The 53759-nt window shown below is 46.4% G+C and overlaps 2 protein-coding genes across 2 annotated transcripts; both read right to left on the bottom strand.

Moving 5' to 3' along the window:
* Nucleotides 1-2262: 2262 nt before the first annotated feature.
* On the bottom strand, nt 2263-24266 carry PDPR (pyruvate dehydrogenase phosphatase regulatory subunit). Its single transcript, XM_089664279.1, has 18 exons — nt 24113-24266; nt 17542-17790; nt 17083-17216; nt 16170-16251; nt 15921-16084; nt 14509-14630; nt 14183-14300; nt 12876-13025; nt 11041-11233; nt 10794-10918; nt 10204-10359; nt 8784-8917; nt 7000-7148; nt 5697-5809; nt 5337-5431; nt 5165-5254; nt 4871-5053; nt 2263-4056 (listed from the first exon to the last, which is right to left on the bottom strand). Exons 2-18 carry the CDS (start codon nt 17754-17756, stop codon nt 3685-3687), a joined length of 2595 nt encoding a protein of 864 aa, XP_089520405.1. The 5' UTR covers nt 17757-17790; nt 24113-24266; the 3' UTR covers nt 2263-3684.
* Nucleotides 24267-35839: 11573 nt separating this feature from the next.
* GLG1 (golgi glycoprotein 1) lies at nt 35840-53075 on the bottom strand. The gene is given in 22 exon segments (XM_089664280.1): nt 35840-36007; nt 36535-36641; nt 36728-36848; nt 38603-38710; nt 40363-40464; nt 40725-40867; nt 42654-42777; nt 42867-43004; nt 43088-43180; nt 46609-46726; nt 47196-47284; nt 47418-47531; nt 47621-47683; nt 49033-49119; nt 49667-49804; nt 50158-50312; nt 50378-50496; nt 50660-50781; nt 50889-51103; nt 51657-51840; nt 52586-52657; nt 52844-53075. Coding segments are annotated over 22 exon segments (2805 nt in total). The 5' UTR covers nt 53069-53075.
* Between the last annotated feature and the right edge of the window lie 684 nt (nt 53076-53759).

Here is a 53759-nt window from a genome sequence, read left to right on the forward strand (position 1 = left end):
AAATGTGAGTACGTTACGAATCCGCAGTGCAAGGAGGAGACAGCGGCTTACAAAGGGCAGCTTGTGCAGTGGATGGAGGAACTGGCTGTCATTAGTCAGGTAAACAGCTTGAGGTAGAACCCGAATCCAGGAATAACATACTGTACATAACACAGATTAACTCATTCCCTGATCCCGCTGTCCTTCCAGTATACATTACACCACTGATGGGAAGATATGGAATATATCATCTTGTATGTACAGTTCTGTGATATAATCCCTCTTTACAATTGCATGCAGGGTATAGGCTCCATTGCAGGACACTCAAAAGGGGAAGTTCTGCTTTTCCATCTCCCCACCCCCCTTCTCCCACTTTTGATAAGGATCTGCTCAGATTGCCTAGGCCAGTGGTGGGCAACCTTTTTTTTCAACTGAGCCAAATCTCGCCAAAACCACGATTGAAATTTATTTTGAGAGCCACATTTTTAAAACTGAAAATACATCCCCCATATAGTAATTCATCCCCCATATAGTAATTCATCCCCCCTATAGTAATTAATCCCCCCTATAGTAATTCACCCCCCCCCCATAGTAATTCATCCCCCCTATAGTAATTCATTCCCCATATTGTGTCAATTCACTTACCTTTGCTCCGCGCGTTCCTTTCGCTGTGTTCCCGCGCCGTTCCGGTCTTCAGGGCGGACTGTGAGAGGAGTTCGTCACGCTGCCCCGCCTACATCCTGACAGCCAATGTTTGCCACGCTCCGTAGTTTGCCCATTGCTGGGCTAGCTGCAGAGTCCTGACTTTTGGGGGCGGCCGCCCGAGAGGAGGGAGGGGAGCGGGCGCCCGGCACACAGAAGAGCCGCATTAAAGTTTGTAAAGAGCCGCGGCTTGCCGACCACTGACCTAGGCAATCTGACAGCACTTTTGGTTCTCCTCGCTTTGCCTGCAGGCCTCTGGGACATGTCACAGGTCCCAGGAGCTACTGAGCCATTCACAAAGTGCAGAGAGAAGCCATTTGTGAAGCTGTAAGATTAGACCGCTGCCTTCCCAAAGTAAACATGCAGGTGCTTGGGACCTGAATACCCAGCGAAGGACTGGCCCAGGTGAACACAGCGCTGGCTCCTTGGACAGAAAAGTGTTCTTTTATTAAAAGTCAGCAGCTACAGCATTTGTCGGAACTGGAGTATCCTAATCAGAACACGGACCTTAACCCTACTGAACACCTTTGAAATGAATTGGAACACCGACTGTGAGCCAGATCTTCTCATCCAACATCAGTACCTGATCTAAAAAAAATAGAAACAAATTCCCAGAGACACCCTCAAAAATCTTGTGGAAAGTCTTCCCAGAAGGCCCATTTCACAAGGGCTTCAGCTTAAATAAGAGCAGTGTGAACTGCAAGCTTTGAGTAGGTTTTTCCAAGCCTTTAATCCATCTTTTAGCTCCTGTTTGGGAATGTTATACAAAGATCCTCATGGGAGTGCGAATTGTCACTTGAAGCTTGCTGAAAGCCTTCAGATGGTTTAAAGTTGTGCTGAAGCCTGCTAGTTGCTTGTTTAAAGTGGCAATCAGAAATCCCATTAAGATCTGTATATAACACTTCCAAAAAAGGAGTGGATGGGCACTTGCAAAGCTTCAACAAGCTTGCTGAAAGCTCTGCAAATGCTTTGTAAAAGCTTACTGTTCACTCTGCTCCTATACAAACTGAATCACATGTGAAACAGGCTGAAGAGTGAAGCTTGCTACACCCACAAAAGGTGTTTGACCAGTTTGGGGTGGAGGAACTGGAATGTCCTGCACAAATTCTTGACCTCAACCTTACTGAACACAGATGATGAGCCAGGGCTTCTCATTCAATATCAGTACCTGACCTCACAAATGGTCTTATGCGTGGTTCTGGCACTGGCTGATAGGGACTGTCCTATGTTGCACAGACATTTAGGATGCCAAGTTGCTTATCTGGAATCTTATTTGTGTGGCCATCAATGGGAAGAGTTTCCTGTATGGGCTTTTGGCTGTTCTTGCTCCCATACGTTTTTTGGAAGTCATGTTCAATATTGCAATAGAACATCTTAAGCTGACGGAATGCAACTAACCACCCGTGTAAGAGGCATTCTTCCCACTGACACCCGGAAAATATTTTTAAGGGTTCCCCCAGGGTAAAAAAGGTTGATCCAAACTAACTGCAGGCTTCCAGGACCTGGAACCCCTCAGTGCCCCTGAATATATTACCGCAGGTGTAACCGTAGCAATTCCAAGTAATTATCCGTGCACAGCGCTATGTTAACATCTGTTTATTGTTAACTATATACAGTAAAAATGATATAAAGTAACACGGAGCCACTCCTGGAGTGATGTCTGTCCCGTCCATTGCTAGAAGGAGTCCTCATCCCGCAATGGGACAAAGTGGAGTGTCCTGCATCAGGTCCATGACACCGGATGGTGCGTTCAGTGCCTAGAGAAGTGCTTTCATAAAACCGTGTCCAGGGTCAGCATCCAACAATTAAAGTGCATCAGCTGAAGTCTATGTTCGGTTTGGTTTCAGGACATTCTAAGCGGCAGGGGTCAGGGACTTAAAAATGAAACTGAAAACGTTATAATAAAAGTAAGTGTGAGTAAACATTATGGATTAAGTCTTGTGGCCAACAGTGCTCTTTCTTCCTCTTTGGAAGGAGCTCCATTATCGCCAGGTCTTAGGTCCGTGGAGTCCAGGAATAGGTGTGAAATGTTTCAAAACGTGTGGCGAGCTCGGATAGTGGAGTCCTCTGACGTGAATTAATACAGGGAGTCATATGCATGAAGGGTTCACTTCCTTTATAGAACACAAGGCAACTCCACCCAAAAAATGTTTCGGGCAGAAGGGGAAGCCTTTACTGCTGGCCATTGCTCACATCCCAGGTATAGCTCTGACTGGCTGACCTTGGCTTTTTGGGCCAAGTGACTACTGGCACCTTCTAAACCCTCCATATACCTCTACAGTTAAGAATGGGGACAGCAGTCACTCGGCTGCAAAGCTGAATTCTCAGTTAGTCACAGCTGGGCCAGGAATGAGAAGAATCTGGTCAGCACAGCGAAAAACTGACATAGAAATCCTTCTCCACTTAAAACACAAAACTAAAAATTTTATGGAGTTTCTCTTCAAAGGTCAGGCTGCTCCTCCATTAAATGATTGTGAGTTGGGTTGATTGTAATTGCTGAAGAAACAAGAAGATTAAAGAGAAATAATTGGGAGTCACTGAGAGATGCGGAAAGATACTGAAATGTCGGGATGGCATGGAAGCGAGGGTTTCCCTTTTATAATCATAGCTGGCTGTGGCTGATATTCCAACACACTTTGCCTGGGAAGGATTTTGATGCAAAAATGGTGCCAGCACCCTCAGTGTTCTGTTTGGCATCTGCAGAGGTAATTGCGCATGGCTGGAGAATGCTGGACATCTTGTGCTTTGTATGGTGAACTCACAGCTGCTGCAGGTGGATTAATTACACCGTGTTCATCAGCGACCCAATCATATTCAGCAATAAGCACAGTCTGGCTCCCAGGGCCACAATTTTAGGACGGGCAACTCCCTGCTGGCCTCCGACCTTATAAGGATTTATGAGCTTGCTCCCAACTCCACAGGGGGGAACAGAGGCCGAGATTGCGCTCATACCGATCCGCAGCTTCTTCCAGCTCAGTGTGTGTCAGCAATCCCAGAGCAAGCTCAGTACCCCATTTCCAGGTCTTCTTTCCGGCGTCTCTGGGTGAACAGCGAACTAAAGGGGTAAAGTTTGGCTTTGGCCTGGAATCTTTGTCCCGCGATATCTATTTCATACTGTCCTCGGTTGATGAACTCAGGAGTGACGGGGTTCTGGCTGTGAATGAAGCCCAGGCACACATGTCTGCCCAGAGTGTAGCTATAGGCACTGCTGGTGGTCTTGCCCACGAGCTCCCCATTGCGGTAGATGGGCTCCCCCCACCAGGGCCACAAGTCCAGGTCTGTGTCATGATCTTCCAAGATGAACATAGTGAATCGTTTCAAGATGCCCTCTTCCCGCTGCCGGAGCAAGGCATCCCGGCCGATGAAGTCATAGCCCTGTGGGGAGAACAGAAAAGAATGAGAAATATTCTTACAGCAGAACCACCTACCTCTCTACCCCCAGCTGCATCCCTGACACCACTGAGGATGTGCCACACAAGCTGCAGCGTTCTGGTGGAGCACTCCCTTGCCCCACAAAAAATGTGCGCAGACCACAGCTCTCTTCAGATTTCTGTTATAAACTTAGAAATTTAAAGCTGAATTCTGGGGAGATGGAAAAACTGCCCTACCAGGAGCATGGGGTAAGGTGGTACCCTAGATACAAACGAGCAATAAACCTTTGCACTGTAGAGAGGCCCCACTACTAGGTAGAATGTTTCATTTCCCTCGAGTTCAGCTTTAACTAGAAGGCTGCAATTTTTTATTCTCCAGTGCTGATTACTTTACATTTTAGAGTAGGGGCAGGTTTTTACCATTTATGTCTTTTTAGGGAGATTTCCCTTCATTTTCTTCTCTGTGGACTGAGAGGATATTTTCCAATCAGAATAAAATCCCCTTAGCAAGTTGTCACACTATTCCCATTGTAAGATATCCCCCCCCCGTTCCTGTTCTAGTGGCAACTCACATTTTTGGATGTAGCCATCCGTAAACCTAAATCTCCCTAACAGGGACACAGACAACAAAAACTGACAGAGGGTCTAACCCCTCACTACTCTATCCAGATCCTATTTACAAAAAAGTAATTTAATCTGCATAGCCAGAACAAATGTTAATGTTAGAAGTGATTTGTGAACAATTCTTGTACGTCTTCCATAGACAGGGTTATTTTAACCCAAATCTATACCAGACATTAAGTGCAAAAGACGGCCACCTTGTCCAGCTTGACTCGGAATTCGCGGCCACATTCCAGCGGGGTGGTGAAGGCATCCAAATCCTGACCCCAGAAGGCGAAGAACTTCTCAATGCGCAGACTCCTCAGGGCGTAGTATCCGGCGTTACGGACTCCATACTTTTGTCCCACACTCATTATTTCATTATAGACGTGTAATGCGTACTAAATCAGGAGAAAAGACAAGTGAGACATAAGAGGTACTTACTAACCCCCCAGCCACCACACTCAGAAATAAGGGGAGATCCACACTCAGACATAAGTACTGGCACTCACCTCAATGGGAATGTATAGTGTGAAGCCCGGCTCTCCGGTATGGGTCATGCTCATGACACGAATACCGTTGGCGTAGCCCACACTCATCTCCTGTACAGGAATAAAGACATGAGGCTTAGGATACAGACAGCAAGCCCTGAATCAGAGATGACATATCCGTTCCTTGCCTCACCTTACAGAACAGAGATGGGAAATGGTCGGGTGTCATGGGAGTGTAGGACAGCTCAGACAGTACATCCATGGCGCGTGGACCAATCAGGTTCAGAGCTGCAAAACCAGAGCTAGGGTGAATGCAGGCAGAAGTAAGATCCTCGAGTACATGTTGGTAAGTAGTGTCGCATGAGCTCCCTTTATACTATATGGGAGATCTAGAACATTGGATTTCTTTTTTTTTTTATAAAGTGAGTCGCCAGAACTTCTATGCTTTTAAAATTGCACAAAAGAGCCAAAAGTTTCATAAAAGTGGCAAACAAGGCCAGCCACAGCCCAAATGACATCAGCTTCATAAAAGATGGCGGATAGCATGCCATACCTGTGTACTTCCAGGTGACGTCCTCCAGCAGTAAATCACTGTCACTGGGCATGTGCTGCTTCAACCAAGACCAGCAATGGACCTGCTGATCTGTAGGGGAGATCATGAAGAAACTACAAGAAAAGGATGAGTCAACCTAATGAGACACACGCATCGACTTCACCACCATGTGACCGTCCTCCAGTCCTGGCACAACCCAGAAGATGGCACTCAGTTTGGAATGCAATATATTATTACTTACAATGGTGAATGGAAGATTAGAACCCCTGGGAGGTTTTTATTATTGTCTGTGTCCCTGCTGGCGGAATTCACCATCTCTATTTGTCCTGGTGTCACTAAGACAGAAATGATAGGAAATCCACATTGTAAGAAAACGATTAGAGGGAAAATCTTCCAGTGAAGGCACCAATTGAGAATTGGTTTCACTTCTAGAGATTTTCTCTTGCGACCTTTTGTATCTTTAGGACAGAAAGTGAAGGGAAATCCCCCCATTGAGAACAAAGTAAAGTTTTGGGTTTCACTTTCTTCCCCAGTGATAAAAAAAAAACAAAAAACCTGGCTTCAGATATACTCAACTAGAGCCTGCCCAATTAACAGTTCCTAAAACTGAAGTTTAATCTGCTTATATTTAGCCTTCCCTCTGCCCCCATCCCCCTCCCATACACAGCCTAATGTAATTTTAAATAGAACATGGCTTATTTTAGACCCATTGATCTCATCACTGGATCTCTGTGCTTCTCTATACAATGCAGGAAGATCATGGCTGGTGGGAGGGGCCAGCAGGGTACTGTACATAGCTGAAAACATCACAGCACCCTGCCTCAGTACTCCTCCCAGCAGCCCTCAGTCATGATACAAGCAGTGGGCTGGCTGTTGGGAGGAGTCATGCAAACATTACAATGCCTTGATGGGTGGGTGTCAGTCTGGAGGGGTGGGCGTTTCTAGGCAAGATGTATTTGCATATGATGCGGAGCCTCCATGACTGAAATCTAGAAATGAAAGGGTTGGGGCACGGACAGTTAGGCTGGGGAATAAAGGGATGATGATGCTGGATGTCCTCCAGCCAGGCAATGAGGCGGGCTCTATCTGACTTGCTGCAGCTTCTAATATACATTGTGAGAAGCTCACAGTGTGCAGTGAAATCAGACTAAGTAATTTCCGTCCAGGAGAGGAGCCGGTACAACTGTGCAGGACTAAGAGGAAGGCGGAGGTCAGATTTAATATGTTGAAGAGTAATTACAACCTTTACAATCAGCCCTTTGATTGTCAGTCCTCTGTGTCACATGGGAGGAGACCCTCTCACCTGCGCTTATTGAGCCGCACCATACTGCAGTCATTCTCGTATCCTCCGCGCTCATTCAGCATCCCGGTGTGAACTATGTGCCCCACGGGAACATCCAAGTCATTGGAGAAGAGATACTGCAGGATTTCCAGCGCCTGATCCCCTGGAGACTGACAGATACATCACATCTTAATGCTACAATGAATATATTATATTGCCCTGAACCAGAGGTGACATCGGGATCTCAGCTTGTGCACACGTGGGGGAAGAACTAGGCAGAAATATTATTTGGACAATGAGGGTGCAACACAGACAAGAACCAGTCATTAACTTGTAGATGTCACCATGCCTAGTGTGCTTTGATGACCCATAAAGCCCAATCTGTCCTCATGAACCCTCTGCCAACAGGCACAATGTGCAGGCAATCTGCATACATGCAAATAGGCCGATTCCAGAGCAAAAATAATGACCGGTAATGGGCTTGTTACCCCCCCCCCCCCCCCAATCTGATGTGTAACCAGGGTAGAGAGAAATTCCGATGTCTTTCACCATTGACCAGCTTATGCCTCGTGGTCCCAGGACGGTGATGTCATTGGCAGTATTGCTAAACGGATTCATATCAGAAGCCCCAGAACCAGAATTGGGCAAATGCCCCTAAATTTGGCCTCATTCATATACATGAGTTAGCTAGAAGGTTGATCATTGCTTGCTGGTAGCACAGTAGGTACTGTGTAAAAGTAAGAAGTGAGAACGTGACTGGTACTCTTTAGATGTCAGGGGTCTCCATACCTTTCAATAGCAGGGCCACATTGTATATTTTATAATTATTAATGGGCAAGAAAAAAATCCTCAGAGTCCCTGCCTTACATCAGGGTCTCCACATTAGAGTCTTTCTTACATCAGGGTTCCCAAGAGAGTGCCCTTTTACTTCAGATTTTCCCCTTACATCAGGGTCCCCCATCAGAAGCACTCTATACATCAGGGTCCCCATCAGAATCTCCCATACATCAGTCTCCTCTCCTTAGAGCCTTTCTTACATAGGAGTCCACCACCAACTTCAGATTTCCCCCTTACATCATCTTCCCCATCAGAATTCCTCTTTACATCAGGGTTCCCATCAGCACTCCCCCTTACATCGGGGCTCCCATCAAAGCCCCACCCTTGCATCAGAGTCCCCAACAGTGTACCTCTTACTAATGTAAGTGTGGTGGAGGCTGCAGGGTGGGAACTGGGAGGCAGAGCAGGTCTGGCCAGAGAAAGTTCCCGCCTCCTGTGAATGCTCATGTCATTGCTAGTGGTCCTAGCAATCAGTGATGGAGATGATGACAGCGGAGGGAACTTGCACTGGACGCTGTAGAGGGGGGTTGAAATGAAAATTAAAAAATGAGGCCACTCCACTGACCCTAGCTGCGGGCCAGATAGTATGGAGACCCATGCTGGAAGTAATAAGGGGAGGAAACACATGCGGTCTACAACAATAAAAACGTCTTCAACTGTGACACCCAATAATATGCAAATGATACAATGTGGGTGTGTCCTGCTCAAGTGTTTTTCTACTTTTTCTTTACTTTTTTTTTTAAACCAAACACCCATAGTAAGTAATCTAAGGTGGAGGAAACAAGAGGAGGAAGTACAGGGGAGGGGGGGGGGGGGGGGGGGGAACATTCACAGCTGAAAATAAAGACTTACAGGAATCTGGTGAGCGAGACGGCACAGAAAGAAACAAAAAAAAAAAAAAAGACGGAATCAGCAAACAGACACAAAGTGTGGTCAGGGATGCGAGCATGGTGGGGGAGGGAACTCACGCTGATCTCGAACTTGGTGAAGGATGACATGTCGATGACGCATACGGCCTCCTTACAGCACTTCACCTCCGAGCCGACAATATCAAACCAGTCCGGCTTGTAGAAGGTTTTACTCTGATCCAGGGCCAGCAGGTCTGCAGAGAAAGGATGGTGCTAATTAGTGACTCCGCCTACCTGATATGGTACTTCTTGGGTGTAGTAGGAGGAGTCTCAAAGACTTCAGCAAAAGCCAAATTGAAGTTTAATGGCTGTATATGAATTCATGATGCAACCTTGATACCAGCAGAAGGTCAAATATTAGCTAAAGCATGGTGGTCCTCTAAAGCCACCACAGCACAAGGTAAAAACAAGAAGATGGCGGTGATCCTCCAGGATGTTATGTGAAAGTATGAACCTCCATAGGTTGAGCACCACCCCCAGTTCCTATATCTGCAAGGGACTGGTGTTGCATTGAACTGTTTAAGGTTTCTGTTATTCTGATTTACGCTTCCATCTAGTGGTGGTTTTGGGCCATTCCTACTTGTTCACTTACGTGATTTGATATTGTCCTCTGTCCCTCCCTCCTGTTTCGTGCTAGTAAGTTCAGTCTTAGTTAGACCCTCCCCGCTTTTTTCCATGTTCCCTCAGTCACTGTTAGTTCTTTGCAGAGACAAAGCATAGGAAAGTTATGGTGTTGTAACACTTAAAAAAAGCTAAAAAAAATATTGTATGAATTGCACCTGTGAGAAGTAAAATTGCATTGGATTCAAGTTACGCTGCTTGTGGATGGTTCTCAGTCAGCAGAAGGCCATATTGTCTGGACAGATTGGATCTATGGCGGTATATCAACGCATAAAGCTGGATATGAAACAGAACAGTTGATGTGGATCCACCCCCAGTCTCCTCCATCCCCCAGTAACCCACTCTGCTGGTTTCCTACTTCTTTCCCTTCTATACTATTAGGTCTACATGTATCTCTGGACATATCCCCATCTGATATATGCATAGAGCTACTAGGCCACCCACCAAAAGTGTTAATTTAACCGACATGCCAAAATTCTTCTACCTCCATCTTGGCTCCAGAAAAGAACCACTAAGGCCTACAAACAAGCATGACCATGTTCAAGGCATGCAGACAGGGGCACACGTATCCTGACGACGACAGGAGGGCCCGGGATCTGGTGTCCCAGTACTCTGGAGACACATTTCATTTCTCTTGCTTATGTGTCATTTGAGCTTATGTAAGCAGAATTAGAGTTCTAAGAACAAACTCAGGATGCAGCAATACCCTCCTTGCCACAGCAGAAGACAATGCAGACAAGGACTGTCGAGCTCTATATGAAAGCAGTGATCTATCTACAGCAGTCCAACATGCCCCACCTTAGTACAACTACAAATCTGCAACCCCTGAGGGGGAAGAACAATTGTTGGGGTCCCTCACCTTTTCCAGGAGGTACAAAATATTTGGCTCTCTCAAAGCCATGCTTCTCCATCCATCGGGCCCCCTGGGCATCAAGCCGGTCATAGAGAGGGGAGGTTCGCAGCTGCCGTCCAGTCTGGAAGTCCCATCGGGGCACTTTTAGATCATAGATCAAAGCTGGAAGAGGCCAGATGAGAAATATCATAAAGATGATTAAGAGAAATTTGTTATTTCTTAATGTGCCCATACTGGAAGGGATCCGATGATTTGGAGATGAATGATCAGACTTTCAGAAGACATTCATATTCAGAGTGTGCTGGCAATATTCCTCTCTTAGTGAGGCCCATTTATAAAACGTTCCAATTAATTTCTCGCTGTTTTTTTATACTGGAAATATCAGTTCTGACCGTATCAAAACAAAGGTGGGAGGAGCCTCAGTGCTCCTTACTGTGGTGCAATAGTTTGGAATGGAATTTAGCTGTAAAATCAGGAAACATGAAGCATAAAAACAGAGGACAGCCAACAAAACTCTCCGATCACTGGACTCCCTGAGACAAAGACGTGATTGAGAGATGATCAGAGGATTGCTCTATATCTGTTTACATACTTACGCATGACCTCCATCACTCTGTGACGCAAGAAGGTCCTGCTGCTCTGCAGGGCCCCAAAACGCTTGATGTCCAAAGGCCACACATTATCCTGGGGGTAACCATGGACCATCCATTCTGCAAGGAACCTGGGGATTAAGAGGACAAAAATCAGAGCTGGATGTAGAATCTCGTAGATAGGACACATCAATAACTTCACTGGGAACAGATGATACAAGGAATGGGCGGGGCATTTACAAGCGGTACGCACCTGCCAGCTCCACCTCCCAGCGAGCAGCCTTGAGAGTTCATCCCGGCCAGCACAAAATACTTGCATAGTGTAGGGCTCTCCCCCATCACACATCGCATATCAGGGGTGAAGGACTCCGGACAGTTGACCAGGCGTAAGATTTCCAGCGCTTCCAGGGACGGCATCCGGCGCAGCAGAGCACTGAGTAGAGGCTCTGCAAACAAGTCAGAGACAAGTCAAAACAAATGGCCAAGACCACAACTCCCTTCCCTCCCCCTGCATCTTTGCACCCCTCCTCCTGTGCCTCTGCACCCATCCCTCTGCACATCCTAATCCCTTCCTCTGCACCTCCGAATCCCTCGTCTTGTGCCTCTGTGCTCCTTCCTCTGCACCCCCTAATCCCTCCTCTTGTACGTCTGCACCCCTTCCCCTGCACTTTCGAATCCCTCCTCTTGTGCTTTTTCCTCTGCACCTCCTAATCCCTCCTCTTGTGCGATATGAAGAAAAAAAGCAACCGAATGCCTGAGCTCCTGCGCTGGACAGTGGACTCCACAATGTCAGTATCCCCACATGTGTATGGAAGGAATGCAAGCTATGCTGCCCTCAACAGACCAGGGAAATCCAGATAAAACTGTATATGAAAAGACTAAAAGAGGGCACACGGGCCTAGTGCATTACCTTTAAAAACAGAATTTATTGATAAAAAGTAAAATACAAAGAAATAAATGGAGAGCATGTCACAAGAAATGCAGCGTGGTCCACTCACCCTGAAGGTGGTCTGGTGGGGGACTATAGACCTCTAGGTAGCGGATGCCCAGGGCTCTGAGGAAGAGGCACAGCCTTGAAACGCGGCAGTAATCACCTACCTAGAGGTCTACAGTCCTCCACCAGACTACCTTCAGGGTGATTGGACCACACTGCATTTCTTGTGACATGCTCTCCATTTGATTTTATTTCTTTGTATTTTACTTTTTATAAATAAGTTCCATTTTTAAAGGTAATGCACTAGGCCCGTGCGCCCTCTTTTAGTCTTTTCATATACCATCCTCTTGTACGTCTGCACCCCTTCCCTGCATTTCCGAATCTCTCCTCTTGTGCTCCTTTCTATGCACCTCGTAATCCTTTTTCTGCCTCTGCACCCCTCCCTTTGCACCTCCTAATCCCTCTTCTTGCTGGTTTGCACTCCTTCCCCTGTACCTCCAAATCCCTCCTCTTGTGCCTCTGTGCTCCTTCCTCTGTACCTCCAAATCCCTCCTCTTGTGCCTCTGTACATCACTCCCTCCCTCTGTACATCCTAATCCCTCCTGCACACCTTCCCCTGTACTTTCAAATCCCTCCTCTTGCACCTTTATCCCTGCACCTCCACAGCCCTTCCCCCTCCGAATGCCTCCCCCTGCACTGCCAACAGTTTGCTCAGCGCTTTACAATATAACGGGAGACAATACAGCAACAATACAGTTCAATACAAGAGGGATAGGAGGGCCCTGATCCTTGGAACTTACAATCTAGGTGGGAGGGGCTAGTTGTACAAAAGGTAATAACTGTGGGGGATGGACTGTTAGGAGGAATAGAAGATTCCATTATTAGCGGAGGGCAGGATAGGCTTCCCTGAAGAGACAGGTTTTCAGAGATCTCCTAAAAGTGGGCAGAGTAGGCGATAGTCTGACAGATTGGGGTAGAGAGTTCCAGAGGATGGGGGAGGCTCTGGAGAAGTCTTGGGAGCAGCATGGGAGGAGACAAGGGAGCTGGAGGTTGTGCGAAGAGCGGAGAGTACGGTTTGGGTGATATTTGGAGACAAGATTGATGATGTAATTTGGGGCAGAGTTATAAATGGAAAAGAGAATGTGTGACTTTACCGAAATGGTCCCAGTCTTCCTGCAGGTTCTGAATCTCCAGCTGGTTGCGTCCCTCGGTGAAGATGGGTTTGGGGTTCTTCTCGAAGCCTCCAGACAGGATTCCACCTTGCCAGCTGCGGATGTAAATCCTGCCGTCGGGATCCACCACAGCTGAGGGCAAAACCAGAGTGTGAGATGTTACGGAGGATGCTACGTCAGACGATTGTACATTTCTTCCCTTCCTGGGAACGTCAGATATTCTTTGAGAGACTTGTAACGCCTCTTTAAAGAAATCCTGTCATTGAGGGCAAAGTGTCTACTGATAGCTCCTCCCACCAGTACCTTATACTCACCAATCTGGACCCTCTCAGTGCCTCCCTGCACACAGAAACCATCGCAAACAGAGCAAGGCTTCAGGGCATGGGAAGCATGTGACCTCCCACATGTGACAATGCTCAGCCAACCACCAGGCCTGAATACTGCCACATAAGGAGGGGCAGTGACATTTCACATGGGTAAGCTCTGACAGTGGAGCTTACCCAGGGCAGCAGAAAGGAGGTAAAGGAGCATTGATGGGCAAAGTTGTTGGGGGAAGAGTGTTAAGCTGGCTCTGGATATTATTCCTGGTTAACCATTGAACTGGAACAAGCATGCACTCAGTGAAAGCTTAAAGGTCTGAACTACAACCCAGAATTTTTGTCTGGACTTCTAAAGAAACATTAAAGATGACAGCAAATCTACTTGCACAGCTGTTCATCCATTGAACCTGTATATGAATTAATTCTGTGAAAATTCTCAGGCTACATTCTCTGCAGATCAAATGTTATTCATTGAAAAGTAAACTGTGTGAATAGCAAATTACCACATTATAGCCACTAGATGGCACTGACTATCACAGGAAATAAATATACTCCTCAGCTTCATCTAATGGCCATAATGTGGTATATTCCCCATTCACACATTCGATCTGCAGAGAATATAGCCTGTGAACATTCAATTTCCCCATTCACACATTCGATCTGCAGAGAATATAGCCTGTGAACATTCAATTTCCCCATTCACACATTTGATCTGCAGAGAATATAGCCTGTGAACATTCAATTTCCTCATTCACACAGAACACATTTTATTACTTTAAAGACGAGGACGGCTCAAAGCTGAATCTGCACTCTGATTATTACCAATGTGGAGAATACAGGGTGTGATGTCGTAGCTGGGACAGGCCATTACTATATACGTGGCACATTGATGTGGCTATGAGGCATCCAATTGGCTGTTCAGTCACGTGACCTTGCTGTGTAACAGGCTGTGATGTGTATAATACGTACTGGGTGTGCTGTCCCTCAGGGGCGTGGCCACGGGGCGGGTCAGGAGGTAGAAGTGTTCACAGGCGTGCAGCGGGATGCTGACAGGCTCCTCATTGGACAGGCCGAGCTCATAGGCCCACTGCAATGGAAGAGCACATCGGGTTACACCGTGAGCTCACATCATCATCATCATCATCATCATCATCACAAATATCTCATTGCATTTTATTCCATCACATTATTCCACTTCTGTGTTTATGGTCCCCTATGGCCACTTTTCATCTAGAACACAAAATGGTCTTGTCTTGGACGGAGGACCACTTTAGGGTGACAGACTTCCCGATTACCTGTCCTGCGCAGTTCACAAAATACTCGCACTCCACCTGGCCGCGGTCTGTGTCCACTCCGCTGACGTGGCCTTTCTCTACCAGAACGTGGTTGACCGTGGTGAGTTCATGGACCTGAGCACCTGGTGGACAGACGAGAGGACGGTGGGGGTCAGTGCGCCCTGCGGATAACGGCAATCTATATATCTGAAAGAACACCTGTCTGTGATGCCTCAGGAGCTAGATTCTGCCTTTCATTCCCCCATACTGCACCGGGAGAACCATAAAGGAGAGCTGGATTCAGCAACAAAAGCGGTAATAGACGCTTCCTCCTCCTTCCATACTATGTAACCAACTACAATACATGCCAGAGACGCTTCCTCCTCCTTCCATACTATGGAACCAACTACAATACATGCCAGAGACGCTTCCTCCTCCTTCCATACTATGGAACCAACTACAATACATGCCAGAGACGCTTCCTCCTCCTTCCATACTATGTAACCAACTACAATACATCCCAGAGACGCTTCCTCCTCCTTCCATACTATGTAACCAACTACAATACATCCCAGAGACGCTTCCTCCTCCTTCCATACTATGTAACCAACTACAATACATCCCAGAGACGCTTCCTCCTCCTTCCATACTATGTAACCAACTACAATACATCCCAGAGACGCTTCCTCCTCCTTCCATACTATGTAACCAATTACAATACATCCCAGAGACGCTTCCTCCTCCTTCCATACTATGTAACCAACTACAATACATCCCAGGGACGCTTCCTCCTCCTTCCATACTATGTAACCAACTACAATACATCCCAGAGACGCTTCCTCCTCCTTCCATACTATGGAACCAATTACAATACATCCCAGAGACGCTTCCTCCTCCTTCCATACTATGTAACCAACTACAATACATTCCAGAGACGCTTCCTCCCCTTTCCATACTATGTAACCAACACAATACATGCCAGAGACGCTTCCTCCCCTTTCCATACTATGTAACCAACACAATACATCCCAGAGACACTTCCTCCTCCTTCCATACTATGTAAACTAAAACAATACATGCCAGAGACGCATCCTTCTCCTTCCATACTATGTAACCAACTACAATACATCCCAGAGACACTTCCTCCTCCTTCCATACTATGTAAACTAAAACAATACATGCAAGAGGCGCATCCTTCTCCTTCCATACTATTTATCCAACTACAATACATCCCAGACACACTTCCTCCTTCTTACATACTATGCAACCAACTTCAATACATGCCAGAGACACTTCCTCCTCCTTCCATACTATGTAACCAACATGCACTATGCAATCAACAATGTTACAGGTGACAACACAGGAGCATAATGGGAAGACAAGGACAGAGTGTTATCACCCTAAAACAGGAAGTGTCTGAACAAGGACCTTACCTTTACTCCGTGCAGCGGTCACCATGGCAAGTGTCACATCTGAAGTGGAAACCACAGCATCCTCTGGCACGTACATGGCACCAACCAGATCATGAATATTAATGAGGGGGTGGAGTTGGCCTACTCTCTTTGGTGTAATGATCTCACATGGTATTCCCTTCATCCTAAAAAAAAAAAAAAAGACAAAATATCACTTTACAATCATTAACAGCTCTAAGACATTATAATGGCTGCTGGAACTTTCCTAACCTCAGCCGTGACATCATCCGTCGCAGAGAGATGAGTCGGTCCTGCGTCTGAGCCAGGAGAATGGTGCCTGTCCTGGTGTACCCTACAGGAAGAGCGAGAGTCAGCAGATGCTTCTACAACATGGAGGAACTTTTCCAAGACTTTAAACCACAGGTTATGTTACTGCCAAAAACCTGTGTGAGAGGCTTGGGATAGAGGCTGCCGATCTACAAGCTGAACACTTCTCAGCCAGCACAGTTGAACCTGCAGATGGCATCACTGCAGCCTAAGAGTCAAACTTCCATCTACGGTTTCTCACACAGGCATTTTGCTTCATTGAGTGTCTCTATGAAGACCAGTTGAAAATTCTGTGCTGCATTTTATGTGTTAATGTGTTGGGCTTGATGACAAAGGGTTAATTATGAGTTGTGAAACCCCCTCCAAAAAAAGTTCCTGCACTGCTCAGCAGTTTCAGTTCCCGGTGTACAAGGAACAGTGTTGTCTCATGGCACATACGTGGCAGAGATTGGCAGGAGGTGGATCACGCCACAGTGTAAATGCTGAGCTGCTCACTGCCCATCATCACCAGCCTAGCTCTGCCCAACAGACTACCCAACAATTTCTTGTTCCCCCGAGGCTCCTCCGACCCCCCACCCCAAGAGACCGAGAGATACAGAGCAATATTGTTTATAAACATTGTTCATGTGGGAGATACAAAGTAGCATTGTTTATAAAATTGATCAAACAGGAGATAAAGAAATACAAAGGAACATAGTTTATAAACATTGTTCAGACAGGAGATAGATAAATACAAAGTAGCATTGTTTATAAACATTGCTCAGACATCTGAGTCTCAGTGTTATGGGATAGGACACGTGTATCACCTATGCTTTCTACAGAGTCCTTGATGTCCACGTTGTAATCTCTGGCTCACCTGTCGGCACTCCCGTCTCTGCCTCCAGCTGCTGGTAAAGTCTGTTGGAATATTCCGCCATTTCAGTCTCTATAGAGATGTGTTTGACGGTACTTACTGCCCCGGCACAGAATCGCGTGGAACCAGCCCCCATCCTGCAAAAGTCAGAGACCTGGATCAGAGAGGAAGCAGATTTCCATATGAGTAGCAATCTGCTGTTATGGTGCAGAATTATGGGAGGAGTCAGGGACAAGGGAAAGAGTCATACACAGAAATTGGGTGAAATGGACATAAACCAGAAGGCCTCCTGCCAAACAGGAAAGTTTTTGCAAATAAGGACAATGTTAGGAAACAGAAGACTGAGGTGTCCCCGGGACAGCCTGGCATTTGGCATTATGAGTACAAATTGTGATTGGGTTGTGCTGCGGCCGCACAGGACACAGAAAAGAAACCATGCCAGCAGAGGGCGCCCTCACTTACCTGCCCTGCTCCAGTAACAGGATGTCATGCCAGCCCAGCTTAGTCAGATGGTAGGCCACAGATGCCCCCATGATGCCACCTCCACAGATAACCACTTGGGCCCGAGGGGGCAGGGGCTGGACCTCTGTGGAGGCCGATCGCTGTTGTGCGCAAACGCACCGCCAGCCCCTCCATCTTATGTGGCTGCGGAAATCTGCCAGCAGGCGGGCGTGCATTGTGGAGGGTCAGAGGATGATTCCACCACGGGATCTGCAGAAGGAGAAAGACAAGAAGAGTAAAGATGTAGAAATACTCCTCCCCCTCCCCCCCCCCCCCCCGAGTTAAATCCTAGAGGACAGGGAAGTCACATCTGTTACTATATGCGTCCCATGGATGACAAACCAACCTTGAGGTGACACCAGAGCAGAGCTGACACCAGTGACTACAGAGCTCCATGAATGTACTGACTACCATCACCCCTCCCCCACCATGACTGTCGATCTGAGACCCCAAACCATGCCAACGACACCTTCAAATCACCTAACCACAGCACAGACTATATTACTATATATAAAGACAAGAAATACAATGTATAATATGCAGGTTCCTGGGATTTCCTCCTCCACGTCTTACAGATCGGGGGAGGTGCAGCACACAATGATAATAATGACCCCATTCTCCAATGTTAGTCCAAGCCAAGGTAACAACAATGTACCACAATGGGGTGTATTTATAAAAATTTTAATAACCATTTGCCCTGTGAAAGTGCATATACATTCATTCTGTATAAATAAGGCAGAAATAACGAATGTTATTAGGATACTTTCTGTGTTGGACGAATGATTTTCACGGAATTAAATGGGAAAATACCTTACTTGGCCAGTAGATGGCACCAAGTATCATAGGAATTTCCTAGGATACCTAGCACCATCTAGTGGCCAAAGAAATTATATTACTTTGTTAAATCAATAAAAAGCATTCATCCAACACAAGAAATAGCCTAATAACATACGTTTTTTGCCCCATTTATACAGAATGAATGTATATGCACTCTCATTGGGCAAATGGATATATATGAGCACTTTCATTGGGTGAATGGATATATATGAGCACTCTCATTGGGCGAATGGCTTTTTTTAAAAAAAAATATAACCCCAAGTATTTTCTGGTCTCTGTCAGCAAACATATGGTGACCCCTCAGGACGGCCCCCTTCTTGAATCTTCATAGTTTTTGTAATAAATAGAAGATTTTGGCTTCCATTTATCACTGACACGAGAGCCCATTAGAGTTTAAAATATCAAAACCAGCTTCTGATGGAATATTAACCTTCAATCCAAAGATTCCCTCACTGTATGTTTTCAGCTACTAGATGTCCTCAGTCTGATGGACAGAAACATTCACCCAACTTCTTCTGAGCCCAGGTCACCCCAAACCCACCCCCAGTCTGACTGGACAGTGAAAAGAGAAGCAGCACAGTGATGGGCTCATCTCTCTATCACTCTGCTCTCTCCTCCTATCAGCATGCTGGTCAACACATGAACTGATTGGTTCCTTGCACTGGATCTCCCTCTCCTAGTATGGACTCTGCAGTACAGGGACAGCAAGAAGCTAATAACATTTAGGGACTTACACTGCTAGCGTTTAATGATATAATAATGATTACAGAGCTACATTGATTTGTGTTTTAGATCTGCCTAGAATTCTGTCTTTTTACCCAGAATATCAGCCCCTGTCCCCATTCTAAAAAGCAGCACTCTGCAATGCACAGCGGGTGTCCCCCCTCCATTACAGACCTGGGTTGGGGTTCTATATATACACACATCACATCCTGTGTCACCCCAACACAGAACTAGACAGGGTCCATTGAGAAATGGATGATGAGCTGGGTGGAATGCATTAATATCAGATTTATCCTGGATCATCCACACAGGAGAGATGGCAAAATAGTTGGAGGAGGCTCATTTGTGGTTGTCAGAGGCCAAGAGAGGAGTCTCTGAGACACCCAATACAGGTCATGTAACCCAATATGAGAAGAGACCCTGGAACACCCAATACAGGTCACGTGACCCAATATGAGAAGAGACCCTGGAACACCCAATACAGGTCACGTGACCCAATATGAGAAGAGACCCTGGAACACCCAATACAGGTCACGTGACCAAATATGAGAAGAGACCCTGGAACACCCAATACAGGTCACGTGACCCAATATGAGAAGAGACCCTGGAACACCCAATACAGGTCACGTGACCCAATATGAGAAGAGACCCTGGAACACCCAATATGAAAGGACTCCCCGAAAGACCGTATATAGGTCATGTGACTCAATATGAAAGGAGTCCTCAGAATACCCAATATGAAAGCAGTTCCTGGAACACACAGTACAGGTCATGTAACCCAATATGAGAAGAGACCCTGGAACACCCAATACAGGTCACGTGACCCAATATGAGAAGAGACCCTGGAACACCCAATACAGGTCACGTGACCCAATATGAGAAAAGACCCTGGAACACCCATTACAGGTCACGTGACCCAATATGAAAGGACTCCCTGAAAGACCGTATATAGGTCATGTGACTCAATATGAAAGGAGTCCTCGGAACACCCAATATGAAAGCAGTTCCTGGAACACACAGTACAGGTCATCATGTGACCCAATACAAGAGGAGTTTCCGAAACACCCAGTAGGGGTCATGTGACTCAATGTGAAAGGAGTCCCTGGAACACCCAATACAGGTCATGTCCCCAGGACACCCAGTATAGGTCATGTGACCCAATATGAAGGGAGTCCCCAGGACACCCAATACAGGTCATGTGACCCAATATGAATGGAGTTCTTGACACACCCAGTACGGGTCATGTGACCCAATACAAGAAGTCCCTGAGACACCCAATACAGGTCATGTAACCCAATATGAGAAGAGACCCTGGAACACCCATTACAGATCACGTGACCCAAAATGAAAGGAGTCCCCGAAAGACCATATACAGGTCATGTGACTCAATATGAAAGGAGTCCTCGGAACACCCAATATGAAAGCAGTTCCTGGAACACACAGTACAGGTCATGTGACCCAGTACAAGAAGAGTTCCCGAAACACCCAATAAGGGTCAGGTGACTCAATGTGAAAGGAGTCCCCGGAACACCCAGTACAGATCATGTCTCCAGGACACCCAGTATAGGTCATGTGACCCAATATGAAAGGAGTCCCCAAGACACCCAATACAGGTCATGTGACCCAATATCAATGGAGTTCTCGACACACCCAGTATGGTCATGCGACCCAATATGAGAAGTCCCTGAGACACCTAATACAAATCACGGGACTCAATATGAGGATAGTCTCCGAGACACCCAATACAGGTCATGTGATCCAATACGAGAGGAGTCCTGGGACATCTAATGCGGGCCATATGACCGGAGACATATCTCTACATCCTGTGTGATGTATATAAAGTGGGTAAAATAATTATTTGATCCCCTTCAGATTTTGTAAGTTTGCCCACCTATAAAGAAATGAAGAGTCTATAATTGTTATCATAGGTGTATTTAACCTCCTTGGCGGTATTCCCGAGTGTAGCTCGGGGTAAAATTTGAGTACCAAGAGCGGTAACCCCGAACTACACTCGGGCTTACCATGCGGCGTTGCTCAGGGAGTCCCTGCAGCACTTACCTTGTCCTTCGCTCCCGTGATGTGTCCCCTGCAGCGTCCCCGGCCATCTCCTCCGGCCGATGCCGGCATCCGGCTTCTGTGTTCCTGTCCCTGTGACGTCGGGACGTACGGGCACCGGAACTGGCGGCAAATTTGAAATTTTTTTAAAATGTTATTTTTGCTGTCATTGCTGTTTCAATGCATTTCACATACATTTTGTCCCGAGTGCTTTGTCCGGCGCCCTGCCTGCATTTTGACTGTTCTTTCTGCCTGGAAACTTAGAAATGTCCATGGCGTCCAAAAAGCGTCCCTTTAGGTCAAAAGCGGTTTTAGACCAGCTAGAGAACAGTAAATAGTAAATCAGAACCACTTGCAGAATTGAGTGATAATGATTCGTGGGGAAATTCCTCATCAGACACTGAAAACGATTTTGCGACTTTGCTCAGCGATGTGCGAATTTGCCTCTGAATTTCAAATTTCAGTGTTTTTGGTTTGATTATAATATTGAATTAAATTTATTATTATTATAATATTTTTTATGATTATTTATTAAATTATAATTTATGATTTCGTGTTTCAAGTTTTATCCTATCCGGAATGTTTACTAGACTCTTGTTCGCACAGATTTCAGTGAGTTATTCCTAAAAATTACAGCCTACAATAAAAAACTACATATTTCCATGCAAAAAAATGGTACCGCTTTCAGCACAAAAAAATCGGAAAGAATCATACCGCCGAGGAGGTTAAATGGTAGAAACAGAATATCAACCAAACATCCAGAAAACACAATACAAATGTCATAAATGGAGTTGCAATTTAGTGAGTAAAATAAGTATTTGATCCCCAAGCAAAACATGACTTAGTATTCGGTGGAGAAACCCTTGTTGGCAAGCACAGCGGTCAGACATTTCTTGTAGTTGGTTCCCAGGTTTGCACACATCTCAGGAGGGATTTTGGTCCGCTCTTCTTTACAGATCTTCTCTAAATCCTTAAGGTTTCTTGGCTGTCGCTTGGCAACGCAAACTTTCAGCTCCCTTCATAAATGTTCTCTAGGATTAGGTTCTGGAGACTGACTAGGCCACGGCATGACCTCAATGTGCTTCTTCTTGAGCCACTCCTTTGTTGCCTTGGCGGTATGTTTTGGGTCATTGTCATGCTGGAACACCCATCCACGACCCATCTTCAGTGTTCTGGCTGAGGGTAGAAGGTTCTCATCCAAGGTTGTACAATACATGGCCCCGTCCATTGGCCCCTCAGTGCGGCAAAGTCGGCTTGTACCTTTATGCTTTGGGACTGTTTCTCTGCTAATGTTTCCACCTCCGTGCTTGACTGTAGGGATGGTGTTCTTAGGGTCATAGTCAGCATTTTTCTTCCTCCAAACATGGCGAGTCGAATTAATGCCAAAGAGCTCGATTTTGGTCTTATATGACCACAGCACTTTCTCCCAGTCGTTCTCTGAATCATTTAGATGTTTATTGGCAACCTTCAGACGGGCCTGTATATGTGCCTTCTTGAGGAGGGGGACCTTGCGGGCACTGCAGGATTTCAATCCATGGTGGTGTATTGTGTTGCCAATTGTTTGTTTGGTGGCTGTGGTCCCAATTGCCTGGAGATCATTGACAAGATCCTCACGTGTAGTTCTGGGCTGATCCCACACTGTCCTCATGATCATCCTTACCCCATGAGGAGAACTCTTGCATGGAGCTCCAGACTAAGGGCAATTGATGGGTATTTTGTATTTCCTCCATTTGTGAATAATCGCTCCAACAGTTGTCTCCTTCTCACCAAGCTGCTTGCTGATGGTCTTGTAGCCCAATTCCAGCCTTCTGCAGGTCTACAATCTTGTCCCTGATGTCCTCTAACAGCTCTTTGGTCTTGTCCATGGTGGTGCCCAAGAATGAGAATCTGTGGACAGGTGTCATTGATACACATAACGAGCTGTCATTAGGAGCACCTACTTACATTGACAGGACCAATCTGTGTACCACATAGCCAGTCTGGGAGCCAGAATCATTGTTGGTTGGTAGGGGATCAAACACTTATTTTACTGCGACTCAGTTTATAATATTTGTATCATGGGTTTTTCTTTATTTTTGGTTGACATTCTGTCTCTATCATTTAAAATACACCTATGATACATATGATAGACCCTTCATTTCTCTGTAAGTGGGAAAACTTACATAATCTGCAGAGGAGCAAATAATTCTCCACTGTGTAAGGGGGAGGGGAGTTTCTGTTATTTTTTTTTAACACATTTATTTATTTCAGGTACTTATATAGCGCCGTCAATTTACGCAGCACTTTACATATATATTGTACATTCACATCAGTCCCTAACCCTCAAGGGGTGTACAATCTAAGGTCCCTAACTCACATTCATACATACACATACTAGGGACAATTTAGACAGGAGCCAATGAACCTACCAGCATGTCTTTGGAAACCAGAGTACCCGGAGGAAACCCACGCAGGCACAGGGAGAACATGCAAACTCCAGGCAGGTGGTGCCATGGTTGGGATTTGAACGGGCGACCCTAGTACTGCCAGGCAGATGTGTTAGCCACTGTGCCGCACATTTATAGAAGAACTGACATCCCCTTCCCCCATGTGACAGTACAGAGGGGTGGCAGGTCGGAGGGATCAGATCTCTGGGCTCCCCCACTGATATATATATATATATATATATACATATATATATATTATGGGGGGAGGGGTATACACATCTATACATACAGTACAGAGGGGTGACAGGTCTATATATTATGGGGGGAGGGGTATACACATCTATACATACAGTACAGAGGGGTGACAGGTCTTCTATAGGAAGGGATCAGATCCTCCCACAAACAAGAGGGGGGTCGGGCGGTGATTGGTTCGAGGAGCTCCATATCGAACGATGTAATAGCCCTCCCTCAGTGGAGTGTCGGTCACTCACCCTCGGTGCCGGGCGGACTCTGCCTGTGACCTCTGACCTCTCCGCTCCCTCTCCTCACAGAACTCGGAGCCCCGGATCGTGACGTCACCGCCACGGCCGTACTCACGCAGGGCGCTCCCCGGTCGTCCAATCAGAATGCGCGTACCGGACCCGCCCCCTGGCTGTGTTTAGTGGCCGCACGTGGTGCGTCAGTCACCTATCCGAGGAAGAAGCCGCATCCAATGAGCGAAGAGGGCGGGGTCGCCTGGCATGCAATGTGACCTTTCAGGGTATGTCAGTGCGGGGGCGGAGCCAAGCAGTGAGCGCAACGTACAGGCAGGGGGTCGGTGCAGGGAGCGCAACGTACGGGCTGGGGGTCGGTGCAGGGAGAGCAACGTACGGGCTGGGGGTAGGCGCAGCGAGCGCAACGTACGGGCTGGGGGTAGGCGCAGCGAGCGCAACGTGCGGGCTGGGAATAGGTGCAGCGAGCGCAACGTACGGGCTGGGGATAGGCGCAGGGAGCGCAACGTACGGGCTGGGGGTCGGTACAGGGAGAGCAACGTACGGGCTGGGGGTCGGTACAGGGAGCGCAACGTACGGGCTGGGGGTCGGTACAGGGAGCGCAACGTACGGGCTGGGGGTAGGTACAGGGAGCGCAACGTATGGGCAGGGGGTAGGTACAGGGAGCGCAACGTACGGGCAGGGGGTCGGTACAGGGAGCGCAACGTACGGGCTGGGGGTCGGTACAGGGAGCGCAACGTACGGGCTGGGGGTCGGTACAGGGAGCGCAACGTACGGGCTGGGGTCGGTACAGAGGGGGTCGGTACTGGGAGCGCAATGTACGGGCTGGGGGTCGGTACAGAGAGCGCAATGTACGGGCTGGGGGTCGGTACAGAGAGCGCAACGTACGTACGGGCAGGGGGTCGGTACAGAGAGCGCAATGTACGGGCTGGGGGTCGGTACAGTGAGCATTGCCGCAGCCACGTGCACAAAGTGAAGCCATTCTCACTTCAGAACAATAGCGCCCACTTTGGGACATTTATGGCAACTGGTAAATTATATCCACAATGTATCATTGTACAGAGTCATACTATAAAAGAACTGAAGATTACTTTTTTTTTTCCATTTTAGAGGGTTATAACCTCTGTCAGCTTTTGTCCTTTTTTTTGCCATCTGTCCTATTGGGGAGATCTTCCTTCCCTTCCTGTCCCATAGCAAAAAACAAAACAGGAAGTGAGAGGAAATCCCTGCAAAATTAGGGAATGCCTGGTTGTCACCTGACCTGGTGTCCCCATTGGAAAATTTTCCCCTCTCTTCCTGTTCTGGTGACCGCTTAGAATTTGAGATTTTTCTTTCACTCAGTGATAATGGTAAACAGGACAAAGCAAGGGTAAAGCTCTCCAATGGCGGCACAGACAGCAATAAAACCCTGCCAGGTTCTAATCAGATATGTGCAATTCATTTAGTTACAAATCAAAATTCAGACAAAATTTTCATTATTCAGCTGTATCTGAATTTCTGGATGTATGCTGCTTTGTGCAGAGAGATACAAAGCAGCATGTCAATGCTGACATCAGAGAGACCTGTGTTTATGCACAGGTCTGTTCACCGACGATCACCGAGTGCCATCGGGGAATCGCCAGGCGGGACCCAGTGATTGACAGCCCCAGCCACCAATGGCAGCGCGGGTAGGGTGATGCACGCACCCCCTACCTGAAAATGTAAATCGTGTGTGTTGTGCAGCTTTGCCACCCTGTAGCAGTACTTCTGCTATAGGGCGGATGGCAAGTGGTTAAGCTTTGCCAAAAATCTGGAAGTTGATTGGTTTCTATGCTGAGTTGCACAATATTTTGCAACCCAGTTTTAGTAAATAACCCCCCTAATTATCCCCTGTATAATGGATAGAGGGATAGGGTGAGGTCTTCCTGGAGTCACCGATTGTCCCATTATAATGAGGGAAGGAATGGGATAAGGTCTCCCTAGAGCCACCTTTTTCAACCAGGGTGCCTTTGCAAAATACCTAAAAAAAAAAACAAAAAAACAAAAAAACAAATTGGCCAAAAATTGTATACAAGCCAGGGGGTGGATGACGCCTGCCTTTTAGTTACACAAAGTCAAAGGTTTTCATTGTGAATCATTACAACCTTTCAGCCGCAAGCATAGCAACGAACACTGACATCGTCGGTTGAGATGGAGAACGTTTGCCCCCTTCCTGCCCCTCTCCATCATCACGGAGGTCAAGTTAGCTGAGTGAGGGAGAAGAGAAACACAGGCATACTAGTCAGTACCGGTGTACAAAGGTGTATTGGATTTGGAAGAATAAATCACCTCTAACATTGGGTGCCCTATGTGTGGCTGTTGCTTCGACATGTAAAACTGTTCATTTTTTACTTATTAGAATGGAGAGCTTTGAGATTGTGCAGAATTTTAAAAGATGTCAAAGCTTAACTGAAGAAGTTGCAGTTATTGGCTACCATACACAGCTGCATGCGACTCTAAGTGCTCCATCTGTAGGCTAGGTTCACACCGATGCAGGTTGCAGTTGATGCGTTTTAGCTGCTGCTTTTTTTTTTTCAGTAATAGAAAAGTATGACAGTTCTGTTCATGCAGTGCTAATTTGATGCTACTTGAGTGTGAAAGTCTGTAAAGTCACATCAAAGTTGCACTGCATGAACAGAATTGTCAATTTCCTATTAGCAAAAAACAAAAACCACAAAAACGCATAAAAAAACGCAACACATATTTTCGGTGCAGACCCATTGAAGTCTATTACATGCAAAATGTAACCTGCTGCGGGAAAATAAAGTCCCTGGCCCTTTCTGAAAAATGCAGATGTGAACGAGATCAATAGGAAACCACGATAAAGCGATTCTAAAAGGTTTTTTTTTTTTTTTTTGTAAAATAACAAACGTCTATACTTACTTGCTGTGTGTAGTAAATTCGCACAGAGCAGCTCGCATCCTCCTCTTCTCGGCTCTCCTGGCCCCTCCCTCCTGTCAGGTGCCCCCACAGCAAGCAGCTTGCTATGGGGGCACCCGCTGCCCCGTGTCCATTCACACATGGATCCGTGGCTTAGCCCTGTCCCCTCTCCTCTCATTTGCTTGCTGTCTCAGCCAATGAGGAGGCAGAGACCCAGGACAGCAGAGGCTGTCGTACACATCACTGGATCCTGATGGGGCTCAGGTAAGTATTGAGGGGGCTGGGGTCACTGGGGTTTTTTCTATGCATGAAGGTAAAAGACCTTCAGCCTTTACAACCACTTTAAGTGGACTGCAGTGCATTTCTGGTAAATGCTTTAAACACTGCATAGGTGTGATCCAAGGGTTAGTAAATTTCTCCCACAATGTCCACTATACACAGTATAAGGAGGAGAGGAATGGGGTGAGGTCTACCTAAAGCAGTGTTTCTCAACTCCAGTCCTCATGGACCCCCAACAGGTCATGTTTTCAGGATTTCCCTCAGATGAAACAGCTGTGGTAATTACTAAGGCAGTGAAACTGATCAAATCACCTGTGCAAAATAATGGAAATCCTGAAAACATGACCTGTTGGGGGTCCATGAGGACTGGAGTTGAGAAACACTGACCTAAAGACACTATGGGGTTGATCAGGGGTGGACTGACAACTCAAGGGGCCCCCGGGCAATAGGGAACCATGGGGCCCCTGTATCCTTGCCCACACTCAAAGCACACACAAAAAAGCCTATAAACCAGTACCAGGGGCATTTCATGGGGGCCCCTACTGACCCCGGGCAGTGCCCGAGTGCTCAAATGGTCAGTCCGCCCCTGGGGTTGATTTACTATTACTGGAGAGTACAACATCCATTTTTTTTTTTTTTTGTCAAAGCTTAATCACTTCCCGTCCGGCCTATGTACATAAACGGCCAGACGGGAGCAGTGCAGGAACGGGTGGCCGTTTATAAACATTCTTCCCTTGTTCTAAACTAATTTGGGTTATTTTTTCTTTTTACTAAAAAGATAGCCGAATACATTTTGGCCAAGATTTATGAAGAAAGATTATTTATTTGCAAAATTTCAGAAACACTTTATTTTTTCAAAATGTTTGGACTTTTTCCTTTATATATCAAAAAATAAAGTCTTATGTCTCAAAAAAAAATGCTAAAAAATTCATATGGGTAGTGTAGCATGACCGCGCAATTGTCATTCAAAGTGGGATAGCGCTGAAAGCTGAAAATTGGCCTGGGCAGAAAGGGGGTGAAAGTGTCCGGACTTGAAGTGGTTAACTTGTTAAAAGCTGATTGGCTCCCATGCACAGCTGCACCAGCTTTTGTTGGGAGGGGGGAATTTACTAAACTGGTGTACACAGAATCTGGCTACTGTGCACAGCTGCACCAATCAGCTTCAGTTTCTTGTCAAAGCTTAATTGAACGAGCTGAAGTTAGAAGCTGATTGGGGGGAATTTACTAAAATTGGTGCAACTAGGAGTATAGGAGAGCTTATAGTACCAAATGCAACATCCAGATTTATCAAGAAAGATATTACCAGACATTTTTTTTTTATTGAGGGATTTGCATTTTGTATATTTGTAGTTTCTGCATTCTCAGGCAATGCTGGGCAGATACAAAGATTTACAGTTCTGAAGTAGTCATGTGACGCTCACATTGGCTCAGTACAGAGGATGAATTCATGAAGCCTCCCATAGCAGATCTCAGTCTTCCTCACTGTGCAGCCTGTTGAATCTCTTATGTACTCTGCTAAGCACAGCCACCGTTGGCTCAACTCCACCCAGAATGAAGGTGACACCTATGAATATACAATTTCTGGCTGGCTCCAGGCAGATGAATTCAGTTCTGTCAGGTTAGAAATGAGGACGCTGCATGCCTAAGGGCTGTTATCCTTCCTTCACAAATATTCAAAACAGGCCGTTGGACATCCATGCTAGACTTGATCTGCCGTCACATAATTTCCATGTTAACAGCATACATAGCAAGTAATGTGTCAGTGTATCCTTTACATATACTGTATTTTTCGCTCCATAAGACGCACCTAGGTTTTAGAGGCAGAAAACAAGAAAAAAAATATTCTGAACCAATGGACTGCAGACACAGTACAGGGGATGACCAGAGACTGCGGACCCAGTACAGGGGATGGTCAGAGACTGGGGACCCAGTACAGGGGATGGTCAGAGACTGGGGACCCAGTACAGGGGATGGTCAGAGACTGGGGACCCAGTACAGGGGATGGTCAGAGACTGGGGACCCAGTACAGGGGATGGTCAGAGACTGGGGACCCAGTACAGGGGATGTCCAGAGACTGGGGACCCAGTACAGGGGATGTCCAGAGACTGGGGACCCAGTACAGGGGATGTCCACAGACTGCGGACACAGTACAGGGGATGTCCACAGACTGCGGACACAGTACAGGGGATGTCCACAGACTGCGGACACAGTACAGGGGATGTCCACAGACTGCGGACACAGTACAGGGGATGTCCACAGACTGCGGACACAGTACAGGGGATGTCCACAGACTGCGGACACAGTACAGGGGATGTCCAGAGACTGCGGACACAGTACAGGGGATGTCCAGAGACTGCGGACACAGTACAGGGGATGTCCAGAGACTGCGGACACAGTACAGGGGATGTCCAGAGACTGCGGACACAGTACAGGGGATGTCCAGAGACTGCGGACACAGTACAGGGGATGTCCAGAGACTGCGGACACAGTACAGGGGATGTCCAGAGACTGCGGACACAGTACAGGGGATGACCAGAGACTGCGGACACAGTACAGGGGATGACCAGAGACTGCGGACACAGTACAGGGGATGTCCAGAGACTGCGGACACAGTACAGGGGATGACCAGAGACTGCGGACACAGTACAGGGGATGACCAGAGACTGCGGACACAGTACAGGGGATGTCCAGAGACTGCGGACACAGTACAGGGGATGACCAGAGACTGCGGACACAGTACAGGGGATGACCAGAGACTGCGGACACAGTACAGGGGATGACCAGAGACTGCGGACACAGTACAGGGGATGACCAGAGACTGCGGACACAGTACAGGGGATGACCAGAGACTGCGGACACAGTACAGGGGATGACCAGAGACTGCGGACACAGTACAGGGGATGACCAGAGACTGCGGACACAGTACAGGAGATGACTAAGAGGCTGCTGACCTTTGGGGAGGGAGGGGGAGCAGGTACCTGAATTTGACAGGTACCTGCTCCCACTTCCACGGAGTTGTCCTCCCTTTAGTGTGGGCAACAGGGTGCGCGAGAAGCGCTGCGCTTTGTGATTGGTCCGGCGTCTTCTGGGACCTGTCATGTGTCCCAAAAGACGCCGTACCATTCACAAAGCGCAGCGCTTCTCGTGCGCTCGCACTGGGCACCCGGCTGTCAAGCCGAGAGCCCACACTAAAGAAGCCGGCGTGGGAAGACTGTGCCGCGCTGGACCGAGGAACAGGTAAGGTCCTACTGCAGAGCTCAGCATGGCGGTGGTGGAAATACTGGACCGGCCGCTCCATAAGATGCACTGACATTTTCCCCCCTTTTTTTGGGGGAAAAAAGTATCGTATGGAGCAAAAAATACGGTAATTATTCCCTCTCGGAGATCACAGTACTCCCCGACAATGCCTTCATCTGGTTTTCTCTCCAGAAGTACGGTGCCATCCTTGTTCAGCCATCATCTAGGGTCTCCATCTTCTTCCTGGACTCAAATGCTCACTCAGAGATAACAATCATGGTAATCTTGGTTCCTGTACTGTTCTTGGGTGTGTTTACAAACGTTTGAGAGATAATCTCCTAGCTGCAGCACCTCCTTGATGAACTGATACGAAGCTATAATGTACAGTCTGACCACTGGGGGAGGGGAGACGTCCTCCTGCCTGCAGAACTGATTAACTCTCAATCTAGTCACTGATTGAAGCTTAGAGGGTTTGACGAAAAAAAAAATCTGTACATCTCTGCAATTCCTGCACATTTCCCCATGTTTGACCCTTTTAAAGACCGTGCAAGTACAGAAGCTTACCCGTTGATCTGGCAGATATCTGCTTTCAAGTCCTTATAGGAGTTGACAACACAGCCATTTAGGTGGATGGAGTGGTGACAGCCCTGCCCAGTGACTTTTGTTAAACTATTCATCCACTCCGACCAGCTCACAGATCTTTACAACATAAAGACTAATCATTCTATAGACCAAGAAAAGAATTCGGAGAGCTAGACTTTTTATTTGAGCTCATCACACACAATGTCTGCAAAGGGATATTTGTTCACCAAAACAGGACAATAAGAACTTTATTGTTCAGGTTTACACGATTATGGCCCCTTTCACACAGGGCAGATTCCTTATGGAATCAGCTCACAAATCCTTTGCCAGTCGCAGAAGAGTGGATTAATGACACATCCTTGTCCATTCAGCTCGTGCAGAGCGGACACCGAGACGGACAGAGCTTGCTCTGTTCTATGGACGTCTGGGAGCAAAACAGACTCCGCTGTCCATTCACACCTGACTACCCTTCGATCCACCTAAAAGGGCAGAGGTCGGATCCCCTTCCATTTTATATTTAGCAGACTGGATCAAACACAGAGGTAGGCAGGTGTAATGGACAAGTCAATTTACACCCACCTATCATATAGGGATGCATGGACCATCCAATCAGGTCCGCCTAAAAAACGGACAGGCAGGCCTGATTGGATCTGGAGCCTAGAAGGGGAAGTTTCTGAAAAATGTCACTTGTTGCATTTTGTAACCTATCAGGAATTCAATATTGCAGACGTGTACAGGTCCACCATGTCGTGAAGCTGCAATAACATCTCTATAATTATATAGAGATGAAGTCTGTCAGGACCTCGGTGTCCTTCACCCAGTTCGAGGCAGGATGGGAGAATTGGACCGCACTCTCTGTGTTCTTCAGAACTAAAGGCAAAACTTTGTGGCTATTTTTGGTAGAGTATGTGTGGTTTTGGCTAAGTCCAGGGCAATTTTTGCTACAGGCCTCAGGGCCTGGTCTGTGCACAATTTGGCACGGCCACTTTTTTATTTTCTATTTATTTAATTTATTTTCACTCCCATGTTTTGTCACTTTTTCTTACTTTTGTGTGTGTTTTTCACAGGATGGAGGGTGTGGGTCCTCGGGCCTGTCCTGAAGTCTAGGGGGAGGATGTGTGGCCTTTTGGTTCCTTCCTCCCCTGTCCCTAGGGGGTTTTCTCTTTGGGAGAGCCCCCTGACCAAGTACTGGGTGTCCGGCTTCGGCTGGACACAAGGAACGGTGGTCCACCAGGCCTTTTGGCCAGGAGGACCAAATGGGAACCTTGTCCCTGTCAGGAGCTTCGTGCCCCGGGGGATCAGGGTAGCAGTCCAGCCCCTTTAGGGTAGGATAAAAGCACACCCCTAAGTGCACTTTTTCGTGTGGTGTTTTGCACTTGCACTTTTTTTGTGAACACTTATGGGTTTTTTCGTTATAGTTGCACGTTTGCGGACTTAAAAAAAAAAAAAAAAATGTGTGGTTATAACTACTGTCTGTTTTTTTATTGGGAGATTTCCTGCCATTTCCTGTCCCTGTCCCATAGCAAAAACAGGAAGTGAGAAAATCCCTCCTTTGTATTACCAAAACTAGTGTCCAGATTTCCACTCCATTCCCGTTCTGGTGAAAAAACAAAATTTGGGTTTTTTTTTCCATTCTCCATCATAACAGTAAACAGGACAAATAAGAGGGTGAATCTCCTTAATGTGAATACTAACAATTAAAACCTGACAGGGGTTCTAATCCCTCTCCTCTATCCAAAACTATTGGGCGCAGTTATGTGGGTACAAGGCCTTTGGTGTCCAATCACCTGAAGTTAGTGTCATATAACCCATGATCACATACATCTTGTGTCCTACATAAATTAAGATATGGATTTGCCTTCAGTTATACTGTACATCTACCTCCTCTTCAGTCTTGCACAGTTGTACCGGCTCCTCTCCTGTACTGAAATGACTGATTTAACTGCACACTGTGAGCTTCTTCTAATGTGCAGTAGAAGCTGTAGCAATTCAGATAGAGCCCAGCTCATTTCCTGGCTGGAGGACTTCCATTACTTGCAGCCTGCCTACGAATGCACACTCCTCCAGACTACCTACCTGACCCCCCCCACCACCCATCAAGGCATTTTGATATTTGCATAACTTCTCCCAAGAGCCAGCCCACTGCTTGCATCAAGACCGAGGGCTCTTGGAAGGAGTACTGAGGCAGGGTGCTATGTTTTCAGGAAGCTATGTACAGCACCCTGCCAGCCCCTCCCACCAGCCATGATCTGTCTGCATTACACAGAGAAACAGAGACCCAGTGATGGCAAAGTCTAAAATAAGGTGTGTAATGAAAATGGAAAGGTACTATATAAACATTTCCTTAGCATGTTGATGGGGAAGGCAGGTACCAGGGAGGACAAAATATTAGCTGAATGAACTTCAGTGAAAACGGTTAATCTTTGTTTTAGGATTCAGGAACACACCTGTATTTAGGTAGCATTTTTATTTTTTATTAAATCTTCCCATTTCTCTGTACAGAAAAAAAAAAATGCACATTATGCCGGAAACATTATTGGGGAACAATTCATTCTGACACAGCATGGACATGATGGCCGGGTCTATACACAGAGCAAAAACAATGTACAAAAAAAAAAAAAATGTACCCGAATGTAGCAATGGGGAGGATATGGAAGTCTATGACCATTATTCGCTGTGTGTGGGCGGGGCTCTGCTCCAGTGTATAATGCACGACCATACCGGGCCTGCGATGTCAGGGACAGGAAGGGGGGAGGGGAGGGGAATGGCTGCAGTCCGGGCTGTAGAGTGCAGGTGAGGGGGAGGAGTGAGGTGGTTGATTATGTTCTATAGTTGTTCTCCGCATTCTTGTTAGCGGTAAAATATCTTGTAGCTGATAAAGAGAAAAAAAAATAAAAACTTGGTGAAGGGTTTTACATTAGTAGGTTCTGAGAAGGTGAAATGAAGCAAGTGATTACAAGCTCTTCAGCCCAGGATGATACAGCACTACTACACACAAAGCAGATTTATTGATTTATTTTTTTTAAATCTGTATCGGATCAGCCAGGATCAATAACACCAATTTACGGAGGTCCCACAAGATCCACAATGCACTGGGGCCACAGGGTATGATTAGTTTCATGATTTGATGATTAAAGGATATATTAGGACACTTTTCAGGACCTGTACCAGCTGCCTACACCACCAGTCACAGACAGAGGGCACTATCTCTTCCAGTCATCACTAACACACAGGTAAAGAGCTATGTGGACAGAGCCACCAATAGCAGCAGGACTTTAATGCTATGAATGGGTTCTAGAACAGATGACACGGAATGTTGTTGGCATTTATCCCCAGTAATAGACAATGGATCGAGAGCTTGCAGACCTTGTGCTGGGGAGAGATGTAGGACAATAGTGGAAGACAAAGGTTTAAATAATGCTGGGCTTGTGTTCGGAGGTGGAAAGCGCACTTATCAGGAAATTAATGAACGGAGAGTAGTTGTTTAATGCTCAGAATCCAGCTCTGTTCACTTCTGACCCCAAGCTAGATGTACCTGCTCCACCTAGCAGCACACCAAGGACCTGGCTGTGTTCATAAGCCTAACAAAGCCGTAGAGAATATAGTGAGTGCCCCAGACTCTGGGTGGCATCAACTGTGCCACCGAGACACGCGCTGAACTTGCAAGAAATATTGCTCAGCGTCCAGTCACAGCAACTGGCTGCTGGGTACAGTAGTGCAAAATGGAGACCATGAGCGCCAACCCCTGCTATAGGCCACATGACGTTTCCACTTAGGGGGTAACCTTGTGGCCAAATCTGTCCAGCAGGGAACCCGAGCGGCTAGCAGCTAGAGGGAATCATGAAATGACAGTCTGAAAATCAGGAGGCCGGACTATCGGGTTTAAGCAAAATAGATAAATATTAGACGTTTCACAATGGTTGAGCAGAGAAGTAAAACACAATTTAAAGACAAAAAAGTTAAGCAAAGGAGGAGCTTAAAGGGCACAACCCCCGAGTGTGAGAAACCGCCAGAGATTGAGAATTAAGAGTTATCGGCACAGAAAGACACCACCACCACCGCGGCAGTCCCTTCCACCCTGGACAGCAATTAATACTTTTTTGTGGAACTGGAGAAGAGAAAGCCACGGGATTGCACCATTAAAAATGCTCTATGTCCGTTGCTGGAAATCATTATTAAAAGTCCGCACTGCTCGGGAAGAGAAAAGACAGAAGAGTTTGTAGAGTTTTGGCAGGTCGGGAGCCAGGCGGTTTGCACTGATCCATCTCTGCAGACATCCGGGCTCAGACAGCATCACAAAGTGCTCAATCTCCAAATCCCTTCCACATCTTGCCGTGGGGTTACGCAAAGTGGCTGAGGCACAGCTTCCAACTCTGGGAGGCATACCGTTAAAATAATTCCCTCTCTACCACCCACCCCCCCCCAAAAAAAAAGTTCACATAAAGCAACACGGCACTAGGAGAGTAGGGAGCTGTGCAGCAACAGGAGGCCTGAAGTCTCTGGATTGGGGGACAGAATGAGCAGATGAAGCAGAGGAGATGGGAGGCAGTTTTTTTTTCTTCCATTGCTCCATCCAGGTTCCACAGTGCTGGAAGGAGCTGGGAGGAAGAGGAAGATGGGATTGGACTGCATGGGAGAGCTGTACACGTGGCAACAGGCCTGCCCTCCCTCCCCAGAAGCCCCCTGCTTCTCAGAGCTCTTGCTGAGAGGTGTAGGAGGGGGCCCGGTGCTCTACCTGTCCTTCATTTCTCTTGTCACCCTCTTGGTGATGCGACCACACAGCAGGCCTCCGAAGAAAAGTACACACACGCCGACCATGATGACCGACAAGATGTAATTCTTGGACGGAGAACTCATCACTTGCATGGCCAAGTCAGAGAATCCATCAGCCGGGGCCACCTGGAACAAAAACAATTATATACATTACAACAAATTTATATAGTAAAGTAAACCTGGTAAACTCCAGTGTTTCTCTCAACTCTCTCCCTCCTCATAGGCTCAGAGACAGCAACAAAAGCCATTGGTTCCCGCTGCAGTCAACCACAGCCAGTGAGGAGGGAGTGGGGGGGGGGGGGGTAAGGGCCAAGCTGAGCTCTGTGTGTTTATGGATATACGGAACCCGATCGGGAGCAAGCCCGCATGAGTGCTCCAATAGTGGTTTGTCATGGTTGGCACTTGGCGGAGGGTAGAAGAGCCAGGAGCGCCGGCGGGGGACATGAGAAGAGGAGGATCATGGCTTGCTCTTTGCAACGCCATTGCACAGAGCAGGTAAGTATAACATGTATGTTATTACAAAAAAAATAAAAAATGCGTTTACAATCACTAACTTTTGTGCAGCAGATCTCTGCTTGTGTGTATCCGAGGTTGGAGAAATATTTTTTGCGAGGCAAGACACAAAGGATTGGCATGCAAGCTGTCTCACTCACCTTGGCCGCGTAGCTCCACATATCCAGGCGGTCCTGTAGTCTCTTCTTACACTCGGGCTGCAGTCGTACCATCTTGTCTTGTAATGCTTCTATCAAACAGGACATCTCTGCAATGAGAAAACATCTCTTCTTCAGATATGATCTGCTGGCCCATACAGATTAAACATAACAGCAGTTTGGGGATGTTACTTACGACGTCCTTTTCCTGGTGGTATGGCGGCACAGTGATGTTTTATGTCAAGTGCGCAGGCCGTGTGCAACACGGGATCCACAAATATGTCTGCCTTGCTTTCCTTCAGCATGTTCAGAACTTCCTGTTGCAAAAAGAAGGATCAGGATTACATCAGCTGGCAGAGAATATTAAAGCATCAGATTGTATGTACAACAAACTGCATGTTTCCCCCCCTATGTGGCCTGGTTTTGGCATTCACACAAGGTTGGATGGGGTTTAAAATGCTTTAAATCAGTGGTACTCAACCACCAGGCTGTGACCTCCCTCCTTCTAGGCCACAGATTCCCGTCTGCTTAGACAGCTACTACTAAAAAAATGTTCAGACTGGATCGCCAATAAGATCCCCAGCCTGCGGCGTCATTGAAAAAGGGTACCGTTACTAACTTTTATGAATGAAAGTACCCTGGCTGAAATTATTCTGTGGGCAGACTGATCTGTATCCCATAGAAATGAAATAATTCAGATGATGTCGCACCTGCGCATGGAAGGGTGTCATTTGAAAAGGCATTGATGGGCAGTGTGTGGGTCCATCAGTCTTCCTCTGTAGGGGGCTTTTCTCCCCTGTGATCACAATTCCACGGACACCATTGATTTTGGGTCAGGAAGAGAGATCAGGTTCAGGGGAGGGCGAGTCCCCCCCCCCTATTCCACTGACACCAATGATATTAGTAGCTATTCTGCCCAGGGGACCATTTGCTCCTGAAGGCCACTATCCCACCTGACCTGAATGATTTGGAGGGCTATTATTCTTATGGTTCACCATCCCATCTGACATCAATGATTTTGGGGCTATTCTTCCCTGAGTGCCACTATCCCACATTACAGCAACAAATTAAAGAGCTTATCCCTCAGGGGAAATCCAATCCCTTGCCTTAAATGATTTAGGGGGCCGGTCACCCCTAGGAACCATGATCCCACTGACACCAATGATTTTGGGACCATTCTCTTGCTATTCCATACTTTATTGTACAAGTAAACTGTTTTCTTCGCTGTTGGGGTATGAAAGGGTTTGAAAAAAAATTAACAGGCCATGGTCTCATCAGGGCTGAAACCACACAAACCATCCCCAGTCTTACAACAACCATCCCTCTGTATAGAAACCCCTCATGTACCACACTTGATATTCCAAATGCAATGTGCATGAAAGAGGAAAAAAAAAGGCTAATCTGACTTTATGTAACAATGTGCCTTTCCTACTCATCAAAGCTGAAGTGCAATGTACACATATAATACCTTCCGTTAGGACCCAATGTGTATACTGTGCATCAATACCTGGCACATATATTATACCATTTGACAATAAGGCAAACCAGGCAGCCAGTAAGCTCCCGTTGCTGAATGTTTGTCCTGACTTCTTTTCTTGTCAGAAGGTCACTTACCTGAACCAGCATGTGCATATCAAGTGTGGACACTTCACTGACTACATGCTTGTTTCATGTCATGACTTGCCAACTAGTGAAGGATGAGGATGGCAGCCCAGAATTGGCACCGTCGTACAAAAGTTAACAAAAGCAGTTCCTGTATTTCTATCCTGATAAGGTGCTTTGAAGTGAAATTAATAAGCATTAGCAGAATATAGAGGAGACCATTTATAGTGGATTGGAAATATCGCTATACACCAGGTCCTGCATTTTTCACAAAATGCCTGCAGTGTCCCAAAAAGTTCTCTTGGACTAATGTGGAATTGATTGGAGGAGTGATTGGTCATATGGTGAACAGGTCAAATGATCAGGCCTTCAAACAAGGCATAATGCACATTTGTAAAGCGCACCGATTGCCGCAATAAAATAAAAATGGGGTTAAAATCCTCTCTAGGGTCATGCAGTCACTTCTCACCTTCTTACAGCCTGGGGACTTGATCTTTAGAAGGTTCATCTTCAGACATTCCTCCACCTGCCCGGTGGGTTCCTGGGCCGCGGCCTCCTCGCCACACAGGCTGTTAATCTGTGGTATTCAGGAAAATTTATAGAATACAACATTCTCACTAGTCAAAAGCTCAATATATTTTATTAATCTATTATAAGGACAGTTAACTCAACCCAAGCAACTATTCAAATCGATGGGCTTAGAGGAACCAGGCAATTACCTCCACAGTTGGTGGGAAGGCAGGGTATGATACCCCTTTTGTCTTCTCTACTTACAAGAGCATGTACTTATCCAGTATTCCAACTACTCCCCAAGTGGCTCGCCTGTCAGTGATACCTGGGTCCTTCTCTAAAATTACAAAAGCATGCTGAGGCATTGCCTTCTAGCAGCCACGGTTGCCATCACCAGACAGTGGAAATCAGTTCCCTGCCTGGTGGAGTAGGCTCAGATCCTAAATGACCCAATGACAATGGAGAACCAGATAGCATGCAACAACAACATGTGGAGGCTTCCTTGAACTAGTCCTGCTGGATAGTCTCTGTGGACTATTCTCTCAGACAGTCCAGAGACTCCAACAGTTCGAAAGCGATTGTAAACCAAAAATCAAAGCTGTCATATATGGTGTCCCACAGTCTTTTCTAGACTCGATATTCTTCATATTAACTTGAGTATATTTAGTATGCAAATGTAATGACCACAGCTCACCATAACCTCTCCCAATCTCCCCCTCCCACTTTCCCTGCCCTGCCTGTTGACTAATGTTTTGCTTTGCATAACTTTGTATTGTTAATTTATAATGCAAAACTTGAATAAAGCTATAATGGAGCAACACGTTGATGGGGAAATTCTATCTGGCCTCTAAATTTACAGATTTGTGAAGGAGAGAAGGAAAACAAGCTATACCAGGGGTGGGCAAACTTTTTGACTTGAGGGCCGCAATGGGTTCATATACTGGACCCGGGGGCCGGACCAAGAGTAGATGAATGATGTGTATGTGTCATCCATAGTAAGTATAGTAATATTCCCCCATAGTAAGCATAGTAATTCATCCCCCATAGTAATTCATCCCCCATATAGTAATTCATCCCCCATACAGTAATTCATCCCCCATACAGTAATTCATCCCCCATACAGTAATTCATCCCCCATACAGTAATTCATCCCCCATAGTAATTCATCCCCCATATAGTAATTCATCCCCCATATAGTAATTAATCCCTCATAGTAATTAATCCCTCATATAGTAATTCATCCCTCATATAGTAATTCATCCCTCATATAGTAATTCATCCCCCATATAGTAATTCATCCCCCATATAGTAATTCATCCCCCATATTAATTCATCCCTCATATAGTATTTCATCCCCCACAGTACTATTCCCCCCCAAGTAGTAAGCCAAGTCCCCCCTGTGTCAATTCACTTACCTTTGCTCCGCGCGTTCCTCTCGCCGTGTTCCCGCGCCGTTCCGGTCTTCAGGGCGGACTGTGAGAGGAGCCTAGCTCCCCTCACGTTCGTCACGCTGCCCCGCCTACACACATCCTGACAGCCAATGTTTGCCTGCCCTGGCTGCGGGCCGGATTAAAAGGTCCGCAGGGCCGTATATAGCCCGCGGGCCGTAGTTTGCCCATTGCTGAGCTATACACTGTATTCTAAGAAAGCAGTCACCATATTTCCTGGATTTAAATTCTCACCAGCAGGTGCAGATCATAGTACACAAAACACTATTACCTCTTCAGAACACTGCATCTGCAGCTGAGGATCGAGCCGGTAATCTAGAGCAGTCTCCTGAATGATGACGCGGATCTGGTCTTCACAGTCAGGCGACAGACGCTGTGCACAAAGCAAATTGTTAGGAAAGTCTTGTCTAGATAAAGCAAATATTTGATTACAAGAAGAAAAGCTTCTGCCAAGTGGCAGGAAATAAAAATGACTGGATTAACATTATCTACCATGATTGAGGGAATGACCCGGATAAAGGGTGACCAGGATCTATGGAGATAGAGGGAGTGGCCTGGATTCTTTGGGAATGGAGGGCGTGACTGAGAACAATGCACAATTGTCTGTGTCCCTCAGCCATGTCCTCGACATACCTGGTCTGCATACTTAAGTTTGAGGCAGGAGATGACTTGACCTTCCAGTTCTGTGTCATCTCTAGCATTGTTCAGGATGGCCTGGCAAAATTTGGGAATGTCAGCTTTGCAGGATTTGCGGAGTACAGGGTTTAACCGATAATCTGTGAGAAGACAAATCTAGATTAAATTTACTTTCTTTATCAACTCTAAAGCAATTTGCTGGTCAAATCCTGATATTTGTAAAAATTGGACAACTTGTTAAAAGTCAGTGAGCAGTACAATGTTCCAGGAGAACATGGCTGAAATGAAATTAGGCAAAGACATTCTAGAGTAGTAATGGAAAATGAATGGGCCCAGGATTCAACACCAGCCAAAAAATAGAATCCAAAGAAAAACTGGCAATTGGTTTGAATAAATGTCCATAAGTGAACACCCTCCCCCCTGGGTCCTCAGGGACACACCACCGTGTCCCTGGGGAGAGATATATATATACCGTATTTGCCGGCGTATAAGACGACTTTTTACCCCTTAAAAATCTTCTCAAAAGTCGGGGGTCGTCTTATACGCCGGTATAACATGACATGACACTTTTTAGGGGGGCGGAGCGGTGCCGCCGCCGCCCCCCCCTTCCCCTAACGGAAGGGACACTAAGTACAGGGGTGGGCAGGGGCTATTTCTTACCTGGTTCCGGTCCCACGACGATCCGGTCCAGGAAGCGCGGCTGCGCCTTCAGTTCGGCCACTGGAGTTCGCGCGGCTGCTCGGCTCCGCCTCCTCACCAGCGATTGGCCGCCAGAACTGTAGCTCAGGAAAGGCACACAGGCGGCCAATCACCGGCGAGAGGGTGGAGCCGAGCGGCCGCGCGAAAATCGAGTGCAGGACCAGCAGGTAAGTGGTCAGTGTAGAGGTGCTGCTGCAACCACATATGCTGGCTGCAGCAGCACCATACGAGAACAGAGTCAGCAAGTGTCAGTGGGAGGAATAGTGCCCCATCATTGGTGTCACTGATACCAATGATGGGGCACTATTCCTCCCGCTGATACCTATGATGGGGCACTATTCCTCCCACTGACACCAACGATGGGGCACTATTCCTCCCCCCCACTGACACCAACGATGGGGCACTATTCCCCCCCCCCCACTGACACCAACGATGGGGCACTATTCCACCCCCCACTGACACCAACGATGGGGCACTATTCCACCCCCCACTGACACCAACGATGGGGCACTATTCCACCCCCACTGACACCAACGATGGGGCACTATTCCACCCCCCACTGACACCAACGATGGGGCACTATTCCACCCCCCACTGACACCAACGATGGGGCACTATTCCACCCCCACTGACACCAACGATGGGGCACTATTCCACCCCCCACTGACACCAACGATGGGGCACTATTCCACCCCCCACTGACACCAACGATGGGGCACCATTCCTCCCACTGACACCAATGTTGGGACACTATTCCTCCTACTGACACCAATGATGGGGCACCATTCCCCCCACTGATACTAATGATGGGACACTATTCCCTCCACTGATACCAATGATGGGGCACTATTCCCTCCACTGATACCGATGATGGGGCACTATTCCTCCTACTGGTGTGCACTGGAAGAGGGGTAGTCTTATACGGCGAGTATAGCCCAAACACTACATTTTAGCAGGAAAAGTAGGGGGGTCGTCTTATACGCCCAGTCGTCTTATACGCCGGCAAATACGGTATATATATATATATATATATATATACACATATATATACATATATATACACACACACATACATACATACATACATACACACACACACACACACACACACACACACACGGGACACCCCGGGGTCACACACACCCACCCCATGTCCTCGGGGGTCACCCCCCCATGTCCTCAGGGGTCACACCCACAAACACCCCTCGGGGGTCACGCGAGACACACCTGTGTTCTGGGTGATCTGTCGCTTTGTGATCATCTGTTTACATTTGGGGTCCATGGTCTCTGTATTCTTGTTCTGCTTCAGACACAGCAGGATGTTCTTTGGGTCAGTGTCACTGCAGAACCTCTGTGGAGAGAACAGAGGGGGAAGTTATGTGATTGATGGCTACTCTCAGGGTAATTCCCAAGCACTGATGGACAGGGAGCAGCGCTAACCTTGATCATCTGTTTGCAGACCCTCATCAGTGTGTAATCCAACTCGGGGTCCATCATCTCAGTCTCCTGCAGTTTGAAGATTTTCTGATGGCAGGCCGTACTCAGCTGCTTCTTACTCTCCTTCAGACACTCAATGATCTGGGACAATACAGAAAAGATTAATATAAAGTAATACAAATGCTAAGAGAGTAGGAAAATTGGCCAGTAGAGGGAAGGCTCACCTGAGCATTTCCAAAGGGTACATTAGGGCAGATGGAGGTGATGTCAGTCTTACAAGCATCATACAGTTTGGGTTCAAGGCGGATGTCCTCTGACTGAAAGGAAAATTACAGAATTCAGTATCTCCATCACACACACAGGGTCACTACACACCAGACTTTCTGCCTAGGGTTTCATACAATAATTTGCCTCGCACGCCAAGCTGTGTCCACCTGCCCTGACCCAAGTTCATGCACAGATGTCCATAGAAATGTTTCAGATTACAGCCTTCCTGGCTCCAATCCAGCTATGTATGGATTATCACTTAAAATAGAATCCCTGGCTTTACCTAGTCTTAAAAATCTTCCCTCCGCTCTCCTATCACTTATACTAACTTATGTAAGAAAGATCTGTATACTTACCTATCTTTACCCTGCTCTGGAAACATGATCCGGCTCCCGTGTCAGCCAATGCTGCAAGGGAAGAAGAGGAAGCACCAGCAACGGATAGGCCATAGAAAGCCTATGCGTGATGTCACTGCACAGGGAAAACCAGCCGTCAAGCGCTCTCTCCTCTCCCGGAGTGGAGGTAAGTGTATAAATCTCTTATACAGGTTTGTCAGCATAGGTGTTGAGATGGAGGGAGCGTTTTTAAGGTTAGGTAAAGTCTGGAATCCTACTTAAATGAATAAAGAGTCCTCGCAATTTCTGCAATTATTACCTTATTAGAGAACTTTTATAGCAAGTGCACTGTGACTTACTATCAGCGAGGAGCAGAAGATAGGCCACACAAAGACCAAGCACAGCAATCTGAACAGCAAATCTCAGAGCTCACTTTCTGCAGGAAAATGTGTGTTCCATAGTGAATCAGAGGGAATACATAACCTTTACAGTGTGCAAGTTAATGTTCCCAGCTTAACGCAAATAAGATTTTTATACTCGCCGTAAACCCTTTTCTCTGAGACCATTGAAAGACACAGCCATACTTCATGACAAATGACTTTGACGTCATCACCTAGAGGAGCAGGATACTAGGTGAACCTAAAAGTACACCCAGGGGACAGCCCTTTTGGAGGTGTCCAAACCCCCCTTCTGCAGCAAGGAGTACAGTCAGTAATTAACAGTACCAGCAGCATAGGACATACCCACTGAGACGGCCAAAAAATGACTGGGTGGGTGCTGTGTCCTTCAATGAACTCAGAGAAAAGAATTTTACGGTGAGTACAAAAATCTTGTTTTCTTTCATTCATTGAAGGACACAGCCATACTTGATGAAAGGGAAGTCCCAAAACAGTCCCAGAAAAAAAACTGAACAAGGAACCACACCCCAAGCAGAAGTCATATTGCCTTATGCAAAACCTTCTGACCAAAGCTGACATCGGTCGAGACAGCTACATCAACCTAATAGAACTTGGTAAAAGTGGGAACAGACAACCTAGTATCCACCTTGCAAACTTGGAACAACCAAAGCAGAATGATGAAAAGCACAGGATACACTCTGCAACCTGGTAGACTGTGCAGTGAGCAGAAACGAAGGTTCTCGACCAGCAAGTGTATAAACCTGGACAAGAGTTTGACACATCCACCAGGAAATGGTGGAAGGCAAAGCCACGGCTGGACCTTTCCTCGGGCCAGCCAGAACAATGAAGTGTCAGATTTGCAATCAGGGGCCTTAGTGCAATGGTAAACCCCAACAACTCTAACTACAGCCAGGCAATGGGAAGGCAAGGGCCACCTCTCTGGGATGAAAAGGATAACGGCAGAGAGATGGTAGAACAAAGTCTTCATTCAAGTGGAAGGCCGACACCACCTTAGGTAAGGAGGACAGAGGAGGGTGAAGAACCACTTTATGTTCGTGTAACACCAAAAACAGCTGTTCACAAGAAAGGGCTGCTAGTTCCATCACCCGACGCCACTATCTGAAACAAAGATGAAAGGGGGATATGCCGGATGTTTTCAAAAAGAGGCTTCTGCAAAGATGACAAGACTGAAGTCTCAAGAGGGCAAAAGGGACCGAAGTCACCAGGTAAGGCCGCATATAATGGGTGAGAGACATATAGGCTGATCCAGCGAACCCAGAATCTCTCACTGTAGAGGACTGAAATGGAGTTGTATGTAAGAAACTGCTTCAAAGGAAGCCATCACAAGACCCAAAATTCTCATGCAGAAATTTATGGATGTAGTCTGCAGAGAAATTAGGCGATGAACGTAAAGGAGAAGCTTTAGAAATGTATTCAGCAAAGGGAAAATCCAAGTACTCCAAGAGAATAGATGGAAATAGAACTGAATTCCTCCAATGTCTTGATTGTGGTGGAGAGATCTTGTTTAAGATCCCAACTATGATCAAGCTAATGTCATAGCGAAGGCACGTGGTGCTGACGCCAGACCAAAGGGCAAGGCAACAAATTGGTAATGCATCTATTCTACCGGAATCGTCGGAAACAGTGGTGACTGTGGCAAATGGGGACATGGTAGGTAAGCATCCTTGAGATAGAGTGGGGCAAGAAATCCCCTTGATGTAAGGAGGCAAACACAGAGTAAACCGACTCCAAGTAAAACTTGCGCACCTTTAAAGAAGGTTGTCAGGGTTCGTAGGTGCAGGTAACGTCCTCTGTTGGGACAGTGTACTGAAAACTTTGCTGCAGTTGGGAGTTTTGGCCACCACCAGAGGGCTGCCCCTTGATTGTGATTTTAGTTTAGTTGCATTTAGCATCCTGCTCCTGTAGGTGGCGACATCAAACCTCTCCATCATGAAGTATGACTGTTCTACAACAGTGGTTCTCAACCTTCCTAAAGCCGTGACCTTTTAATACAGTTCCTCATGTTGTGGTGACCCCAAACCATAAAATTATTTACCCAGTAATTATAATTCATGAGTGTCGTTTTACCTCCAATACTGCTGCTTTCAACACAGTAGCTGCTTTTAACAGAGTAGCTGCTTTCAACACAGCAGCTGCTTTCTACACAGTAGCTGCTCTTTACACATCAGAAATATGTGTTTTCCGATGGTCTTAGGTGACCCCTGTGAAAGGGTCGTTCCACCCCCAAAGGGGTCGCGACCCACAGGTTGAGAACCACTGTTCTACAATGAACGAAAGAGAAAACTTAACAAATGGTGTGCAGTGGTCTGACACGCACTAAAAGGAAAATCTTCAAATTTGTAACTAAACTATAAAAATGTGGAAAAACATGTAATAAGCAAGCCTCTAAAAACATACTAACTTTTCCCTTTAAGCACCTGGAAGGGTTCCTACAAAACTGATCAGTACTGGATGTTGGTGTGGCTTAGGTTTAGGCAATAGAGGTGTATATGGTGTGAGTATGTGTTTTGGGGGGGGGGGGGGGAGGTCTGAGCAGTATATGCATTTATTTTTCTTTTCTTTTAAAAACAAATCAATCCCCCCGACGTTGTGCTTTTGAGATACTGTACCTTGACAGCAAGGCTTGTTCTCATTATGTAAAGATAATCCAAGTCTGCACAGAAAATATACAGACCCCAATGCAGAAAGCATCTTGTATATATAGGAAACACACAAAGAATTTACCATCTCCAGCTCCTCCACCCTCAGCTGCTTGCGGCACTTCAGGGACACTCTCTGCTCCTTCAGATCCTGCAAGGTGTCATTTCGGACTGTGGTGCTCAGACAGATGACAACGTCCACCCTGAAAGTAAAACAATCCAAAGATCACTTCCTGAACAGAATGAGGATGTATTGCCTGATAGTACAGCAAAGCCTTCCTAAACCGGAATGTATCTACATGTCATCACTTCAAGCACAAATCCAAACAGAAGTGATGACACATGCAGACCTTCTGGTTTAAGCAAGCTTGGCACCGATTCGCTTGACTAGAATAACAGAAAGGAAAGCAAAGAACAAAACACGATTCTCAAAGCGTGAAACCTGCTGTGTAAACTTGGTAGATACAAAAAGCTTTTCATACCACAATGTTACTTTTTAGTATTCAATGTTTAAAGACAAAACACAACAACTGCTATAGAATTTGCTGATGGCATCCTGGACATGATCCTGGATAACTGTGGGGCTTTTGCTACAAAATCATAATTGACTGCACGGATTATAAACCTGTAGGGGTGTAAACTGAAGGGGGATATTATACAATGTATGCTCACTTTTGCTTGATGTTGGGGCACAGCTTCAGCACGTCCTCCTTACAGGCCATCTTAAACTTGTAAGAGAAGCGGAAGTCTTTCATCTGGATCTGAATTATAAACATAAAAAGGCACAAAAATATTACAGAAATCCTGGGACAGAAAGATACTAAACTCTGCACACCCACCCTAGTGACCCACCCTCTCCCCTGCCTGACTGATCAGACATGACCGCATTATTACCAGCTGGAAATGGGTGACTCCCACTGCGCACTTCTCATTCATCTCCTTCTGGTGTTTGTTCTGGATTAAGCATTCCATCAAGTCGCCGGAGTCTATCTGATTGTCGGCCACCTCCTGCAGACAAACAGGAAATACTTCATGAGAGACCCGGAGACTACGGGCTATACGAAATCTATACTGACGGATGAATACAAAGTACGTACATGGCAGTATCCCTGGATGATGGGCTCACATGCTCTCATGAGAAGAGCTTCTATCTGAATGTCCTGTAAGACACAAACATGGACTGTAAAGAATTCTGTCCTACTTACAGCCAGGATAACCATGCAAGGGCACTTTGAACCTTTTCATTTATGCATTTAAGGAGCAATAGAATCGATTTTAAATCAATTTCAAGGTTAGGAAATATTACCTCAGAAAATAATTTCTATATAAAAACACTCTACCTTTGTATGAGCCCTGGTTCACACTAGGCTGGCTGCGGGTATCGCATCTGTTCCTGCAGCTGAATGGTGCTGCTCTTACTACGATGTGTGGGGCTGCCATTCATTCTGAATGGCATAACCTACTCATCTCAGCCCGCAGCATGATTGAGGGTGCGGGAGCCGCAGGGAAACCGCACAAAGGAAAAAGTGGGTGGTATAGCCCAAATGTGGTCAATAAAATTGGCTTACTGCTGAGGAAGTAGGTACATCTAGACCAGGGTGCAGGAGGCGGTGGAGAGGAATCCTGTGGGCTGCTCTGCTGGAAGATAGGTCACCAACTGTGAGAAGGTACTACTCACAAAACAGGATGCTGCCTCGGATGTCCCCAGAACTCGCACACCGGAAATGACGTCGTCGCATGGCGGAAGTTATGTCAATGAAGCGCAGAAACCGGCAGATGGACACTGATGGATGGACAAAGAAGCCAGAGTGTCTGGTGCGGACCACAAGACCTGGTTGCTATGACAACGCGTTTTGCACAGATACGTGCTTTGTCAAGTCATCCCTTTGGCAAAGCACGTATCTGTGTAAAATGCACCGTAATAGCAACCTGGTCTTGTTGTGGTCCACTCCAGGCACTCTGGCTTCTCTGTTCATCTGCCGGTTTCTGAGCTTCACTGACGTCACTTCCGGCGCACGCTGACGTAATTTCTGGTGCGCGAGTTCCGAGGACAGTACGAGGCAGCATCCTGTTCTCTGAGTGGTATCTTCTCACAGTTGGCGACCTATCTTCCAGCAGAGCAGCCCACAGGATCCCTCTCCACCGCCTCCTGCACCTTGGTCCAGATGTACCTATTTCCTCAGCAGTAAGCCAAGTTTACTGACCACATTTGGGCTATACCACCTACTTTTTCCTTGGTTTACATTGGGCATATGACTATGAACAATAGTTTTAATTCCTTTCAAGTGGATAATAAAAACCTTTTTTATTCTGGATAACATTGTCATCATCCTTGCTAATTTTTAACACTTTACTGGTCACTATAAATTTGGCTCTATACCAATAGCGCTCAGTATCAGCTACTGTTCCATTCAAATGGATGAGCTGCCGTTCCGAACAAACACAGGCCCGCAATAGTGTGAACCAAGCCTGAATGTAAATCTATAAATCAGCAAAATAAGACACAAACCTCAGACTCCAGCTCTGTCAGATTTCCCACAATCTCTCTGCAGTCTGGGATCAGCTCTTCCAGGTGATCCTGCAAACACTCCAACTCCTGTGAGAGAGAACACACACCATCACCACTGAACACAGGGTGTAATATGGGCTATATCTATAGGGCTTTATATTCCACTGTACACAGTGGGCCATGTGCAGCAAAGGAGAAACCAGTTATCCATACTATCTATAGGTCCTTATAAACCACTGAACAAAAGCAGCCTTACTCAGTAGAGGGGAAATCTGCCAACCATGCCATATATACACCTGTAGGTCATTATTTTCAATTGAACACGGGGAACCCTGCTCAGCATAGGAGAAGCTTGTTATTTATAGGTCATTATAAATCGACTGAACACAGGGGCATTGCTCAGCATAGGAGGAGCCTGTTCATCTATACTATCTATCTATAGGTCATCATATTCCATTAAAACACAGAGCCAAGATCAGTATGGTATCTATACAATCTAAAAGATCAGTATAAACAAACACAGGGAGCTCAACACGGGAGATGCCTGTTACCTGTACCACATAACCCAATGCCAGACAAGTCACTGTACGAAAAAAAAAGATGCTAAAAATGAGGCAAAAAAAGGACTCTTTACCTGCCCAGTATCAGTTTTCTCGTTGCACCATTTCCCCAGCTCTGTCATACATTTGGCCTGCAAGGCAGGATCCAGTTTCACATCCAGGGCCCTCTGATGGAGGATACGCAGTACTTCAGCCCGACACTCTCGAGATAGCTACGAAAAGAAACAGAAGGATCATTTTGCAGAGGAATTTATAGTGAAAAATGTTACTTGTTAGCTTTTGTGAAGGGTTTGTGGGTTCAGTACTAAAGAAAAGCGACACAGCCTGAACTTTGGTAGCCCAAATAAGGTTTCCCAATCTGATTATGGAATGGCCTGAGAATGTCAGATGTAACACTTGTAGAAGGAGAATCGCAGATACTCGGGGTCCCAAACCAATCAAGGTGAGTACTATTAATTCTAGTGGAATGCTTTCTGCTATAATGAGAACATTTATCAGGACTCATGAAGTTTCATTTATTCATGAAGAATCTAATCCCCTCTATGCATGCCTTTTCTACACTCACCCTCCTGCCTTGCTCCTCTGTGCGGTAAGCATGGCGGTAGAGACAGGAGAAGATGGCACCCGCCGGCATGTTCTCACTAGTTTCATTCCATCCGTGTGCATAGCAGAGGCGTGAGGCATCACCCTGGCATTTCCGGAACAAGATGGGGGTCCAATCTGTGGGAAAGGTAAAGGTCAGTATTGCAACAACCTTCCCAACTCAAAATCTAAGTGCATTTAACAGACGGTATTGTCTTACTTCCAGTCCCGGGAAATGAAATACTGCAGCTCTAAGAGCCGGTGCTCACAGTCCTCCACCATCTTCTCTGTGTACAGGTGCTCCATGAGACATGAGAGGATCCTAGAAGAGGGCACAATATTTACTTTATTACCTTTGTGTCTCTCAAAAGGCTTACACACTGCTTGGAGAAAAGCATTTGTTTTTTTTTTTTTTTTTTTTGAAAGCTGGAGTACAGCTTTTAAAAGGCTGCTCAGTCTGCAAAAGCTGTGTGGTGGACACTCACATGGGATCTCCAGAGCGGATGTGTTTGCAGGCGGTCTGGATGACGGACTCACATGCTTCATTAAGGGCACGATCTATGCGGTAATCAGCGGCAGGGTCCGTCTCCTGTACTAGAGTTTGAAGCTGTAATATAGGATAATGAGATGACTGATACTAAGCGGCCAGGCTTACACAGACCGGTGAGGAAAATTCTAGAAACTGGGACAGCAGTAAAAACATTAAATACTCACCGCTTGCTGGCACTTCTCCGCTACGTTCCCCTTCTCGCCACGCACCACCTTCATCAGACAGTGCAGCGTGCGCCCTTTACGGTGTAGCCCCGAGCAGTGGTGTTCAATCTCACCTCGGCAGCTGAGGATAATCTCTGGGCTCAGAGAGAAGTCTTCCATCAGCATGCGCCTGTAGTCCAGCATCTCTCCCTGACACTCACTGCTCACCTGGCGGCCTACAGAGGTAAAATCGGACACACTGAGAATTCTGGGAATGCTGGCCAGAGACCTCCACAAAAAATGAGGATCAGTTACTGAAAATTTTAACTCCTAACTGTAACCCTACATATAACTATACAGCAATTATCTACTGTCTGCAGCTGACAGTATGTTGGTTCATCAAGTTTAGCAGCAGTTAAATACGCATGTGTGCAAACCCCAGAGATGGAGCATGTGTGCAAACCCCAGAGATGGAGCATATGTGAAAACCCAAGCAGAGTATACATGTAAAAAATGTCTGCTTCATTATTACATAAATCTGCAAGCTTCATAAGTCAGCCCCCCAGAGCCACGCTCTGTATCACACTCCACTGTGCAACTGTCTGCAGCTACCACAGCCTATGTTGGTTTGCCAAGTAAAGTGGCAGTTAAATGGGCATGCGTGCAAACCTAAAAGAGCATGCGTGCAAACCTAAGAGATGAAGCATACGCGTAAGCTTCCTGCTTCTTTATTACAAAAATCTGCAGGTTTAATGTATCAGCCCCCCCCAGGGCAACCCTGCCACACACCTCTGTGCACTGCAGATTCCAGACATAGGAGGAGGTAGGAAAGACGTGCTTCTCGGGAGCGAGGGTGATTCTCCACATTGCAGCGATATTTCTTCAGGTCGGCCTTGCAGGACTTTGCCAGAGAATAACTCACCTTGTAGTCCTGAGCAATCAGCTTCTGACGTGTGGTAAGAGCATCGCGGCACTGTGGAAGAGGGAAAAGTCACACTTCGTTGCAAATAAAGTATTGCAACTAACCAAGGAAAACAGGCAAATGCAGATCTAAGGGCTTTCAAAAAGCATTCTATTAATTTTATGTAACATCAGGTGGGCTCAGTCATCTCATGGCTTCTTACATTTTTCGGGGAGAACAGCCTTTGCAAAGACATGTTCTCTACCCCATGAGCAGAGCGACACGGTCTCTTTAAACACAAAGTTTTTATCACCATAATCACAGCTTCTAAGTTGTCTCTTACTTTCCTTTTCTGTTGTAAAAATTCTTACTGCATGACATCGATGGGAACACAGGGTGTGGGTGGGTAGGTGGGTGTGTTGTCCATTCTCCTAAGGGCAGGAATAACACCACCCCAGGAGGTCTGCTATGTCCACTGATGAAAGCTCTCAGAAAATACTCATTGTATAATACAAATTTTGGGTGTTGTTTTTTCCAATATTTTCAGTGACATTTAAACATTTGACCCCCATAGCTGCCTCCACATCTTCCCGTCTCTAGTACAGTCCTGATAATGCATTTCAAACATGAGAGAATATGGCTGTGATTCACAAAAGAGGAAGGGGATTTTTCTTTTTAAAACTGGTCAAACATTTACAGCAAAGTAGTCAGGAAATGAAAGTAATACAATTATAGAACAGAAGGAGAAGAGAAGTGTTCTGTTTTAGTTTCAAGTCCATCTTTAAGATACAAAGTGGTGAATGTGAAAAAGACTTACACGCTCGCTCATGGATTCCTCAAACTTATGGTTGAAGAGACACTTGTAGACTCTGCCTTCTCCCGCCTGGACCTGCACAAAGAATGAAAAGCAGTGAGGAACGTATATAACTGTTCTGGACATGGGTCAGAAAATGAGAGACATGGAAAGGGGTGCTGTAAGAAACCGCCTACCCCTATCTAAACTAGTTTAGAGACAGAACCAGACTTCTGAAAGAAGAGTATATCAAACTAAAAGAAACATGCAAACATCACTTACTGTGTCGCAAAATCTCTCACGGTCATCGCGGCAGGCAAAGTAGAGGTGGCGGTCTAGGTGGAAGTCATCTGATGACAGCTCGGCCACACGCAAGATTGCCTGTTTACACTTGTCAGAAACTCGTGTCTGAGAATCAGTCTCCTCTGCCTCCTTTACCATGGCCTTTTCCAGGCAGGCCACCACCTCTCCCTGGGAATGAGGATCCTGGGCAAAGAAAGGTACCATATTACCTCAAGGACACAGCCGGTGGAAGACATTACAAAACAGTGGCCTGTGTTAGCGCTGTGACACTGGTGACCCATAATTCCCTGTAGTCAGACTTGAGAGACTGCAAACTTCCAAAGGAAAGATGTGTTCCTCCCAATAGCTATAAACTTCTGGGTGTCATTACAGAACTTACTAGGCTGGAAAATGGGCATTTTCTACAATGTGTAGATTTTCTTCCATTGTGTGCATATTATTTTTCCTTGGTATTCATGCACTTCTTATTAAAATGTGAGATAAATAAGAAAATTACATTTGCAAGGAACGATCTAGAGCTACCAGTGGCCTGTCTATTACTCCTATGAGAGTATCTGAGAGTCTTGCTATTGTAATGACACTCGTTGGATTTCACATCTTTACCCTAATGCAGGCCATAGATGGGTCGAAAATCGGTTGAATTTTCGGCCAAAAAATTAAATAAATAAAAAATTGGCCAATTTTCGCACCATGAATGGGTTAATTGGTCGGCCGTTTGTCTGGATTTTGGCCCATTTTTTTGATTGGTAAAGTTGGCAAAAAATCGGCCGCTTTTCGCGGCAATGATGGGCAAATCGGCCGATCTTTTTACTGATGAAAAAAAATTTGCGCATGGGAGGAAGAGGAAGAGGGGGAGGAGAAGGGGGAGGGAGGAGAAGGGAGGAGGGAGGAGGAG

This window comes from Staurois parvus, unplaced genomic scaffold (genome assembly GCF_062004578.1).
Source record: "Staurois parvus isolate SC_StPar_1 unplaced genomic scaffold, SC_StPar_1.0 ptg001877l, whole genome shotgun sequence".
NCBI lineage: Eukaryota > Metazoa > Chordata > Amphibia > Anura > Ranidae > Staurois > Staurois parvus.

Coding starts and splice junctions, on each gene's coding strand:
- PDPR (XM_089664279.1), bottom strand. CDS start 17,756: ATGCACGCCCGCCTGCTGGCAGATTTCCGCAGCCACATAAGATGGAGG. Junction 14,631..15,920: donor GACCGCTGCACGGAGTAAAG/GTAAGGTCCTTG, acceptor TCTGTCCACCAG/GTGCTCAGGTCCATGAACTC. Junction 11,234..12,875: donor GGAAGACTGGGACCATTTCG/GTAAAGTCACAC, acceptor ACTTGTTTGCAG/AGCCTCTACTCAGTGCTCTG.